Genomic DNA, 71,673 nt, shown 5'->3' on the forward strand with positions numbered 1-71,673 from the left:
AAGGGACTTGAAGCCTACTACTGAATAAGTCCAGTGTACAGTGAGTGATCAATAAATGAATAGGAAACTCAATCAAGGGGGTGAGCCAGCATGTGTCTTGAAAGAATGTATATAAAAGGTATATAAGCAATCCAGTAGTCAACCTCAAGGCCAAAATAAAAGTCCACAAGAAGTGGGTAAGGCTAACTTTTTATATGTAAAACCTTATAAATGTTATGTAAAACCTTATGTGTATAAAACCATATAAATATATGTAAAGCCTTATAGCTATTATAAGGCTTTCTTCAGCACTTTGGTTTCCTCTGTTAGCTCTATTGTCACAGTAATTCATGATAAGATTACCTATGGGTAGGTCCTACAACTGGAGCCTGGCTCCAGCATGGAAGTGATGCTTATCGCAGTATGACTTTTCTGAGCTGGATCTTGAGTCCAGTCAAGATAGCTGACAGTGTTCAGTCAGCTGCTACCTGGTGAGCTAAAGGATCCCCAGCTGCGGGCTTCCCTGGTTGCGCAGTGGTTAAGAATCTGCCTGCCAATGCAGGGGACACGGGTTCGATCCCTGATCCGGGCAGATCCCACATGCCGCGGAGCAACTAAGCCCGTGAGCCACAACTACTGAGCCCACGTGCCACAACTACTGAAGCCCGTGCACCTACAGCCCATGCTCCTCAACAAGAGAAGCCACCGCAATGAGAAGCCCGCACACCACAACGAAGAGTAGCCCCCACTCACCGCAACTAGACGAAGCCCGCGTGCAGCGACGAAGGCCCAACGCAGCCAAAAATTAAATAAATAAATTAAAAAAAAAAAAAGGATCCCCAGCTGCAATGTGTTTTGGTGTCACCTCAGATAGTACAGTTTTCCCTCAGTATCCGTGGGAGATTGGTTCCAGGACCCCTCTCGGATACCAAAATCCTGGATGCTCAAGTCTCTTATATAAAATGGTGTAGTAATTGCATATAACCTATGTACATCCTCCTGTATACTTTAAGTCATCGCTAGATGACTTATAATACCTAATACAATGGAAATGCTCTGTAAATAGTTGCCAGCGTGCAGCAAATTTAAGTTTTGCTTTTTGGAACTTGCCGATTTTTTTTTTTCCTGAATGTTTTCCATCTGACGTTGATTGAATGAGCAAATGTGGAACCCGTGGATACGGAGGGCCGACCATACTGCCAAGCTACAACAACAGGCCAACTAGCCTGCCGCCGGTGGGGGTAGGATGAGTACTAGGGCCTCTGGCAAATTGCGAGGCAGAGAAGCAAGCGGCCCGACACCAAGGTTCACTGCAGGGAGCAGTTGCAGCTTTGAAATCACGCTCTGTTTGCTCCCCAAGAAACGGACTTCAGCATTTGTCCATTTACTCAGGTAGCAGTCCCGATCAGTAGACCCTCTTCAAGCAGCAAAGCCCCAAAAGGTGTCCCCCTTGCTCTTTTGCCCTTTTGATTTTTAACTGTAAACTCTGCATCCTCAAGTCCTTTCCCCTGTGGTCCCTTTCTCAGAATTCACTTTCATATCTTTAAATAGAAATATACCACTTGGCAGAAAACAGGCTTCTCACTGATAGCTAATGATACTCAACTAACATTCTTGTGCAGTACGGACTGAGCAGCTTGTGCCTTCTAATTTTTCTTCTCCTCCCCTATTGTGATCTTCATTTCATAAGCCCTTAAAACCTTTTTGCATTTCAGAAACTCTGATTGATGGTTCTTTTCATTTGAGATTTTTGACATTTGGTTGCTTATGACGTTAGTAGCCTTCCTTTAAAACAGAATGTATTTTATTTTTCAGTTCCATTCTTACTGTGGACTCAAGCAGTGATGAAGAACTTGATTACTGTAAGTAGAGTCCCCTCAAAGCAGTAATTTACAATTTAAAGCATAATTTAGCCATGTCTCCGTAGAGATGACTAAAATGTGATTTGGGACATTTGGTGTAAGCTGTCCTAGGTTTGTCTCCTCTAGGTCTCGTTCTAGATTGGCAAAGCAAAGTTTATTTCCCTACTGTGAGGAGCAGAGGAAGTTCTTTGTGTTTCTTTTCCAATTTGCTTCCTTTACTTTTTTCATTCAAAGTCTCCTTACTTTTATTTCTTCTCTCTCATGGGAGATGTAAGAGTCCACCATAAATTTTGACCAGCTCTAATTTATGGACTTTGGTTTTAGGGAGTTAAAGACATGGGTAACCAGATTTGATCATGCTTCAGATGCTTTCTGATGCCCTCTTTCTTTCTCTGTTTCAGTTGTGTCTGGACTGAACGTGCAGAAAGGGAACATCAGGTGGGTAGGAGAATTAGTGAAATTTGACGTTTTTAAGGAATGATGTTCCTGGTAAGATGACTTAAGAATAAACATCACATTTTCTCTGTGAATCCTATGTTCAGGGTCATAATGGGTGTTTGGTCTCACAACTGGGTTCAAAATATTAGATTTCTTATCCTTGGCCCATTATTTAATTGGTCAGTTTCTTCTTCAAAATGTCTCTCTGAACCATCCCTTAACTTCCAGTCTCCACTACTAAGGCCTTTATCAGTTTTTACTCTTGTATCTGTGTGGAGCTTTTTTTTTTTTTAATAAATTTATTTATTTTATTTATTTATTTTTGGCTGCGTTGGGTCTTCGTTGCTGTGCACGGGCTTTCTCTAGTTGCAGCGAGCGCAGGCTACGCTTTGTTGCGGTGCGCAAGCTTCTCGTGGCGGTGGCTTCTCTTGTTGCAGAGCACGGGCTCTAGCTGCGCGGGCTTCAACAGTTGTGGCTCACAGGCTGTAGAGCGCAGGCTCGGTAGTTGTGGCGCACGGGCTTAGTTGCTCCGCAGCATGTGGGATCTTCCTGGACCAGGGCTCGAACCCATGTCCCTTGCATTGGCAGGTGGATTCTTAACCACTGCGCCACCAGGGAAGCCCCCGTACAAGAGTTTTTTAAGTGGGCTCCTAACCCTGATTTCTTCCTCCTCTGATCCAGTCTGTATCCCACTTCCAGATTAATCTCCTGAGACACTGCTTTGATCATATTAATTGTCTATTCAAGTTGCTTATCATAGGGAAATCAAACTGGTAAGCCCAGTAGTTAAAGTTCTCTGTGATCCGGCCCTAACCTAACTGTCAGCATTGTCTACTACTTTTCCTATTTAGGAGCCCTCTGCTAGATGAAGGGGTGTTGCCCAGGTGCCAAACTATAGGAAGTGTTAAGAAAAAAAAAAATTCCTGGAATAAAACTGAAATAACTGTGGTTTCCACATCAACTCCTTGAATTCCTGTAGAAATATGAATTGATCATTCCTGTCCCCCACCCACCCACCCAAGGCGAAATAGTGCTGTCAAGTGGGAAAATGTTTTTCTAGCTAGTTCTGATTTATCTCTGTTGATTATTTTTGCAGCATGCAAGCCACCGAGCTTGACACCAATGTGTGAAAGTGATTTAAAGTCTGCAGTTGCAGTTAGCTGAAATTCTAGAACTGAATAATGCATTGTATAAAGCTATCTATTAGAAACTATCAGTTTTATTATTTATACTCTTACAGTTAGGTTTATTGAGGAATGACTTAACATACAGGAAAATTAACCCTTTTTGGGTATACAGTTTGATGAGTTTTGACAAACGTATATGGTAGTGTAACCATCACCACAGTCAAAGATGCAGAATTTCCATCACTGCCCCTTACATTTTATTTTATTTTATTTTTTTTTTTTTTTTTTAATTTTTATTGGAGTATAGTTGATTTACAATGTTGTGTTAGTTTCAGGTATACAGCAAAGTGAATCAGTTATACATATACATATATCCACTCTTTTTTAGATTCTTTTCCCATAGAGGCCATTCCTCTGGCTCTTTTTTTTTTTTTTAAAGATTTATTGATTGATTGATTACTATGTTGGGTCTTCGTTTCTGTGCCAGGGCCCTCTCCAGTTGCGGCAAGCGGGGGCCACTCTTCATCGCGGTGCGCGGGCCTCTCACTATCGCGGCCTCTCTTGTAGCGGAGCACAGGCTCCAGACGCGCAGGCTCAGTAGTTGTGGCTCACGGGCCCAGTTGCTCCGCGGCATGTGGGATCCTCCCAGACCAGGGCTCGAACCCGTGTCCCCTGCACCGGCAGGCAGACTCCCAACCACTGCGCCACCAGGGAAGCCCTGCCCCTTACATTTTAAATGGTATGTCATGGATCCTTAGAAATATTCTGGTTTACAATATTATACATTATAGAGCCCTTGTTTGATAATAAATTTAAAAGTATCCAAATTTTAAGTAGAAAAATTGGTTTCTTCCTGCCTCCACTAGGTAGATGTTGAACAAATATGTAAAGAAAATCCATTTCAACGGGTCTCCCAGGAGTGCCCACAGATCTTGGTCCAGTCCCAGGAGGCTTCTATATATGGGATATTGTAGGAAGGGTGGATTTGGGGAGGAAGGTGATGAGTTCAGTTTTGGGTATGCTGAAATTGAGGGGCCTATTAGGCAGGGCTGATATTCAAAACATTTACAGCCAATAGGTACAGACAGGGATTAGTCAGGATGGCTGCCTGACTGGTTCGAATAGACACCATCAATAAAACAGTTGGTGAGGCTGTACCTGTGGAGACTGACTAAAAACCGGCCCTCCCCACAGGATATCCAGGTAGGAAGCTGGCACTGTGGAGCGAGAAGTCAGAAGCAATGTTGGGCTGGTGGATGGATAATGTTTACCCAATCCTTAGGAATTAATTGGATTGGCATGAAAGGGGTGTGGATAAAACCTGGGAATGAGTGAGGAAGAGAATTGAGTGAGAAGGAGTGGGCAAAAAAGGTGAGAAGAGAACCAAAACCAAACAGTATCCCAGAAATCAAGAAAAGAGAGAATTTTAAGGATGGAATGAATGGTTAACAGGAGAGCAAAGGCCCATCAACTTGGCAGCTTAAAAGTGGTGAATATGGTGGAAATGGATGAATGGATTTGTGCCTGTAACGGGTGCAGACAAGTCCTCTAGCAGTGTTTTAAGTAGTTTTCTGTCTCATCGTAAAGGTATATCACACTTATTGTACACTGTTTGGGAAATACAGAAAGGTGGAGAATTTCAGCCTTCTGGAACCTCTGACCCAAATACCTGGGCCAGCTGAGAACGATGGTCCCAGAAGCGTGCTCACCACCAGCATCCTGGGTGGCACAGGGCTACTGCTGAGTTGGACTCCTGCCAGAGCAGTCCGTCAATTAGAGAGGGCGGTGCTGGCTTCGGGCTGCAAAGAGTGACGCCCAGGAGAAATCTCCCTGCCGAGGCTGCCTCTCTGTATCTGTGGCAGGGGGATCTCAACGTGGATAAAGAGAAACGACAATTAACTAGACCTTTCCTTAATCAATTTCCCCCTGCGCCAAAACTATTTGAACACGTACCGTCTGACAGCCCACTTCACTCTCTCCGTACTTGACACATTCCTCCTTTTGAAAGGATTGAGACAGATGGAAAGGTTTGGTACGAAGATAGGAAAGATGGAAAATCAGGAATAACAATTGAGTAGTTCCAGAGAAGGGGAACAGAGTTACTGTGGGAAACCAACAAGTCATTTCAAAGTGATTATGCTCATTGGAGCAAAGGTAGAAAATGCCATGAAAAGAAGAATGTTGCATTCATGCTTCTCTTTTGTTTTTCCCTGTCTCATCACTCAGCTACATGGTGATCGACTCAGACTCTGATGATGGATGCCTCTGTAAGCAAAAGAGAGCTAAGACAGCTGAAATGCATATCAAAGGCAAGTATACTACTAACTTAGAGAAGGTGCAGCCTCACCATGCACAGTCATCTCAGGATGAAAGTCAGCAAATGTTCTATTCTGAATCATTTCGTAGTGAGTGCCACTGTTTTTTCGTCCTATGTGCTGGACGTGGATATGGCTGGGTTCCCCGCACCGCCTGGTCAATTTCCTAACATAGCAGCAACTGTTCTTGCTGCCTTAGACCCCAGGCATCGCCCTCAGTAGAGTTCTTAGCTACCCAGCATTACATCACGGGAGCAGAGGGAAGTCAGGAACTCAGCCTGATTAGCGTGAAGGTTGCCCTGCTCCTCCGCCTTCCGCTCTTTTCCTCTTTCTCTGTGTGTGGGGATGACAGAGAGGAGGAAGGAGGAGTAAGAGACAGGGGCTCATTCTTTCCAGCCTGATGGAGACTCGTGTGTGAGGCTTACGGGCCAGCTGACAGTGACTTCTCAGAGGAATGCTTGTTTTCTCTGTCTAGCTGTTTGTCTTTGTCTTTTGCTACCCCCTTTATATTTTCTAGAGAGTCCTGTTTTTCTTAGAGCCTGTTTCCCATAGCAGGTCCTTGCCTCTTTGGATTCAGAGGCCCTCATCACCTTTCGGGAGGCACAGAGTTTTACTCGTGGTTCAGAACCCGCTCAGTGGGTGTGAGACTTGGAAGACTAGGAGCTTCTTAAGCCTTTGGGATAGTATTCTATTGATCTCTGTTTGCTAAGTACCTGGTGTAGGGCATGAGACACAGGCACCTACTTAAAGTACTGTCACCCTTAAAAATACTGGATACTTCTTTGATAACTACCTCAGATATACCATTGATATCAGAGAAGGGAAAGGAGAGGTGGCTTGGAACCCGCATTTCCTACTGTTTCACCACCTGTCCCCTCTCATTTCCTTTTTCCCTCCTCTCTAGCTCTGAGTGGATTGCCTGAGCAGGACAGAGGTCCAGGTGCAGAGTAGGGGGTGTAACGTGACAAGCTACTGTAATGCAGAGGGAGCCCCGAGGGAGGTAGCTTTAGAGTAGGGGCCTGAGTGACAAAGCCAGAGGCCAATTTATCACCATAGGCCACCAGGTTGCTAACTCTTTGAATCAGAAGATCCATCGTCTTTTGAGGATGAACTTTCAACTAAGGCTGCTCTGACCGGTAGCATCCATCCCAGTAGTGGGATGAAGAATGCTTCAACAGGACTGTCTTTGTATGTTTCTTTACTCTTCTCCACATGCCATTTCTTTTGTTATGGTAATGAATTTAGGCAGTTTTACAGAAAAAAAAGGCCCAAGGAGCTTAAACACATACTTCCAACCTCACTTGTAACCTTTGTCAATGTACAGAGTCATTTTTTATAGATTGTAAGCAGTGTGTCCCTACTTTTTATTTATTTATATTTTATTGAAGTAGAGTTGATTTATAATATTGTGTTAGTTTCAGGTGTGTTAGTTTCACAGCAAAGCGATTCGGTTATACACACATGCACATATATATATATATATATATATTCCTTTTTTCTATTCTTTTCCATTAGAGTTTATTACAAGATATTGAATATAGTTCCCTGTGCTATACAGTAGGTTCTTGTTGTTTATCTATTTTATATATAGTAGTGTGTATATGTTAATCCCAAACTCCTAATTTATCCTTCCCCCCAACACCTTTCCCTTTTGGTAAACAGAAGTTTGTTTTCCAGGTCTGTGAGTCTGTTTCTGTTTGGTAAATGAGTTCATTTGTGTCCCTACTGCTTAGAATTTCAGCTGCAGGTGGGAAATCTTTAACTCTTCTAGGAAGGATGACTTTTTACCATAGGAACACCCACTGCTTTCTCTTTCCTTATTGCATATCTGAAATTTTTTGATAATTAATTTAAATCATAGATGAGACTCAAAATATATTATCCCAAATCTGCAATTTTAGGATACAGAGTTTTTGCACCATAAAGATATTTTCACAACTTGCTCATGCTGTGGTTTATATTTTTTACATCCAGAATCATAGATACCTAGAAGTTGAACTCTGAGCAGACTGCAGAGAGCTTGAGTCTTAGACACGTTGCCCCTTGTATCCAGATGAAGGGATGGATCCTCAGTGAGGGCAGGGACAGTCTCAGTGTTCCCAAGGCCTCTCAGTGCTGGCATCAGAACTTAACTCCTCACTCTCACATCAGTGGTTTTGAGAGCTTTGGACTTATGGACTAGTTTAAAAAAGAAATTTTGGTGACTAACATAGAGTTGGCAATTTTTAATTTGTCTAATGATGGAAATAAACTCCATCTACCATCTGTCACCATAATTTCATAAGGTAAAGAGCACCAAAAGTTTAGTCAGGACATAATCTCAAAATAAAGGACAGTCCTTTAAATTATAGAAAGCTAGCTTGATAGGGGAAAAAAAAAACAAACCCACTTTATTATTCTAATTTCTCTTATTTTGCTCTGGCCCAGTGAAAATATACAAGTTTCGGACCTGTGGGAACCCCTGAGCACCTCTGGGTTTGGATTGCTATTTTATCTGTCACTGTTCTCAGTAAAATAAAAAAGTAATAGAGGGAAAATCATCTAAATAACTGATTCTTACCTAGGATTCATTACATCACAGTTCCTGACTTGTTTAATTTGTGCTCAATAATCTGAACTTGAGTTGGGGGTGTGGGGTGTAGAGGGAGTATGTTTATACGTCATTGTGTCTCTTGGATTTCAGATGAGATTGTGGAAGTGTCTGATACCGAGGAGCAGCCGCCCCAGGACTCTCCAATACTTATCAGTGATGATGATGATGATGATGATCGTAATGACTTGGAGGGCCCTGTGCTGATAGAAGATGATTCGTGTGATGAGGACCAAACTCCCTCAAATGAGAAAAAGAGGGATGAGTTTGTTATCTCCCAAAACAAATCATCTCATGATGTTGGTAAGCAGGATCTTGGGGAAAATGCCTGCCAGCCACCAAATGGCAATCCTAAGGCTGAGCTAGAGATTTCAAAAGGAAAGTTGTCAAGTGATGAAGAGCCTGTACTTGTGGTGGCACAACCAAGGAAAAGGAAAAATAAAACCAAAAACATACCTGTGACACCTGGTAAGCCAATCAAACCAAGTATGCCTGTCCCACGAAGGCTAGCGCCACAAGTGGGTTCCCTTTTCCCCGGATACGTCTGTCTTGTCGAGTCTGCTTGTCCTGTCTACTAACCCTCCGCTATGTGTCAGCAGCTTCCTAGTGGCCGAGGGAGACAGCCATCCCAGTGAGAAGGCTCTTTCTGGGGAAGGGCGAGGAACACCTGTGTCGTCCTCATGCTCCAGTGTCTTAGTATCTGCCGTTCCATCCATTGGCAGTGCTTTTTCCCTGCAATTTTTTGTCCTGAGGATATCCCATTTTTCTTAGGATCCACCCCAATTGCCACTTGCTGTAGGAAGCCATAAGTCGGAGGTGCTCCTCCCTCCCAGGTTCCCAAAGTTCCTAGACCCTGTCACTAGTAAAGCACTTACACAACTGTGTTAAGTATGTTTCTGAATCTGTCCTCCCAGTAGATAGTGAGCCTTTTTTTTGTCTTGGCCACATCACATGGCATGCGGGATCTTAGTTCCCTAACCAGGAATTGAACCCGTGCCCCCTGCAGTGGAAGCACAGAGTCTTAACCACTGGACTGCCAGGGAAATCCTGATGGTGAGCCTCTTGATGGGAGGGCTCTCACTCATCCTTTACTCTCTCCCGGAGTCTAGCCTGGTACTTGGCACGTACTAGACGTTTAATAAGTTTTTTAGATAAATGAATGAAGGGCACTCACTCCTGATACGTGAATTTCTGGCTAGAGCAACCGGCAGTATGGGTGCTAGACAAAAGGGGAAAGATTTGGCTTGCACATTGGATGAAGGTGCCGCCTAGGATGGGGGCCATTTTCCTCAGAGTGAGTGTGTGAGCTATGCCACACCATTCCTGGTACTGCACGTGCCTCAGTCGCCCCCACAGTCTAACCTCCAAAGGCATATTCATGTAGCCTCATAATAGTCCTCAGCGCCTAGGACAGAATCCTATCCTGCTTACTCTGCTTACTCGCGTAGGTGAAATCTTGCATGCGGACTAACGGAGGAGGGTGCCCGCTTCCGAGAGAAGCGTTGAGTGTATATGTGCTGCTCTGGGCTTGGCTGTGAGGGCTCTTCCTGAGATTACCTTTCTGTGAGTTGCTGGTTGGTACCAGTTTTCAGGGTACAAACGAACTACTCCCTTTTCAGTTGTTAAAAGAGAAAAGGAGCATGTGCCTTCAAAGAAGAATCCCAGCGCAGCAAAATTTGAACAATGCGAGCCTGGGTATGTATGTACTGCTCACGGTCAATGGCACGGGAATTGACTGCACAGTTGTCACGTGCAAAGCTGTCCACTGGGCATGTGTGGGGGTTTTCAAGGGGATGAAGAAGTCTGCTGGGGTGGGGGGGCGGCACAAGTTTTACCTCCCTGAATGGGGAGGGCAGAAGCGGCAGGAGGAGGAAGGGGGTGGGGAGGAGCCTCGGTGCCCCCCCTCCCCCTCCCCCAACAGAGCCGGGCGTGGGCGCTCTGCACAGATCTCAGCAATTCCGGGCAGACTGGAGCCCTTTTGCCCTCCCCCGCGACAGGAGCTCTGGCCTCTGAGGTTTCCTTTGTCCTTCCACTCAGATTAAACAATGATGTGTAGCTAAAGATCCTTTTTTTCAGGCTAGATACAGCCTCATGGCCACCAGTTTGCACTGAACTAAAAGCAAAGGCAGTGGGAATGGTGAGAAGGCAGAACAGATGCGTTCCCATCCATTGGAATTGGGGGGAGGCAGTCAAGATTGTCTTCCAGGGTTTTCTAGTGTTCTGGATGAACCCTTATTTTTTTAACCCTTATTCTTTTAAAAAAATTTTTTTAAAATTGAAGTATAGTTGATTTACAATATCATGTAAGTTGCAGGACTACAGCACAGCGAGTCAGTATGTATATATATAGATAGAGATACTCTTTTTCAGAGTCTTTTCCATTATAGGTTATTACATAATATTGAGTATAGTTTCCTATGCTATACAGTAGGTCCTTGTTGGTTATCTATTTTATATGAACCCTTAGTCTTACTACCTGTATTTGCAAATGAAGCAACTGACAAAGGATTAATCTCCAAAACTTACAAGCAGCTCATGCAGCTCGATAACAAAAACACAACCCAATCCAGAAATGGGCAGAAGACCTAAATAGACATTTCTTCAAAGAACATATACAGATTGCCAACAAACACATGAAAGAATGCTCAACATCATTAATCATTAGAGAAATGCAAATCAAAACTACAATGAGATATCATCTCACACCGGTCAGAATGGCCATCATCACAAAATCTAGAAACAATAAATGCTGGAGAGGGTGTTGAGAAAAGGGAACACTCTTGCACTGTTGGTGGGAATGTAAACTGATACAGCCACTATGGAGAACAGTATGGAGGTTCCTTAAAAAACTAAAAATAGAACTACCATACGACCCAGCAATCCCACTACTGGGCATATGCCCAGAGAAAACTATAATTCAAAAAGAGTCATGTACCAAAATGTTCATTGCAGCTCTATTCTTGCAAATTTTTTTAAAATTAATTAATTTATTTATTTTTGGCTGTGTTGGGCCTTCGTTTCTGTGCGAGGGCTTTCTCCAGTTGCGGCAAGCGGGGGCCACTCTTCATCACGGTGCGCGGGCCTCTCACTATCGCGGCCTCTACTTCTTGCGGAGCACAGGCTCCAGACGCGCAGGCTCAGTAGCTGTGGCTCACGGGCCCAGTTGCTCCGCGGCATGTGGGATCTTCCCAGACCAGGGCTCGAACCCGTGTCCCCTGCATTAGCAGGCAGATTCTCAACCACTGCGCCACCAGGGAAGCCCCGATTCTTGCAAATTTTTAAAGCTTAAACGTTCAGGTGAAATAAATAGTCTCTTTATCTTTATTAAGCTATATGTTAGATATTATATTGATACTGAAAACAGCAGGTCATTTAGACCAAAGACATGTTAATGCTCAAAGGAAGCAAAAAAAAAAAAAAATTGCATTTTCTCACTTAGATTCCAGGAACTTCTCACTTTTTCTCTAAAAAATATGATATAGTGAGCATACTTTTCTTTGTTTTTCTTTACATTCAGGAGTAATTTATACTTACATCTGAATTATCTTACAAAAGAAGGGATGTATTTGAAGGACTACGTTTCTTTTTTTACCTGTATTTTGGGGCAATAAATGCATCCTTTTTTTAAACATATGGTGTTTTCCTTTTAAGAAATTTATTTATTTATTTATTTTTGGCCGTGTCGGGTCTTCGTTGCTGCGCACAGGCTTCCTCTAGTTGCGGCGGGCGGGGGCTACTCTTTGTTGCAGTGCGCGGGCTTCTCACTGCGGTGGCTTCTCTTTCTGTGAAGCACGGGCTCTAGGCGCACGGGCTTCAGTAGTTGTAGCTCGCGGGCTCTAGAGCGCAGGCTCAGTAGTTGTGGCGCACGGGCTTAGTTGTTCCGCGGCCTGTGGGATCTTCCCGGACCTGGGCTTGAACCAGTGTCCCCTGCATTGGCAGACGGATTCTTAACCACTGTGCCACCAGGGAACTCCAATAATTGCATCTTAAGGGGAGAAGAAGAATGATGTGTCAGGCGTAGGGGCAACAGAGAAACTTGGACTTGAGCAGAGAGGCTCTCTGTTTCTGCATTTCTCTTTGGTTTGGCGTGTCATGTCCTAGATGGGTCCCCTTGCAGCAAAGCTTGTTCTCTGGATTCCTAGATCCATATTTAAGCTGCTTTGCCTCTAAGGGACATGTGTCTTGGGTAGGTCCCAGGTTGCTTTGCTAAAGAGTGTGACAAATGAAGGAAGAAGCTGCTCCTTTGTGTCATTGTCCTCTGCCTCATATCAGGAGTCTGGCCTGTTTGGACTCTTCTCTTTTGCCTTGCTGCTTCCTGTTTCAGTCTGTAGGCTTCCTGTTGTGCTCAGCATTGTTCCTGTGCAGGCTGCTTGCTGGTCATGGTGTCTGATGCATGCGTCTGGGGTCTTGTTGGTTCCTCTGATGTGGAGATACTCAGTCTGCAGTAAAGCAGCATTGCCCCTGAACTGAAGGCTTGCTAAGCCACAAGCTGCTTGATGTGAGCACAGACACACTCAGAGATCACGCTCTCTGCTGAGGTCTGCAGATGGTTTAGGTTTTTATCTGCCACCTTTTCTGATGCAAATTTGCTTTCAGGACTAAATAATTGGAGGCAGAAATATTAGTCACCCATATCAGACTGTGGGGCAGAAGTCCCTTATTTTAGCTGCCTATATCTTCTCTGGTACTTTCCCTCTGTCTCCACCCTGGGCAACTCTTATAGGGTTTTATTTTGTGACTTAAGGGTTAATGAGTGTCTTGGCAAAATCTCGGTCTCAGGGGTTCTGTTAGGTCAGAAACACTTCCCTCTGTTTGCTACTGGTTTGTCATCTTTTCAGCTCTGTGGGCTCATCTCTTTGGACTCGTGGATTGTTCCAGCCAAGATAAAAATGTTTCAGTTCAAATAAATAGATATTACACGAGTGAGTTTTTTATGGGCTCAGCACTATTCTTTGTGCATTTGAATTAGGCCTTGAAAGATGGGGCAGCAATAGTGGTCTAATGGAAAGACCATGAGATTTGGGTCAAAAGATTCAGTGTCTGTGAAATTTGGGTAAGTCATTTAACCTCTGAACTTAAGTTTCGTCATGTGCAAAGTGGAGATGGTAAGAATAGTAGTAGCTTCTTTGGAGGGTGGTCGTGAGGATTAAATATGATGATGCAAAAGGAAGTTCTTAGCAAATGATGAAGTGCTCCACAGAGAGTGGGTCTCAGTAGAGGTGGAGGTGTGGCCATTCTAGGCCATGGACAAATCGGTTCATGTCCAGGGAACATTTAAGTTGCCCAGTTTGGCCAGAGTGGAAATGATAGCTGGAAACAGAGGTTGGAACCAGGTTGACCTGGGCCTTGAATGTTAGGCCAGACAGTCAGTGAAAAGCCAGGGAGGGACATCATTGGAACATGGCCTAGGAAAATTAATCTGGAGATGTGTGTGTGTGTGGTTGGATTAGAAGAAAAAGAGCCTGGAGGTGAGAAACACAGTGGGATGCTGTAGTAGCAAGGCACAGAGGGGAGGACAGGAACTTGACCTAGAGTGGTGACAGCAGGGTGGAAAGGAGGGGCTGGCTGGAAGAGATGATGCGAAGGAGACAGTGGTCTGTCTGTCTTTGTGCCTAGTTGAATATGGGGTGAGGGAGAAAAATGAATTTAAAAAGTCTCTGAGTTTTTCAGCCTGTTATAACAGAAGTTGAACAATTAAACACATTTAGCTGGAGACATACTCCGGTTAGTAAGTTGGAAATTTGCACTGGGCAGTTGTAAACGCAGATCTTAGGAGAGAGATGGAGACTGCAGATCCAGATGTGGGATCACCCCTGTTGAGGTTGGAACCATGGGCTTCACATCTCTGACAATGTGCGGGGAGTGACGAGAAAAAGGCTATGAATGGAACCTTATAAGAGACGCCCTTGTAGCAGGAGCTGGAAGGAAGAGGGACCAGCAGGTCTTCTCTAAGTCTCTCTTGACATGACCTGTATGTATGCATTTCTTCTACTGATTTCTTTCCCTCTACAAAACTCAGTTGAATTTACCTTTGCAGGAATTCTGAGTGCAAAATACCTGGATGTTTCTTGCGTGGCATTGAGAACTCAAAGCAGTATTCTGGAAAGAATTTCAAGCAAAATAAGGATGAACTGGTTCAGAAAATCTACGCTTTGTGTAACAGCTCTGTCTTTGATAAAAAGGTAGACTCGATGAAATAAGCACTTACTGAGCACCTGCTGTATGCCCAGCTCTCTTGGGAGCTGGGAGGTGTGCAGATGTACTAACTGTATATTTCCTGCCCTTGAGAAGTGTCAGTTTAGATGGGGAGGGGAGTTGAGACATACATACGTGAAAGACACGGAGAATGTTTTGTGGGTTATAGTATATGGTCCAGACTGTTACTACCACAGGTGATCAGCAGAGGGAGAAATCACTGAGAGCCTGAGCGGTCGGGAAATAGGATTGCCTGGAGGGAGTGAGACTTCTTCTGGGTCTTGAAGGATGGTAAGGGGAGAGAACAACAGTGGTGGGGAAGAGGGCAAGTGTTGAGGCTTGACTATCTGGAAGAGCGGGTTCGTGTTGAAGGATACTGGGAAAGAGCTATGGGACCTTGGGCAAGTTACTGAGCCCCTGTTTGCTCATCTGTAAAATGGGGGCAGTCCTAGTACCCTAGTCCCTACCACCTACTACTTCACAGAATTACCGTTAGGCCTGGGTAAGTGAATGCCCCTGAAGTGCCTAGAACAGGGCCTATGACATAGTGAGCAGTACATGTTAACTAGCGTAGGGCTGGTTAATGGAGGGCCTTGGGAGTCGGGTTGGAAGAACTTAAATTGAAATCAGTAGGCACCGCTGCCCATGGATGTGATGTAACGTGGAGTACCTGCTGAAAGAAATCGTTCTGTCAGTAGCCTGTGGTGTGGACTGGATCGGAGAGAATCTGGAGGCAGAGAGACCTGCAGTCATTAGGTTTTCCAGACTTTATTGTCTCTGGTGACAAAACTTCCTGCAGGGAAAGTTCTTAGATCTTTCTAAAGGTTCCCCAGCCTTTGGTGCCCTTCCTGATGACAGTGGTGTTACATCAGATAACTCTGATGAGTGGAACCTTAAGTGTTCTGAGTTGCAGTTTTAGTTTTGCCTCATGGCTCTCATGCACGGGCTCCATCTCCTAGCCCAGCAGAAGTGTCCTTCTCTCCTTGGCTGCCCCTGAGTTTTGTCTCCATACAGGGGAGCACAGGTCCTGCATTCACGTGCTTGCAACAGTCTCGTCTTTACGTGGGCTTGAGCTTAGGTTTTATTCTCCCCAGAATGTTAGATTTGCAAAACTCTTGAGTTGATATTTTCTGGTCTGCTTAGAACCGCTTTCTGATTCGCTCTTATTTGCTTTTTGTTGTCAGCTGCCGGAGAAAATTGACATTAGCTGGAATAAAAAGATGCTGAGAACTGCTGGTTTATGCACCACTGGCGAGACTCGACACCCTAAGAGGGAGCGTTATGCTAAGATTCAGATTTCTCAGAAAGTCTGTGATTCTGCAGGTGATGACAGGAGCTGGGCAGCTCCCCTGCCGCACTTACATCCGATACGGCACCTGGGAGGTCACTCTTGGGTGCTGGTGTTCTCTGGCCGCCTGTGTCACAGCTTTCCCTGTCACTCCTGGGTGGACAGGCCTACTGTGTGTTGCTTAGAGGACATTATCATTGGATGTCTCACCACCACCGAGAATCCAGTTCGTCCATATTTCTACCGGGCCTAACTTTCTCTCTGCAGCTCCCCACTGCCAGCAGCAGCATCTCCATCCTCCCAGTAACTGAGGTTCAAGGTCCCCTGTATCTAGCCAATCACAGGATGTTCATAATGACTCTCCTGTTATCATCATTCCTTCTCTGTCTTTGCCTCTGCCCAGCTATGGACCCTCATCACCTCACTTTTCTCCCTGCTCCATGCAGTTTCTTGCTAGGAAACCTTGGGCTTGCCAATGCCTCGAGTGTGGCTGTCGAGGCCATCGTACTTTGCTCCCCTCCATGTGGCCAGTCTTGTCTCTCACTACTCCACCTGTGCTCCAACCAAGCTTTCTTCACGCTGGCTTTCAAAATGGACCACACGCTTTCCTGACCCCAACCTTGGCTCACCTTCTCTACCACACCTAGAAAGACCTTGATAATTTTGCCAATCCAGTCAATTGTTAAGGGCCCAGCTCAGATCCCAGCTTCTCCACAGAGCTTCTCCTGACCAAACCCCACTTTATGCTCCTGGAGGGTGGCGACCGGGTCTCGGCTGGATGTATTTCTAGCAGTGTCTCACAAAAAGAGCACATTGGAGCTTTTCCAGAAACACTTGCTCTCTGCCATTAATAAAATCGGGTTGAATTCGGTAGAAATTTCACCTTCAGAATCCTGGGGCGATAACACTCCTGCCTGCCCACATATGCTTATGTGTCTGGTGGGGTGGAGAGTCTAGGGGTGGTTGGGTAACAGCCCGGAAGGTAATCGGTTTAAGCCTCATGATTTCTTTTCATTCCTCTTCGAAGACCGACTCCGGGATACTTTGATCCATGAGATATGCCACGCAGCCTCCTGGCTGCTCGATGGCATCCGTGATTCTCATGGTGTCGGATGGAAGTATTATGCCCAAAAATCGAATATGGTGCACCCAGAGCTGCCCAAGGTCACCCGTTGCCATAACTACAAGATTAACTACAGGATTCATTATGAGTGTACTAAGTGCAAATTCAGGTAAGACCTTCTCCTCAGACTTTTTCCAATTACGTTTTTACTATGGCCTCCACGTGGCTCTTCAGTGATTTTATCAGGAAGTACAGGGCTATCTGACTCGAGGAGTAAAACTTCTCTACTCCTTTCCATGTCTTCTTTCTCCATTCTCTTCTGCTTTGAGCCAACCTGACCACGGCCACTGCCTGGTGCCCCGCTTGCTGAGATCCCACAAAAGAAGTCTGGCTGTGGGCTCAGGGGCAGCAGCTCCAAGAAGGTGCGGAGGTACAGTGACTGATTCGTTTGCTGTGTGGTGTCTCTTTCCTCCTTAGGGTCGGCCGCTACACCAGATCATTGGACACCGAACGCTTCATCTGTGCCAAGTGCAAGGGCCCTCTGGTCATTCTGCCATTAACTCGGAAAGATGGAACCCCCATTGAGCCCCATGTGAGACCATTTGCCAAGTATGTGCAGGAGAATTACAGAATAGTCAGGAAGGGGATGGCAGGGATAGGTCATGGGGATGTGATGAGAAAGCTCAGCAAGGATTTTAATGCCAAAAAACAAAGCCAGGGTCATTGAGGTTATCTGAGAATGTATTTGTGTGAGGCGAGTCATCTATTGGTAAGGAGTTTTAGAAAGATATCTTTGATGCTGTGAAGTTATGAATATTAGAATTTAAGTCCTTCTTTAAAAGCTTCCTGCTGTTAATGATGTTTGTTCTTCACTAAGGGTTCTGTTGCTAACCATTTTGTGCTGATACCCAAAAGCACTTTGGATCTACCTTGGGTCTTACTTAGATGCTGTAGTTTTAACATGTAGAACAAAATGCGAAAGAGAAATGAGTTCTGGAGGGTGGCACGTTGAGAGAATGAGAGGCATGCTGACAAGAGAACAAGTTTTAAAGACAGTACTTCAAAACCAGGGCTGCTGTCAGATGTAACCTGTTACACCTATCTGGAAGTGAAATACAGACATGTTTCATGAACTTAGTTGCTCTTGACATTGTATGAAGCCACCTGAACAATGTAACTGTTCATAAAATAAAAATAAATAAATGTTTTCTGCAGTTCACTTGTTAGCAAAGTCTGTTCATTGACAACCCATGTCCAGAGCAGAACAAACCCTTGGGTCTTTGTCTAAGACCCCGGACCTCTCAAGCTCTCCAGGATGTGTCTGGAAGAACAGCCTCCGTTTAGGGTTTCTTTTGGATTTTTGTGACTGCCCATAAGCACTTCAACAACCTCCCACTTTTGGGAGCTGTCTGGGATGTAGACTGGAATCAACGTTGTATTTGTTTTCTATTTCTGCCAAAACAGTCTGCCAAAGCAGATTACCACGAGTTTAGTGACTTAAAACAACACAAATGTATTATCTTACAGCTCGGGAGGTCAGAAGTCTGGTGCAGACCTCATAAGTCTAAAATCAAGGAGTGGGCAGGGCCGCATTCCTCTCTGGAGGCCCTGGGCGGGGGAATCAATTTCCTTCTCTTTCCAGCTTCTAGGGGCTGCTTGCATTCCTTGGTTTGTGGCCCCCTTCCTCCATCTTCAAAGCCAGTGACATCTCTTTCTCTGACTCTCTCCCCTTCTGCCTCCCTCTTTCACTTTGAAGGACCCTTGTGATAACACTGGGCTCACCCAGATAATCCAGGAAAATCTTATTTTGAAGTCAGCTGATTAGCAACCTCAATTCCCTTTTGCCACGTGAGGTAACATATTAACATATTGACAAGTCCTAGGGATTAGAGTGTGGACATTTGGGGACTTGTTATTCAGCCTGCCACAAACATCTTTACTAGTCTAGCATCACTGATACTTTTTATTGGCAGGATGTGTTATTCTGTCATCTGCCTTCCATCCTTCCTGCATTTTGCAGATGCTGAGAGTGTTCTTTCAGTGGCCACAAACTGAAGCCTAAGCACAAGTCTACATGGGATCGGATATGTGCACAGGGTGGTACGCGCTCCCCCGGCTAAATCCTTGGGTCCCTCTTGTCCAGTCCCACCTCCGGCCACATCTGCAATCTTAGCGAAGCCCAGCTGGCCTGTGAAACTGGATCATGGCACATTGGTGACTTCCATTAGGGAGAACTGACAGTGCAGTGGTTCCACCCCTGCAAAGGGAGGGTCCAGCCCTCTGCCTTACCTCAGTGGCCCTGGTCACTTCCCCCACTCACTTCCACCCCAGCTATAGCCATGGGAAGATGCTCCCTGCAGCCCACACGTGCCTCCAGGTGGCCTATGTGCTAATGACTGCCAAGTCGTCCGATCTCCTTTTTTTCCAGTCCCACTTCTATCTCCTTAGTAAGAGCCTGCGTCACCTCTAACATGAATAACCACTACAGCCTTGTAACCTATAATACCCTCACCTGATCCCAAACTAACTTTCAGTCTTTTCCACCCTTTCTCTACCTGAACCCTTAATTCTAGCCAGTTGGGACCACTTATCATTCCTCCAATAAGCATTGCTGTTTCCAACCTTCCCACCTTTTCTGCTGCCCTCCCATCTGCCTGGAAATACCAACTTTCTTTCTCTTTGCCCTTGGAAATACTACTTGCCCCTTAAGTTCTTACACATTCCTCTGTCTTCAAGAAGGCTTCCCAAATGGCTCCAGCCGCAGTGCTCTGAACATGTGCTGCACATTTGCCTCGTGGCATAGACTGCTTGGTATTGTCACCTATACGTTTTCCTTGCTGGCCTAAGCTTCTGGAGTACAGGGACTATGTCTTATTTATGTCTGAAGGCCCCTTCCCCAAATTATGCCTAGACAGTGTCTAGCCAGCGGGTTGGCTAACTGCTTACCCTGCACCCACGTCCCTGGGTGCTTCCCTGTGAGTGACAGGTGCGCCCAGGAGGGCAGAGAGGAGGGGAGACAGAGACAGAGGCAGCATTGTTTGGCACAGACCCAGGGCCATACAAGGAGAAGCAGGAAGTGCATCCCCAGAGCCTGGGCAGGGCTGGCTGCAATGATGCACTAACACACCCTGGTCCTGATTAGCTTGTTTATTGAAAAGTTTGAAGCAGAGTTTTAGACATAAAAATCAAAGTGAGCAAACACAGAGGTCTCGGGAACCACAGCCATAGTGACTGCGGAACAGGAGGCCCGGCCAAGGCAGCTGCCATTATGCTGTTGGCCTCATGCTCCCTGCATACGGGGAAGGCTGAGGCCTGGTTACTGAATTAGGAGGGTGGTGGGGTTCCGAGCGGCCAAGGTAAGAAGGGCCTGAAGGCAGCCACCTCTGAAGCGGCGGGATGGGGGCTGCGCAGCTAAGGAGCAGTGATGGCGGGCGGCTCCCTGGGAGACCCAGCAGTACTGGGGCCATCGGGGACTCCAAGGAGTGTGTGTCTGGGGAGCGAGCGAGGGAGGAGCCTGGAGTGTGGGGGGAGTCGGGCTGCGTGGGAAAGGGGGATCCCCCATCCCAGCCTCACAAGCCTGAGTAGGAGGCCTCTGTGGTCTCAGACCAGGATGAATCCCGGCGGGAAGCCGGCGGCTGCCGCTGGTGGCCCCTCTGGTCAGGGCAGCCCAGGCGCATGAGTAGGATCCACATGCGCTCTCGGAACTTGACACCCACAAAGGCATAGAGCAGAGGGTTGAGGCAGCAGTGCATGTAGCCCATGCCCGACGTGACCGACTTGGCCACGTCCACACTGCTTTCTCGGCCACAGTTGCGGGCCACGGCCCCCAGGTCCATGAGGGTGTCCACCAGCACCACCAGGTGGTAGGGGGTCCAGCAGAGGGCAAAGGCCACCACCACCACCACCACCAGCCTCATGGCTCTGAGCCGCCGCTGGCCCCTGGAGACCAGCAGCACAGCCAGGATGCGGGCATAGCAATAGGCCATGACCAGCAGGGGCAGCAGGAACCCGGCGACCAGCTGCAGAACGCGCAGGGCCGTGCGGCCCACCTGCGGGAAGCTGTACTGGCAGTGGGTGGCGTTGAGGCGCTTGTCGTGGTGGGCGGACAGGAAGATGAAGTCCGGGAGCGCAAAGAGCAGACAGAGCCCCCAGACCGCCACGCAGGTGAGGGCCACGCGGGTCGGGGGCCCCCGGCGGTAGAGCTGGGTGGCGTGCACGATGCTCAGGTACCGATCGAAGCTGATGCAGGCCAGCAGGAGGGCCCCCGCGTAGAAGTTGATGTTGAAGAGGGCACCCGCCACTTTGCAGAGGCCGGAGCCGAAGACCCACTCGACGGCCGCGTCCACCGCCCAGAGCGGGAGCGTCAGCACCAGCAGCGCGTCAGCCACGGCCAAGTGCAGCAGGAAGGTGTCGGTGCTGCTCAGGGCCGCCCGCTGGCTCAGCAGCACGGCCGCCACGGCGCCGTTGCCCAGCAGCCCCAACATGAAGAGGAGGCTGTAGAGGACGGGCAGGAAGGCCCGGTCGAAGTTGAGGCTGAAGTCCTGCGGGCAGGGTGGGGAGGCGCAGCAGGAGTCACTCTCGTTTTCTCCGTAGTCGTAGGAAGAGTTTTCCAGGAGGAAGGCAAAATCCGAGGCTGGGAACTCCTGGCGTTCACTCATCTGTGGAGGGAGGGAGGGCACAGAGCCTGTGAAGGCCTTAAAAGTCACTCCTTCCATTAGGAATCTGAGATTAACAGATACACACCACGACATGTAAAACAGATAAACAGCAAGGGCCTACTGTATGGCACAGGGAACTATATTCAATATCTTGTAGGTTATCTATAATGGAAAAGAATCTGAAAAAGAATAGATATATATGTAAGCATAACTGAATCACTTTGCTGTACACCTGAAACATTCCTGTAAACCAACTGTACTTCAATTAAAAAACATCACTCCTTCAAGATTTAGTCTGAGGAGCCTTTCTCGAAGCAACTCCTCTGGAAGGCAGGCCCGGAGGCCTGGGCTGCACCCTGTAACTGTCCTGCCTTTCTTCCGAAACCACGCCCTCTGAGCTCCAGGTGCCCGGCCTGGGTGCTGGGCTGGTAACTTCCCTTCTCAAAGGCTGCTTCTCTCTCTCCCTTCTGGGTCATCCCATCGGCCCAGGGATTGTGGACTGGAGGGAGAGCTTCCATCTTGTGCCCGGAGCCCTCCCGGCCCCCTCTCCTCTCTCCTTGCCCTTCCTTCATGGCTTACGGTCCTCAGTGTCCTGGCCACGCCTAGTTCCACCACCTCCGTCCCCTGGCGCCTATGCGCAGTCCCCTCTCCCAGTCACTGGCCCTCCTCTTCCCTCCTCAGCCCTTGTCTGGGGACTCCTACTTCCTGCCCCCCCACCCCATGGGGCCCCTCTACAAATCACTGCAGCCCCCCAACACATGCTTTCTGCCCCTGTCCTTCCCCTCCCCTACACTGAGGCCTGCCACCTGCCGGGGACTTGCCCAGCAAGCTCTATTAGAAACATTCCTTACCCCCTGCCCCTGCAAACCACCCCACAGCTGAGGGCCTCCCAGGGGCCAATTCAGTCCGGCATGGAAGATCAAAGTTCCAAGTCAGAGCTGAAGGGAGCCTTGGGGACCGTGCGGGGTGAGCCTCAACCTCATGCGTTTCGCAGATGAGGCACCAAAGCCAGAAAGGGGAGGGGTCTCGCCTGTGGTCATTCACAAGTCAGTGGCCAAGGTGGTTTCCCAATTCCCGGTCCAGTGCTCCTTCTACACAACCCCTGCATTCCCTACCTATTCACCCAACCCTCTGGTGGCCCTGGCTTGTGGGCCAGCCCTCACCTTCCCCTAGTGTCCTAGGCTCTCCACTTGGAGCTGTGGTCTGGCCTGGCTGGACAGCGGCACTTACCTCGGGGACCATGGCTGGGCTGGTACTCTGGCTGCCTGGCCGTGTGCTGCCTGCCCCTCTGCTTTGGTGCTTGTGGTCGGGAACCTGCGCTACACAGAGGAAGTCAGGGTTTCACGCGGTTCTCGGCAGCAGCCTCTTCCAAGGTGTTATCTATACCAGAACTCCCTAGACCCAAGGACACGGGGCTCCTACCCCAACATCCCACTGGCCCTGGGAAGCTGCTCTGGGAGTTGAACACAAGCCTGGGACCAGAAAGCCTGGGGCCGAGGGAGGGGCAGGGGCAGGTGATTTGAGGGGAGAGGTCTGAAGGAGAAGCAGGGCAGCTGGCAAGGGCAGGGGTAAGAACTGCTGCTCATCCGTCCTGGGCTGGAGCTGCTCTCGCACGATTGTGGACTGGATAGCTAAACGTGTTAACTCTATAAAGGAGGTTAACCTTCTTAAAAAAATGAAAATATTTGAAAGCAATCCATCACACTAATTCTAGTCCTTTACCATTGCCCCTCCCTGCTAAGCAACAGGGGCAAGGAAAGGGAACTGCTAGTAATGAACTTGCTGTGTGCTGGGTGTTGCTTTAGGCGTTTTCTCTGACACTGCCTCATTCCAACCACACCACTCCCTTGTAGGGGCGGGGGTGGGGGGGTTGGGCGGCATCCCCATGGCTCATCCAGAAAGGGGAAAGGCCTTCGGCAGACATAACAAGCAAGGGTAGGTGCTAGGATTGAACCCACAGCTGTCTGACTCTCCTTTTACCACTCCTCACACTGCCTTCAGTTGCTTCCTAATGGATAAACAATGATATATTCACATAGTTAAAAACAAATGAACTTAAAGCTATATATTTTAACATGGACGCATCTAGAAAAGTCAATGACCAATGGTGGAAGAGGCAAGTTAGGGAATACTGTGTATAGTTTGACACCACTTAGGTAAATTCGAAAAACCACACACACAAAACAATACCGTGTTGTTTTGGATACAGCTATTTGTCCTAGAAGTTTAAAGTAGGGACTGGACACACCACACATCCATGAGAGCAGTTGCTTCTGGAGTGAGGAGAAGGGGAAAATAGGGTTGGGGAAGACTACATGGGGATCTCCCTATTGCCCTGCTCTCATTATCAGAGGGAAAAGGCAGCCCCTTGCCTCTCCCAAGCAGTTTCCCTCTCTCCTCATAGGTGAAAAGCAGAGAGACAGAGAGAGAGAGAGAGAGAGGGAGACTGAGACAGAGGCTATGGCATTGGGGTCCAGTTTTCATCCAGAATGCGTCACCTGAGCCTCCAGGCTTGGGTCTGGAATTCAGCTCAAACTTAATGGACAAAACACACACTTGTGAGGCAGAGAGGTCCTTCCCTGCCTCCTGTGGCCAGAAGATGTGACTATCCTTGCTCTAAGCAGTTTGTCACCTGCAGGATCCAGGCCAGAGGGAACTAAGGGCTTGGAGGAGGTCAGGAGCAGCACAAGTGGAGGGGCCTGGGAGGATTCCAGAAGCCACAGCAGTTAGGATAGGTAGGACTTGGCAGGTGACTTGCCTGCAGGTGGAGGAAGACGGGTGGGAGCCGGGAGCACAGCTTCCGATGCTGGTCCATGAAGAGTTTCCATTCACTGGGCTTCTACAGGTGAGAGAAAGGAGGAGAACAAACAGCTCTATTTGTTCAACTTAAAGGAGGTTCTTGTATTCTGCAGTTATGGCCTTCATCCCCTTTTTGGTATTAAAAGGATCTTCTCTTTATGAAATGTTGGTGACAATAGCATCCTGTGTTAGCAGGAGTTGACAGCCCAGTGTGGGTCTTCCAGATACATGTGAAATTTCTAAGTTTAGGGACCTCTGGTCTCCTTCCTGTGTCCCAGTCTCCTCATTTGCCACATGGGGACCAAGATCCCCACCTTCCTGGGTTGCTGGAAAGGAGAAACGAGATGAGGTCAGCTAAGAGTGTTGGAAAGGTGCAGAGAGCTTTCCTTTCTGCGTTGGGCCGTATCCTGAGAGGCCAGCCTGGGCTGTGGTGTGGACTGTTCCCGCTTCTCCCGGTGTGGCCGTGATGCAGTGGGAAGAATGGGAAAAATGCTGAATTTGTCTGGCTCCAGCCCTGACTCCACCCCGTTCGAGGTGTGTGACCTTGGACCTATGACATAACCGTTTTTGAGCTGGTCTCAGCAAGGGTGTTATAAGATGATCTGAGGGTTTCCCTGGTGGCGCAGTGGTTGAGAATCCCCTGCATCGGCAGGCGGATTCTCAACCACTGCGCCACCAGTGGTTCGAGCCCTGGTCCGGGAAGATCCCACATGCCGCGGAGCAACTAAGCCCGTGCGCCACAACTACTGAGCCCACACACCACAACTACTGAAGCCCGTGCGCCTAGAGCCCGTGCTCCGCAACAGGAGAAGCCTCCGCAATGAGAAGCCTGCGCACCACAACGAAGGGTAGCCCCCGCTCGCCGCAACTAGAGAAAGCCCGCGCACAGCAACGAAGACCCAACGCAGCCAAAAATAAATAAATAAATAAATTTGTTTAAAAAAAAAAAAAAAAAAGGATGATATGAGATGACCAAAGCTGTGAGGTCTCCACACAGGGCTCAGCCCTTAGTAGAAGCATATCTGAGAAGGCGGAGTGTGAGGGATACTGGCCACAAACCCAGAGTCCCTGGGAGCCCTTCCATGTCAGGGGAGCCCTGGGACGGAGTGTGCTGCCCTGTGGACGTGGCTGGAGGGCGGATCCTTCGGGAAGGCTGCCCCATGCCTTAGCTGGCAGGGTTTGGCCAGTCCTGGCCGAATCCTCTGGCTGCCCCACTGTGTCACCTTAGGCGAATCATTTTACCTCTCTGCCTTGGTTCCCTCATTTGAAAAGTAGGGATGAAGCTAGTCCACCTGTGTCAGGGCTGCTCTGTGAACTGTAAACGATACATATGGCACAGGGTAAAGAACACAGCGAGCAGCAGTTTCCTCCCCTTCTAGTAACTTTCCAGACCAGCCCCTCCCAAGGCCACAGAAGGTCAGGTCTGCAGTTGGCCACTGCTGTCTTTCACAGCTCACATGCCTCAGAAGGTGCCGAGCCAAGAACCTTGTCTGGCCCACTAACTTGGCCCTCTCCTATCCCAAGCAGCCCCCAGACCAGCTTCCAAGCAGGCCCAGCCCTGGGGAAGACCCACCTAGCCAGGAGCCTGCACCCTAAGCTCTGGTAGCTGCACCCTTCTGCTTCTGGCCTCCCGAGACACCAGTGGGGAAGCTTCAGAAGGAAGTTAGTCAGAGTGAAGCTGCTCCGAGCCCCACCTGTGGTCAAGGTGTGAAATGTGCACCTGTCTCTTCTCTGCCACCCCTCCCCCTGTTTTTTTTTTCTGTCTTTCACACCTCTGGGCTGTGGTTTGGGGAGATGGGAGGCTTGAAGGTCTGAGCCCTGGGCCCGGTCCCTCACAGGAAGGAGGGCCTCCACAGCTGTCTGTCAGGCCAGCCAGGGAAGGGGGCCACTTCCTCTTCCTCCACCCTCTCAGTGTCTGCTGTTTCACAGCCTCTCTCGCAGCTTCTCCGAATGCCCCTGGGAGCCCTGCTCCCAAAGCCCCTTGGACTAGGCTGCTAGCGCCCAGCTGTCAGGGGGGCAGGCTCAGCGAGGCCCAAGCTTTCCGTGGGTCTCAGGCGGTGGCCCAGACTGGGACAGAGCCTTTCTTACACAAAATGAAGAGTCCTAACCCCACGAAGGGGGTGTGCGTCTGCCCCAGACACTGCTGGGACCCTGCGCTTCCTTCTGCCAGCTGTGGATTTCACAAGAGAAGGAGAGCTTAAGTCACAGGGAGGCCCAGGGACTGGGAACTGCCCCCTCCTCTGTCCTTTTCCCTGCAGCTCTGAGCCCTACAGGGAGGCAAGTCCTTTCCAAGTGCTGGGGCCTCAGCAGTCCAGGCCCGTGGGACTGAGCCCCCAAGCTATGGGGGGTGCTCATTCTTTTGGGGACCAGGGAAGGAGGATGTTGCTGCCATCTGTCAGGTGGCAAGGGGAGACAAGGCAAGTCAGGCCATGGGACCAGCAGGTGCCAAGGCCAGGCAGCGAGGAAGAGCTTGTCAGCCCAGGAGCAGGCAGTCTGGTTGGAAAAGAGGGTATGTGTGAAAGCAGGGGGATGGAGTGGGCTGGAGAGTAGTTCAGGAGCCAAGCCCTGCCACCAAACACAATGACCTTCCTGTCATCCTGTCCGCAGCAGTGCCTGGGAACCAGTAAATAATAATAGCTTCCACTTGGCAAGCCCTTGCTTTTGTACACACGATCTTCTTTAAACCTTTCAGCCTCCCGGGGAGCCAGAGGTTGCTGTACTCATTTTGGAGAATGGAGCGGAGGTTCAGAGAGGTGAAGTGACCTGTCCTAGGCTAGTCAGCCAGCAGGGTTTGTGACAACATTCCTACCCGGGCTGCTTTCTAATGTGCTCTCCCAACCCCTGCAATCATGCTGCCGCCCGAGGACTGGATCTTTCAGGAGCCACACCTTACTCACCATGCCGCCCCAAGCAGGCATCCTGTGTGAGGGCAGGTGCTCACCTGGCGGGGACTGTGCCCTAGAGGGAGCTTTGGTAGACCTCACCACGTCCCCATTCTTCTGCCCTGCTCCTCCCCACTTACTAGGGAGAAGAAATGTCAGAATCTCCAGGACGAGGAGTCTGGAGGACAAAGCAAAAATCCGCCGAGTGCCAGACCCCTTTTGCGACGTCTCCAGGAGGATCTGTGGTGCTTCCAGAGGTCTCCCTCCCACCACAGGCTCCTGAAGACCTGGCTTGGAAAATTCCCCACCTCTGCGGTTGGTGTGCATCTGTTCCCATCCCCCGCCCCGGTCCCTGGGACGCCACCTCTGCTCTTGGGCCTGTCCGGACTCTCCAGAGGTGCAGGTGGTAACACTGGCAACGCACAAAAGTTCTATCATGGAAGCCTGACCTTGATGAATTCTTTTTTTTTTTAAATTGAAGTATAGTTGATTTATAATGTTGTGTTAGTTTCTGGTGCACAGCAAAGTGATTCAGTTATATATATATAATATATATATATATATATATATATATATATATATATATATATATATATTCTTTTTAAAATATTCTTTTCCATTATGGCTTATTACAAGATATTGAATATAGTTCCTTGTGCTATACCAGTAGGACCTTGTTATCTATTTTATATATAGCAGTGTGTATCTGCTAATCCCAAACTCCTAAATTTATCCCTCCCCCACCCCTTTCCCCTTTGACAACCTAAGTTTGTTCTCTATGTCTGTGAGTCTGTTTCTGTTTCGTAAATAAGTTCATTTGTATCATATTTTAGATTCCATATATAAGTGATATCATATGGTATTTGTCTTTCTCTGTCTGACTTACTTCACTTAGTATGATCATCTCTAGGTCCATCCATGTTGCTGCAAATGGCATTATTTCATTCCTTTTTATGGCTGAGTAATATTCCATTGTATACATGGACCACATCTTCTTTATCCATTCATCTGTTGATGGCTGCTTCTATGTCTTGGCTATTGGAAACAGTGCTGCTATGAACATTGGGGTGCATGTAACCTTGATGGATTCTTGAGTCCCCATCACTCCCTCAGTTAACAGGGGGAGGATGTCCCCCTGCACTGCTCAGCTGGGCTGCCCCGTGGAAGTCATTGGCAGGCCCAGCGTTTGCTTCTTGCACTTCCTTGGATCATCCCCACAGAGTGAGGTCAAATGGGACAATAAGAACAGCTGACATCTATTGATTACTTACCTATGCGCCAGGCACTATTCTAAGAGCTTTATTGGGATGAACTCATTTCATACTCAAACTATGTAGTAACTATGACATCGTTACTATTATCAGATGGCAGAAACACAAAGTTTAAGGAACTTGCTCAAAGCCACGCAGCCAGCAAGGGGCAGAGACCTCCTGCTCTCACCTACTATACTATCATGCCTTTTAAGGTGAGAGGGACTGGGGTGGAGGGCGGTGTTCAAGGAGGATGGCTTTGGCCTTCTTTGTAATGTTTTACAAGGAGATTGGATTCACGTATTAGCTATGTGATTAAAAAAAAAACTATCCAAAAGGAAAATAAAATTCAGCTAAAAACCTGGGACAATTGGTGAAATTTGAACATGGCCTGGAGATGAGATAAAAACCTTATATCCATGCTATTTTTCTAATGAATGTCTTTGTTTGTAGAAATTATGATTGAGGAATTTATGGGTAAAAGCCTATCACATCTGCGGCTTTCTTTCATATGACTTGGAAAAGAGATACGCAGAGTGAGAGAGGATGCACAAAGGATAAAGGCAATGGGGCAGCGTGCTACTAACTGGTGATACCGGGAAAAGGTATAAAGGAGGTCTTTGTACTATTCTTGCAACTTTTCTGTAAGTTTGAAACTATACCAAAATAAAAGTTACTGAAAGGATCTCTCTCATGCAGGATGGGTTTGGTGTCAGGCGCTATTCCCAGGACCAGCTTAGAGGTCTTGTGAGAAGAAGATGGGGCCGAGGTGGTCTGGAAACAAATGCTCACTGGCTGTGTCCTCTGGTGTCGTCCCCAGGAAGCTCCCTCCCATGACTCAGTCCCCTCCCCTTCTCCCCTCCAGCCTCACTTTACTTCTGGACTCCTGGCTTCTTCCCTTTTCCCACAGTCTGGCTACCTCCAGCCTCTTGGCCTGGAGTTCCTCCCACCTTTCCCCTCTGCCTTTTGAACCAGGAAGGGAAGCGCTGCCTGCTTTCCAGGTGGAAGGCACTGGCAGCCCAAGCACTCCTTCTCCAAGCCCCTCAGGGCCCCTCAAAGAATACAAGCCGTGCCTGAGGCTCTCAGGGTGACCCCATTCTTGCCTCAGACTGGCTGAAGAGAAGGGATTGGGGCTTGCGGCCTTCAGAGTGTCACCAGCTGAGGGCCTGGAGTTCTTGTTTCCAAATGGAAGTGGACCTGCCAAGTTGGGTGAGGTCCCTGTCCGGGAGGCCGCTCTCCCCGAACAGCCGGCAGTCTGGGCAGGGGTTCTTGGCTGCTGCTGGGCCCCCACGAAGAGGAAAAGGCACACGCTGGAAACTACGCTGCCTGCCGCTAAGGCGCTCCACTGAGCAGGAGCTGCTGGGTGATGGTGTCCCTCCCTGGGTGCTTACCTCGAAGGGAACCCCGTTGTGCGTTAAACTGGCCTCCCAGGACCCTGCACAAGGCCCCTTGCTGATGGGCCTGACTCTGGTCTGAACTCTTCCTGCCTGGACTCTCTGGCCTTCTGGAAAATTCCTCCGCCAGCTAAACGAATTTCCCAAAATCCCAGTGGGGTATGGTGGTGGCCTGGGGGGCTTTGTCCACATGTCCTGTGCTGCCATGGCCCTGGCCTTGCCTTCCATTATTGTTGGGCCCATATTTCTCCAACTAGGCACTAAGTCATCTGCATGGGCACAGGCATTGGGGCTCGTCTGGCCAGAGCTGAACTGGCCCCATGCCAGGCAGTCCAGCAGAGCAGGTCAGCACGCGGACTCTGGAGCAGCCTGCTATTCAGGCTGTCTGAACTGGATTCCTGGCTCTGCCATTTACTAGCTGTGTGACCTTGCACTGGTTACTTCACCTCTCTGTGCTTTGGTTTCCCTCTCCGGATGAACAGAGTCAGTATGCTGTATATGTCGAGTTGCTCCGGACAAGGCATGGCACGTGGTCAGTGCTATATCTGAATCGTGAGCTACCCTCCTCCCTGTGGCTGCCGAGATCCTCCCAGGACTGGACACACCCCCGGGGGTAGCTTCATTTTTAAAAGTTTTTATTTATTTTCTTTTTTATAAATAAATAAAAGTATAGTTGATTTACAATGTTGTTAGTTTCTAGCGTACAGCAATGTGATTCAGTTATACATATATATCTATCTATTCTTATTCTTTTCCATTATGGCTTATTACAAGATGTTGAATATATTTCCCTGTGCTATACAGTAGGACCTTGTTGTTTATTTTATATATAGTAATTTGTATCTGCTGATACCAAACTCCCTCCACCCCGCCCCACCCCATTTTCCCGTTTGGTAACCATAAGTTTGTTTTCTATGTCCAGGGGCAGCTTCATTTGCATTGAGGTACTGCACACCCCAAACTGGAAAGCCTAAGCCTTGGTCCTGAGTTGCCGAATTGGTCAAAGCGCTGATGCCTTTGGCTGTGGGACCTGAACGACAGTTTGATCCCTGTGTCCAGGTCTTCATGGGTGATGGGGTGAGAGGTCCCTTCCAGACGCAGAGCCCGGCTGGGTGGGCTGTCTGCTCTGTTCTGCGGCTACAGAGGGGACTGGGTCTAGAAGCTGAGCCTTGCTTCTGGGGCTCAGGACTTAAAAGGACCTTGAGGACACACCAAATTGGAGACATGCTTTCCCCTGTGATATCCACAAGTTCCTCACTCACAGAATACCACTTTAATTGCTGACTCAGCCAAAATGTCTGTCGATGATGGGACCGACAGAAAACAATAACAACAATAATACTAGTCAGTAATGCTTACGTAGCACTTACCAGGCCGTTTGAAGCACCTTTACACATACATATCCTCCTAACAAGTCTTTGAGAGGTTCCATTTTTATTCCTGTTTTAAAGATGAGGGAACAGACTCAGGTCAAGTAACTCGCCCAGTGAAACAGCTGATAAGTGATGGAGCCTGGCTTTCAAACCAAGCGGTCTGGCTTCGAAATCCACACTCTTAACCACCTTGCTCTACTGTCTTGAGCTTGAAAAGGCCATTATGTGATTTTAAGAGAAGCAGAGGCGCCTGAAGGTGAGCCGCCGCTGGGCCCAGGATGGGTGCGCTGTTCATTGTGCAAATCCCCAACCCCAACGGAGGTTCCAGAGCGTCTGGGCCAGTGCGGGGGCTGCGGTGGAAACCAAAACAAGGCCGCCCCTGTGACAACGGTGCTCCTCAGGCATATCTCACAGCCGGTGGTGCCAGGACGGAAGGGAAGGACGGGAGTCAGGAACGTGCGGTGGTTACCATGGGAACCAACAATGTGGTAAAGCTCCAAGCCGAGCCTGTCTGGGTCTTTAAAAAAAAAAAAAAGAAAAGCAAATGATATTTTTTTAAATTCTATATTTTTTGGAGAATGGCTTAGGACAAACCCTCTGTGGAACTCAGATGAATTTTTAGCCTGTTTGCTAGTGAGTGGCAGTCTTTCACATAACTACCCAGAGGATTTATAAATTACTGTAGTGTACAGTACAGCTAGAGAAGTGCTTGCGTGTGAAGAGGCATAGGATGGGATGGTTGAGGAAGAAGGGGGTGGTGCGGTGAGGGAAAGAGTTGGAAGAGGGGTGAGAGTTTGGGGCAGGTAGGCGTAAGGAGACAAGTTAAAGGGGCGGCAGGGAGGGGAGAGAGAAGGTGATTTAGAGCTGGAATCCACAGCACTGATTGGCCACCCCCAGCCCAGTCTGCCTCTCGTGGGTTTCCATCCATCTTTGCCATGAGGATGGCATCCACTGTGGCCCCTCGGTTTGTCCTCTGCCCTCATGTCAGGTCTGGGAAGTTTGGCATAAAAGGGGTCTGTTTAGCCTCTGATCTCCAAATTAGTGACAAGGAAACTTCGCATTCTCACATAACACCCCTTCTTGTGCCTGCTATTATTATCCCCAAACGTGAGCTGTCTGCAGGGCACACTTTGGCAAACACCAGCCCAGAGAATGGAGACTATTCTCCTGGCCTGGCCTTCAAGGCCTTCTGTGATCTGGCCCCAGCCTCCTGCCCAGCCTGATTCTCCTTTCTGCTTTGTGCATCCTGTATGGTAGCCAAACTGAGCCGCACGTTGTTGCAAGCATACCCCAAGTTTTCACTGCTTGGCTGGTCTCTACCTGAGTCCTGCCCACTGTCTAGGACTCAGAGGTACAGCTCAGAGCCATGAAGGCATTACAAAGTCCCTTTATCTGGACCCCATGGTTCTGCCCTGAGGGCTCTAGCCAATGAGGCAGACAGAAAGGAGAGGTGAGAAGACCCAGGGGAGGAAGCAGGAAGTTTCAGTACCCTCTGCCTACCTTCCAAAGATAGAAATGGGTTGAAGTTATTCTGCGGGGCAAGTCTCTGACTAGAAGTATCCTTTGCCATCTGATCTCTCGCCTCCAGCCTTCTTCCCCTTAGAACCACTCACTCCACTGGGGATCACTGATCAAGTCTAGACAGGCCAAGACAGGCTCTGGAGGATCTCAACGGGAGTCCTACTGAAGACAGGAACCATGCAGCATGGTGGTAGTAAATGGGCTTTGTTTGGTGTCCGACAGGCCTGGGTTTCGATCTCGTATTGGCCACTCAACAGCTGTATGATTTGGGCAAATCACTTCACTTCCCTGAGCCTTACTTTCCTCATCTGCAAAGTGGAGATAATACCTACCTCATATGACAAGGATGAAATGCTTGTTGAAAAGATTACATGAAACAAATTTAGGAAAAATCACCTGGTGAAATACCTGACCTTCTCTGACACCCACTCTAAAGTAGCCACCCCCCATCCCTCTCTATCCCTTTAGCTCATTTTATATTCATCACCACCTGCTATTTACTTGCTTATTTGTTTACTGACTGATCACTCCATTAGAATATACTTTTCACTAGAGATATAATTTTCTTTTCTTATTTACTATATCCTCAGTGCCTTGAATAGTTTCTGACTCATAGTAGGTGCTCATAAATATTTACTGAGTTATAAGTGAATGGCTAGTGGGTTCTGGAAGGGTAGATACACAACGGATACATACGTATGGCTGTAACTCTCTCTCATGCATACGACCTGTAACACTGTGAGTTTGGGGTATTGCTGCTGTCAAGCATGTGACCTAGCACAAGGTGTGTTCTGGGGAGTACTTTTCTAGGGCCTGTGTTTGGGAAACAATGCCTATTAGCATAAAGCTTTTGGGAAGTCCTGCTGTAAAGACAAGAGTAGCCAAACTCATTTGGTTACCATATTCGATTCGTAAGGCTGCCATAACAAATTACCACAAACTGGGTGGCTTAAAACACCAGAAATTTATTCTCTCATAGTTCTGAAGGCCAGCAGTCCAAAATCAAGCTGTTGGCAGGGCCACACTCCCTCCAGAGGCTCTAGGGGAGAATCTATTCTTTGCATCTTTTTGCTGCTGGCTCACATGCCTTGGCTTGTGACCATCACTCCAATCTCTGCCTCCATCTTTATATGGCCTCCCCCTCTTCTGTGTGTCTAATCTCCCTCTATCTGTCTCTTATAAGGGCAATTGCGATGGCATTTAGGGTCCACCCAGATAATCCAGGATTGTCTCCTCATCTCAAGATCTTTAACCTAATTATATATGTAAAGACCTTGTTTCCAAACAAGATAACGTTTACAGGTTCTGGGGTCTAGGACTGGACAGATCTTTGGGGGCCATTATCAGCCAACCACAGTCACTATCTCTCCTATTTCCCACAACTCCCCTACTATTTTGAGAAACGGTGACTTGAGAAAAATGGGTTTTTAGAAAGGATGGGGATGGAGATGGGAGTAGAGTACAGGAAGAAACAACTTCTTGAAAACGTGAAAGGATACTACAATTGTCAGGCCCTCCTCAGGGTGGGAGGAATGGGGCTGGATATTGGCCAAGCTCTCCTGCTGATTCTTTTTGTGTGTCAAGGACATGGACCCACTGCATGCAAAGACATGGAGAGGTAATTACGCCTGATGGCGAGTAATGAGCGCCGCTGTACTTCTCATTTAATTAGGCCGGGGAGGGTGTCTGGATATGGGCGGTTTTCAAGAGCTCTCCAGGTAACTGTAATGCATAGCAAGAGTGGAAAACCACTTGGACAATAGTGTCGAGGCGGTGAGAATGTCAAAATACAGCTGTTGGTGAACATTATCTTTAAGAGTAGTTACAAGGTTCATAATGTTTACATCCATAATTAATCCTCTTGACCTTTTCAGGGAGATAATAACGAATGTGAAAGTTCTGGGAACACTGGCTGCCTCTGTGCGGGGAGGGTGGGGAGATGCTCAGCAAGTGTGAGGTGCAGACAGAAAGCAGAAATCGTCGCTGGAGCCACCGATGCTGGAGAGCCTCAGGCCCTAGCCAGATTCTACAGTGCCGGGGCTGGCCGGACATAGGGACTCAGCAGAGAGCTGCCAAGAGTTGCCGGGAAGAAAGAGAAGGTGGTGTTTATTTAATAAAAAAAAAAGGGAAAGCCCTTGGTCTGGGCCCAGCCTCTACTCCCTTCTGGCCCAGCTGGAGGGGGCAATCTTGCCATGACTGCAGAAGCCAAGGTGGGCGGGGGGTGGGGAGGGGCGGTCTTTCAGCAGCCCTGCTGGCTCTTGAGGTTCAAGCTACCTGGTATGAGGCCTCACGATGATGGACTAAACCTTTCTGAGGTTGCGGCTTCCAAAAAGGAATACTTCCTTTCTCCATGGGGTCATTTTTAAAAAAAAAATTTTTTTTTAAAATTTATATTGGAGTATAGTTGATTAACACTCCGTGGGGTCTTATCCAGAGCTTTTCTGTCCACTATCTCCTTAACCCCCCTCTAGCTCTCTGGGGAGGCGAGCCAGGCAGGCATTACTGCTAATTTTTTCTCATTTTAAAAATTGTGCTAAAATATACATCACATAAAGCTTACCATTTTAACCATTGTTGGGGACAAGGAATCACAGATACATTTTTATGATAGGTGATAGATTCTTCACATATAGAATATCATATTTAGCCTCAAAATTCCAAATCGTTTCAGTCTACTGAAAGGCTAAAATGAGATGTTGGCTTTGAAGCTGCCTTTTGTAAACTTTAAAGTTCTAACTTATTTTGAGTAATTATAAATATCAGGAATATGCACTGTTTACTGCATTTTATGTCTGACTCTCAGCCTTCTCCCCCCACAGTAATGGAATGGAGTAAGAACGGTATGTCAATGTGGACTCAGACTCTTTGCTTTGACTCGTTTAATTTAGACACATTATTTTAACATGAGTGCTTTTAGTTTGGCAGCTGGCATGCAGTTTTTAAAAACTGTGGCAAAATACACATAACTTAAGGTTTACCCTCTTAATTATTTTTGTCTACAGTTCAGTGGCATTAAGTATATTCGAAGTTTTGTTCAACCATCACCACCATCCATCTCTACAACTCTTTTCACCTTTCTCAACTGAAACTGTACCCCTTAAACACTAACTCCCATTCCCTCTCCCCCTAGCTCCTGGCAACTACCACTCTACTTTCTGTTTCTATGCGTTTGACTACTGTAGGTACCTCATGTAAGTGGAGTTATACAGTACTGTCCTTTCTTGACTGGTTTATTTCACTTGGCGTAATGTCTTCAAGGTTCATTCATGTTATATTTATTTATTTATTTATTTATTTATTTATTTATTTATTTATGGCTGTGTTGGGTCTTCGTTTCTGTGCGAGGGCTTTCTCTAGTTGTGGCAAGCAGGGGCCACTCTTCATCGCGGTGCGCGGGCCTCTCACTATCGCGGCCTCTCTTGTTGCGGAGCACAGGCTCCAGATGCGCAGGCTCAGTAATTGTGGCTCACGGGCCCACCTGCTCTGTGGCATGTGGAATCTTCCCAGACCAGGGCTCGAACCCGTGTCCCCTGCATTGGCAGGCAGATTCTCAACCACTGCGCCACCAGGGAAGCCCCATTCATGTTATAAATGTGGTAGGACTTCCTTCCTTTCTAAGGCTGAATGCTATTCCGTTGCACGGGTATACCATGTTTTATTTATCCATTCATCCATCAGTGGATATTTGTGTGGTTGCCACCCTTTGGCTACTGTGAATAATGCCGCTATGAACAGGGATTATTATTTTGCAGGAGAGGAAAGTGAGGTTCAGAAAGGATCGTTCAGCAAATAAGTGGCAGGGCCAGAATTCAAATGTTGGCTTGGCCCAAATCCTACTCATCGGCTGGGCTAGGCAGGCTCCAAAGAGACTGTTGCCCCGCTCTCCACCCTTCCACCTCCAACAGCCCCTGCTACCCTGAGAGCTGGCCATTCACACTCCCTGGGAGCTTGGAATGGGCCCCCGTAGTAAAGATTCTCACGGAGAAGGCCCTTTCTTTACCTTGCACAAGCCCCAGGAGCCAGATGGCTAGATTCCCCTGTTTGGGTGACATTTGTGCCTGTTTCTTACCAAAAGGAAGATGTTGGGCTCTCTCCTCTCCTAGTCTGTGTCCTGCCTCCTAGGGCTTCCTGACACCCTGGCCTCCAACAGGGCACGTTTATTCTTGAATAAGCATCACCACTAAGCCCCCAGGAGGAGCTGGAGAGAGAAAGAGACAGGCAAGTTCCTGCCTGCAATTTTCTGTCCAGGCTAGGTCTGAGAAGCAAGTTTCTTACAAGCTGTATGGCCTTCACTTCTTTCATCCCCCCCAGCTGCTATCAGACATTTAGAAAGCAAATACCTCATCAAAGCTTTGCATGACACTTTTGAAAGCTCCTTTGCATCTAAGCATGTGGGAAAACCCCTGAAGGTAACCCTATCTTTCTTGCCTGCTTCTAAGGAAAGCCAACCCCTGCAATAAGCACGAAAGTTAGAGGAATCAAAATTCCCTAAGGACGGGTATTAGACCTTCAAGTGGTCTTTCAGCCACAAGTCACACTCCATTTTGTGTTTCAGCTATGCCATAACCCAGGCAGTCATCTCACCAGGAGTGTGGGAAGGAGCAAACCCACAACCCAGTGAATCCAAGTGTCACAGCTGGTGCGGGAGAGAAGCAGGCTGAAGCTTGGGCAGACAGGTGTTCTGGCAGACTCTGTTGGCTGTCTGCCTGACAGCCATGCCCCTCCCCTTCTTTCCCACGGGAAGAGCCTTTCTCCCACAAAAGAGGTTGGAAATGCCAGGGACTCAGTTTCTCAGCCTCCCTTACAGGTAGGAGTAGTCGTGTATGATGGCTGAGTTCTGAACCACGATACGTAAGGGGAAATCAGCTAGAAGGCTTCCCTGTCGTAAAAAGAGAAATCGGTGAGGAGTGTCCCTCCTGTAGCTTCTTGTCTTTGGACACGGCTGTGTGAAGCAGCCACCTTACAGTTATGATGTGACAAACCTGAGGACAAATGTCAACATGCTTAGCAAACCGGAAGGATAGAAAAAGTCTGGGGTCCTTGATGAAGTCTTTGTGCTCCTGAATAATCCCCGGGACCGCTCTGGATTTATGAAGTGAGATGAAAAAAATCCCTATCTTGTTTTACTTGCAATCAAAAGCTTCCTCACTGATGCGGTATCCCAGAGTAGACCATGGGAAAGCAGAGGTCAGTTAGTGTCAAGTGAGACAAAGGGCATGAGGCTGGGGCCAGAGTCCATGTTGCACAGGTTCATGCCTGAAGTGAAGAAGGCTAAGGCTCTACCTCTCTTGTGGCCACTTGAGTAAGAGATCGACTAGGAGAGAGAGCTACGGACAGGACCCAGGTTTGTCAGCACAGGCTAGACTAAGCTATGCGTTGGTAACAGCAAAAATGTCCAAACTTCAGAGGGTTAACCAAACAGAACTTTATTTCCCACTCACGTTAGACATGCAACATGGGTTGGCAAGGGCTTGGCTCACTGTAGTCACTCGAGGACCCAGGCTGATGGTGGCCCCATCTCAGCACACGCTCTCATGGTCACCACAGCCGTGGGATGAGAACAAGATGAATTGCACACTGTGTCCTAAAGCTTCACTGGCCAAGGCAAGCCACGTGGCCACGTATAACTTCAATGGGGATGAGAAGTGCAGTTTGGCCATGTGCCTGAAGGAGGACCCATTTGTAGACCCAGCAGCTTTCAGCACGCATCTCTAGTCAAGACTTGGCTTTTAGATGGGTTGGAGGGCAAGGGGAAGATATTGATTTCTCAGGGCCCACGTGGCCAGGGCCAGAGGTGGGTCATCTGTTCTACTCACCCTCTGCCATCCAAGTACAGGAGCAAACATGATTCCAGTCTTGCCCAGTGCTACCTTCGAGCCCTGGGATGGAAACAGTTACACTGGAAACAATGTCAGGACATTAAAAAGCATTGTTTTCCTCTGTCAGGCTGTATTCATTCCCTATTGCTGCTGTAACAAATCATTACAAACTTAGTGGCTTAACTTACATTTCTGGAGGTCAGAAGTCTGAAATGGGTCTCACTGGACTAAAATCAAGGTATTGGCAGGATTGCACTCCTGGAAGCTCTAGGGAAGAGTCAGTTTCCTTGACTTTTCCACCTTCTAGACACTGCCTGCGTTCCTTGGCTCATGATCCCTTCCTCCATCTTCAAAGCTGGCAATGTCAGGCTGAGTCCTTCTCAGGTTGCCATCTCTCTGGTTCTTTCACTCTGGCTCCCTCTTCCACTTACAAAGACCCTTGTGATTATACTGGCCCACCCAGGTAGTCCAAGAGAATCTCCCTATCTCAAAGCCAGCTGAATAGCAACTGTAATTCCATCTCCAAACCTTAATTACCCTTTGACATATAATATAACATATTCACAATTTCCGGGATTAGGATGTGGACATCTTTGGTGGTGGGGGAATCATTCTGCCCACCACACAGGCCTAGGAGGAAAAGAGTCTCCATCCTGGGAACAAAAGTGTCAATATCACCGGGGAGATGCCCCGTGAATACACGATGTGGGGCTGTGGCCCCATTTAAGTGTCTTAAAGTTAGATTGGATGTTGCCATTTCCAAATTATTTTTTAACCGTAAGCTCTAAGATTGCTTTACTCTGATATTATATCAGTTTTAATAAACCTACTCAGCAGCTCATTAGCCCATCCCTTTAGGTGCCATAGGCTGAAGGCTGTATTTTTCCTTCTTGTATTTTCCCCTTTCTCCCCACATCTGACCCAAACGAAGCCAGCTCTGCACTTTACTGCCTCGGGGGAGGTAATAGCCTGGTAGAGGGAGGAGAGAGACGACTGTGGGTCCCTAGACCCTGCTTCTTAGTAGTGCTCTGAGGAGCTGGTAATCCCCCAAAGTGGAGTGCCCCCACCAATCCTGGTTCACCCAGAAACACCAGGGCTCCCAGCCGTCTGGCAGATTTCCTCAGCTTCCTACAGAAGCAGCAATGGACAGGGGACAATGGGTGGCTTGTTGGCAGCTTACGTACTACAGCTAATCGATGACCAGATGGGGCTCTGTCAGATGTCTCACACTGTGGAAAGTTCCAAGATCTAGTTTTGATCTCAGGGAGGCAGGAACTGCAAGAATGACTCAGGTAGAATTTCCCATCCCTCTGCTGAGATGGGGTGAAGAATCGAAATTAAGTTGATTTAGAAAAATACTAAAGAGAGGCACTATTTCTTGCATACTTAGAATTATGGTTTGGGACTGATAACAAGAAAGAAACACAGCTTTCAATCTGCTGAGGAGCTTGGGCGTAGTGGAAGTGAAGGCAGAAGGGAGCCACGTGATTGCTTGGGAAATCACATGCTTAAAATGAAGGTTTTGGTTTTCTTTATCCACAATCAGAGAATACAATCTCCTCTATGGAGCATTTTATATGAAATAGCGTTATAGGAAGACTGAGAAAATGGAAAATGTTTGGGGTACTCTGACGAACATTGCCTACATAAAATTTTCTAGTCTTTTTGGAGAGCAATTGGGCAATATCCAGGAAACAGGTGCATCTTCTATGAATCAGCAACCCCAGCAGCACAAGTGCTCAAAAATCTATGTATGAAGATGTTCTCAAATAGGTTTCCTCTTCTCTAGCCTTCCTCCCAGGGCTCAAGCTGGCATCTCTCACCTGGTCCACTGTGACAGCCTCCTATCTGATTTTCCTGTGCCCAGTCCTGCCTCTCTATGGAAAGACTGCTCAGAAGTCAAACCTAATCATATTACTTCTCTGTTGAAAACTCCACGATGGTCTTCTCCACTGTCCTCTGTATACAGGCCGATGCTCCGAGCTTGCTTGCCACACAAGGCCCCATGACCTGGCTCCTTAACAGCGACCCCACTTTCCAAGCATGCTGCAAAGTTCATTCACCAAATGGGTCAACGGGCCCTTCTCTGTGTCTCTGTGCGTGCTGTTCCTATCTGCTCTGCCCTAACTCAATTGCCTCCTTACCCATCGGGAAGGTCTTCCTTTCAGAAGCTGGCCTTGAGTGCCCTACGCAATAGTAGTTGCTTCTCCCTTGGGCTCCCATGGTACAGTGCGCATCAGGATGGAACATAAATTAGTATATTGGATTGTTATTTTAGAAACAATTCTTTCCCCTCCACGGATGCCTGTTATCTCTATATTTCTGACATTTAGTAAGATTCTCGGTAGTTCTCTCCGAGGATATGGTTTCAGGCACGCAGGGTTCCTCATTCTCTAAGGCCACCTCCCTCTGGTCACAGTCACCTCAGGCTGGAGGTGCTGGAGCTAGAGATTTCCTCAATACCAGTGAGATGGTGGGGGGCAGTAAATCCTACTTTCACCTAGATGGCTCAACAAAAGACCCCAATATCTGGATGGCATGCCTGTATCTGTCACTTTCTATGTGATCGTGGGCAAATCGTAGTCTTCCAGCCTGTTTCTTCTCAGTAAAATGGACATAATAATAATAGCTACCCTCAGAGACTGTCATGAAGGTACTGAGGGATGAAGTCATGCGCTAATAACTTCCAAAGGGCCAGTTTAGTTCAAAGTGGCACAGAAAAAAAGAGATATAAAAAAACTAAGTCCCTAATTTAGGAACCTGGTTCATACATATGAAACCCTCCTTATTCCATTTCCACTGTTCAAACTAAGTACGTGCTTAATTCTGCCTTCACCCGTAGGGCATTGCTCTCCTCTCTCCATGCCATCTTCTTTATCCCCAGTGACAGAAAAGCATCATGTCTCTCCCATGACATGGTCAACTGGATATTAGAGTCACAGATCTGGATTCAAATCTCAACTCTGCCATTTCCTAGCTGCATGGCTTGGGGGCTGGCTACTTAACCTCTCAGTGCCTCAGTTTCTTCATCTTCTATTTGCTAAGTATGTGATGAGGAATAAATAAGACCATGTAACTGTTCCTTTCGTTTTCAGTAATCTCCATCTCTGCTCTTATTCAGCCTCCCACACATTTAATCACACCTAGGATGCCTTCTACCAGAGTTTCATTTTGAAGATTTTAAACTTGAAAATCCACTTTTCTGAGTATAACCTCTGTTTCTTTCAGTTCTCTTTCTTGTACCAGAGTCAGTCTGTCTTCATTTTGGCTTCTAGCCCCTCAAGCCAGCCTAATTCTCCCAGGCTACCTTGGTCCGGTCTCAGTCACCTCTCTGCCAAGCCAGAACCCCATGGCTAGCCATATCACCATGCTTTCACCTCCACCTTGTATTTCCACACTCCTTTCTCTGGTTGACCTCCGGGCCCTGGATAACTGTCTGCTTACTGTTGTAGCTTACAAATGTCCAAATTTGCAGGAGAAAGAGTCTTTTACTCCTATGCTATGGGAGTAGAAGACTCATCACTGGAAAGTCTGTCTGCTTCTCCCTGATCTCCTCTTGCCATGGCTGGGGAAGAATTGTCTCCTTCCTTGCCAACAGTCTCTCCTCTGACGGGTACCCTGACTCCTACCCCATATCGTCTCCTCCAGATCTTGCTCCAATAATGATCCCCTGTATCATTCATTTACCTCTGCATTTCTACATCTCCCCTTCAGCATATAATACACTTGGACCTCCTCCATTCTAAAACCATCTTCTCGCCTTCCATGCCAGATACCACCCTACGCCAGTCCCTCCCAACATTAAACGTCTTCAGAGAATAGTCTATGCGAGCTCCCTACCTGCTCATCACCTACTCACTTGTTAACCCCTTACAATCTGACTTCTGTTTCTGCCGCTCTATTTGGTTGCCAACCTAATGACCACTAATAGTCTCCTAGCTGCCAAACTCAGATGGCAGTTGTCACTCTCCGTACAGCACTTGATACTCTGGCCTAGCTGTCTTTTTCTGAAGCACTCTTCTTCATTGATCTTCATTGCTGCTTTATTATGGTTTTCCCTCTGTCTATTCTCTTCCTTACCCATGATGCTCTTCCCTTGACACCACTCGCTTGGTGAGCACCTGAACTCTTATGGTTTCAACCGGCCATTGGCAAACTTTTTCTTTTCTTTTTTTAAAATTTATTTATTTATTTTTGGCTGTGTTGGGTCTTTGTTGCTGCGCGCGGGCTTTCTCTAGTTGCGGCAAGCGGGGGCTACTCTTCGTTGTGGTGCATGGGCTTCTCATTGCGGTGGCTTCTCTTGTTGCAGAGCACGGGGTCTAGGCATGCGGGCTTCAGTAGTTGTGGCATGCGGGCTCAGTAGTTGTGGCGCACGGGCTTAGTTGCTCCGTGGCATGTAGGATCTTCCCGGACCAGGGCTCGAACCCATGTCCCCTGCATTGGCAGGCAGATTCTTAACCACTGCGCCACCAGGGAAGCCCTGGCAAACTTTTTCTTAAAGGTCAGAGAGTAAATATTTTCAGCTTAGTGGGCCAAAGGGCAAAATCAAAGCGATTATGTGGGTACTTACATAAACATTTAAAATGTAAAAGTTGTTTTTAGTTTACAAGCTGTACAAAAACAGGTTGTGGGTTTGATTTGGTCTGTGGGCTGTAGCTGACCCTTGGTTTCAATCACCATCTCTGAGCAGAAAACTCCCCAATCAATACCTCCAGCTCCCACCTCTCTGGAGGGAACTCTCCAGAGTTCCAGACTTGTGCTTCCAATTACCTACCGAACATCTATACTTTGCTATGCCACACACACCTCAAATTCAATGTGTTCGAAACAAAATTCATTTCTCTCAAATCACCTCCTTTTTCCTGAATCCCCTATTTTTGTTAATGGTGTCATGATTCTCTCAGTCACCCAGTTCAAAATCTCAGCCGCCTCTTACTTTTTCCTCCCTTGCTAAACTACTGGCAGCGTTACTTCCTAACCACCTCTTGAAAATCTCATCTCTTCTCCATTCCATTTAATTTGTCCTGGTCCAAACCCTTAACATCTTTTCTGTGGACAATTGTCACAGCCCCCTCACTGGAATCCCTGTCTCCAGTCTGTGTGTCTATCCAAGCCAGGCTCCATAATGCAGTCCGGGATTTTCTTTTTTAGGTCATTTTTGTATTACGGTAAAAAACACGTAACATAAAACGTAAGATTTACCATCGGTTCTTAAGTGTACAGTTCAGTGGTGTTAAATATATTCACAGTGTTGTGAAACATCTCCAGAAATTTTCACCTTGCAAATCTGAAACACTATACCCTTTAAAGAGCAGCCCCCCTCTTCCCCTTTTCCATAGCCTCTGGTAGCCACCATTCTACTTTCTGTTTCTATGAATTTGACTACTTTAGATACCTAATATAAGTGGAATCATGCAGTATTTGTCTTTTTGTTACTGGCTTATTTCACTGAGCACAATGTCCCCATAGTTCATCCATGTTGTAGCATATAACAAGATTTTCTTCTTTTTAAAAGCTGAATAATGTTCCACTGTATGTATTTATCACAGTTTTTTAATTCATTCATGCATCAATGGACACTTGGGTTGCTTCCAACTCATAGCTATTGTGAATAGTGCAACCATGAACATTGGTGTGCAAATATCTTTTTGAGACTCTGCTTTCAAATCTTTTAGACATATACCCAGAAGTGGGATTGCTGGATCATATGGTAGTTCTATTTTTAATTTTTTGAGGAAACACCATACTGCTTTCCATAGTGGTTGCACCATTTGGCATTCCTGACAACAGTGCACAAGGGTTCCAATCTCTTCACATCCTCCAACACTTGTTATATTCTTTTTTTTAATGGTAGCCATCCTAATGAGGGGATATCTCATTGTGGTTTTGATTTGCATTTCCCTAATGGTTAGTGACACTGAGCATCTTTTCATATGCTTGATGGTCATTTGTATATCATCTTAGGAGAAACATCGATTCAAATTCTTTGCCCATTTAAAAATTGGGTTATTTCATTTTTTTGTTGTTGAATTGTAGGAGTTTTTAATATATTCTGGATATTTATTACTTTTCAGATATATGATTTGTAAATATTTTCTCCCACTCAGTAGGTCGACTTTTCACTTTTTGTTTTGGCTGTGCCACACAGCTCGTGGGATCTTAGTTCTTCGACCAGGGATTGAACCCAGGGCCCTGGCAGTGAGAGCACTGAGTCCTAACCACTGGACTGCCAGGGAATTCCTGCCTTTTCACTTTTGATTTCGTCCTTTGATGCGCAAAGCTTTCTAACTTGGGTGTACTCCCATTTGTCTATGTTTAGTTTTGTTGCCTGTGCTTTTGGTGTCATAGCCAAGAAATTGTTGCCAAGTCCAATGTCATGAAGCTTTCCCCCTATGTTTTCTTCCAGGAGTTTTATATTTTTAGGTCTTACATTTAGGTCTTTGATTTATTTTTAGTTAATTTTTGTATATGGTATAAGGTAAGAGTCCAACTTCATTCTTTTGCATGTGGATATCCAATTTACCCTGCATTGTTTGCTGAAGATACTGTCCATTCCTCATTGAGTAATCTTCAAAGATTGTTTGATGATAAGTGAGGGTTTATTTCTGAGCTCTCTATTCTATTCCATTGGTCTATTTGTCAATATGGCAGTGCCACACAGTTTTGATTACTGCAGCTTTGTAATATGTTTTGAAATCAGGAAGTGTGAGTCCTCTAACTATGCTCTTTTTCCAAATTGTTTTGGCTATTCAGGGTCTTTTGAGATTCTATTTGAATTTTAGGATGAATTTTTCTATTTCTGCAAAAAATGCCATTGGGATTTTGACAGGGATTGCATTAAATCTGTAGATCACTTTGGGTAGTGTGTTAATCAGAGGAACAGAACCGATGGAATGCGTGTGTGTGTGTGTGTGTGTGTGTGTGTGTGTGTGTGTGTGTGTTAAGGAATTGACTCATGCAATCATGGAGGCTGGTAAGTCCCAAGATCTGGAGGGTGAGTTGGCAAGCTGGAGACCCAGGAGAGCCAGTGGTTTAGTTCTAGCCCAAGTGAGAAGGCCTAAGAACCAGACCAGAACCGATGTTTCAGTTTGAGTCCAAAGGCAGGAAAAGAAGCTGATATCCCAGTCCAAAGGCTTTCACACAGGAGGAACTCTCTCTTACACAAGGAAAGTTCAGCCTTTTTGTTTTATTCAGGCCTTCAACTGACTGGGTGAAGCCTACCTACGTTAGGGGGGGCAACATGCTTTACTCAGTTGACTGATTTAAATGTTAATCTCGGGCTTCCCTGGTGGTGCAGTGGTTAGGAATCTGCCTGCCAATGCAGGGGACACAGGTTCAAGCCCTGGTCCAGGAAGATCCCATATGCCATGGAGCAACTAAGCCCATGTGCCACAACTACTGAGCCTGTGCTCTAGAGCCTATGAGCCACAACTACTGAAGCCTGTGTGCCTAGACCCTGTGCTCCGCAACAAGAGAAGCCACCACCACGAGAAGCCCATGCACCTCAATGAAGAGTAGCCCCCACTCACCGCAACTAGAGAGAGCCTGCGCGCAGTAACGAAGACCCAACACAGCCAAAAATAAACAAATAAATAAATTTAAAAAAATAAATGTTAATCTCATCAAAAAGCACCCTACAGAAACACCCAGAATAATGTTTGACTAAATATTTCGGCACCCCGTGGACCAGTCAAGTTGACACATAAAATTAACCATTACAGGTAGTATGGACCTCTCAACAATATTAAGTCTTCCAATCTGTGTACACAGATGCCTTGCCATTTATTTGTGTCTTCTTTAGTTTCTTTTGGCAATGTTTTGTAGTTTTCAGTGTACGTCTTTATTCATTTATTTATTTATTTTTGGCTGCATTGGGTCTTTGTTGCTGTGCACAGGCTTTCTCTAGTTGCGGCAAGTGGGAGCTACTCTTTGTTGTGGTGCGCAGGCTTCTCATTTCAGTGGCTTCTCTTGTTGTGGAGCACGGGCTCTAGGGACATGGGCTTCAGTAGTCGTGGGCTCGCAGGCTCTAGAGCGCAGGCTCAGTAGTTGTGGTGCACGGGCTTAGTTGCTCTGCGGCATGCGGGATCTTCCCGGACCAGAGCTCGAACCCATGTCCCCTGCATTGGCAGGCGGATTCTTAACCACTGCACCACCAGGGAAGTCCCAGTGTACAAGTCTTTCAACTCCTTGCTTAAGTTTATTCCTCGGTATTTTATTCTTTTTGATGCTATTGTCAGTGGAATTGTTTTCTTAATTTCCTTTGCAGATTGTTCATTGTTAGTGTATAGAAATATAACTGATTTTTGTTGTTGATTTTGTGTCCTACAACTTTGTTGAATTTATTAGTTCTAACAGTTTTGTGTGTGTGTGTGTGTGTGTGTGTGTGTGTGTGTGTGTGTAATCTTTTGGGTTTTCCATGTACAAAATCATGCTATCTGCAAACAGAGATAATTTTACTTCTTTCTGATTTGGATGCCTTTTATTTCTTTTTCTTGCCTAACTGCTCTGGCTAAGACTTCCAGTATGTTGAATATAAGTGGCGAGAGTGGGCATCCTTGCCTTGTTCCTTATCTTAGAAGAAGAGCTTTCAGTTTTTCACCATTGAGTATGATGTTAGCTGTGGACTTTTCATATATGGCCTTTATTATGTTGAGGTAATTTCCTTCTACTCCTAGTTTGTTGAGTGTTTTTATCATGAAAGAGGGTTGAATTTTTCAAGTGCTTTCTACGCATCTATTGAGATGATCATGTGATTTTTATCCTTAATTCTGTTAATGTGTTTTATTACATTGATTGATTTTTGTATGTTAAACTATCCTTGCATCCAAGGGATAAATCCCATTTGGCCATGACACATAGTCCTTTTAATGTGCTGTTGAATTCATTTTGCTAGTATTTTGTTGAGGATTTTTGCATCTGTATTCATCTGGGAAACTGGTCTGTAGTTTTCTTTTCTTTTGGTGCCTTTGATATCAGGGTAATGCTGGCCTCATAAAATGAGTTTGGAAGTGTTCCCCCTCCTCTTCAGTTTTTTGGAAGCATTTGAGAAAGACTGGTATTAATTCTTTAAATGTTTGGTAGAATTCTCTAGTGAAGCTATCTGTTCCTGGTCTTTTTGTAGGGAGGTTTGTGATTACTGATTCAATCTCATTATTTTTTATTGGTCTGTCAGGCTTTCTATTTCTTCTTCTTCTTTTTTTTTTTTAAACAGTCATGAGCCTTTTCTTTTCTTTTCTTTTCTTTTAAAGAGCTCCTGACTTATTTATTTATTTATTTATTTATTTATATATTTTTTGCTGTGTTGGGTCTTCGTTTCTATGCAAGGGCTTTCTCTAGTTGCGGCGAGCGGGGGCCACTCTTCATCGCGGTGCGCAGGCCTCTCACTGTCACGGCCTCTCTTGTTGCGGAACACAGGCTCCAGATGCGCAGGTTCAGTAGTTGTGGCTCACGGGCCTAGTTGCTCCGCGGCATGTGGGATCTTCCCAGACCAGGGCTCGAACCCGTGTCCCCTGCATTGGCAGGCAGACTCTCAACCACTGCGCCACCAGGGAAGCCCTCTATTTCTTCTTGATTCAGTTTGATAGATTGTGTGTTTCTAGGAATTTATTCATTTCTCCTAGGTTGTCCAATTTCTTGCCACACAATTATTCATAATATTCTCTTATAAATTCTGTTTGTTTTCTGTGGCATTGGTTGTAATACCCCTCTTTTATTTCTGATTTTAGTTATTTTAGTCTTCTTCTCTTTTTTTCTTAGTTAATCTAGCTAAGTATTTGTCAGTTTTGTTGATCTTTTAAAAACCAAATCTTAGTTTTGTTGATTTTTTCTGTTGTCTTTTCTATTCTATATTTCTTTTATCTCTGCTTTAATCTTTATTATTTCCTTCCTCTGCTAGATTTGGGTTTAGTTTGTTCTTCTTTTTCTAGCTCCTTGAGGTGTAAAATTACGTAGTTGATTTAAGATCTTTCTTCCTTTTTAGTGTATGCATTTACAGTTATAAACTCCCAGCATTGCTTTCATTGTACCCCATAACTTTTGGTATGTTTTGTTTCCATTTTCTTCTGTCTCAAGGTATTTTCTAATTTCCCTTGTGACTTCTTTTTTGACCCATTGGTTGTTTAAGAGTGTGTTGTTAAATTTCCACATATTTGTGGATTTTCCAGTCTTCCTTGTGCTAGTGCTTTCTGGTTTCATTCCACTATGATCAGAAAAGATACTTTGCGTGATTTCACTTTTCTTGGATTTCTTAAGACTTGTTTTGTGGGTTAACATGTAGTCTATCCTGGAGAATGTTCCATTTACATATGGGAATATATTCCACTGTTGTTGGGTGGAGTGCTCTGCATATGTTGTTAAGTCCAACTGGTCTATAGCATTGTTGGGTCCTCTATTTCCTTGTTGATCTTCTGTCTGGTTGTTTTATCCATTACTGAAAGTGGGATATTGCAGTCTTTTACTAATATTGTGTTGCAATTTATTTCTCCCTTCAGTTATGTCAAAATTTCCTTCCTATATTTGGGAGTTCCAAGGTTTGGTGCATAAGTTTGTATAGTTGTTATATCTTGTTGTTGAATTTACCCTTTTAACATTATATAATGTCCTTGGTCTCTCGTTACTGTTTTTGATTTCAAGCCCATTTTATCTGATATTAGTATAGCCATTCCTGTTCTCTTTTTGCATGGAAAATCTGTTTCCATTCTTTCATTTTCAGCCTATGTGTGTTCTTAGATCTAACGTGAATTTCTTTCTTTTTTTTTTTTTTTTTTGGTTAGCTCTTCTCTAAATGTTTGATAGAATTCACCTGTGAAGCCATCTGGTCCTGGACTTTTGTTTGTTGGAAGATTTTTAATCACAGTTTTAATTTCATTACTTGTGATTGGTCTGTTCATAGTTCTGTTTCTTCCTGGTTCAGTCTTGGAAGGTTACACCTTTCTAAGAACTTGTCCATTTCTTCCAGGTTGTCCACTTTATAGGCATAGAGTTGCTGGTAGTAGTCTCTTAGGATGCTTTGTGTTTCTACGGTGTCCATTGTAACTTCTCCTTTTTCATTTCTAATTTTATTGATTTGAGTCCTCTCCCTCTTTTTCTTGATGAGTCTGGCTAAAGGTTTATCAATTTTGTTTATCTTCTCAAAGAACCAGGTTTTAGTTGTATTGATCTTTGCTATTGTTTTCTTTGTTTCTATTTCATTTATTTCTGCTCTGATCTTTATGATTTCTTTCCTTCTACTAACTTTGGGTGCTGTTTATTCTTTCTCTACTTCCCTTAGGTGTAAGGTTAGATTGTTTAGTTGAGATTTTTCTTGTTTCTTGAGGTAGGCTTGTATATCTATAAACTTCCCTCTTAGAACTGCTTTTGCTGCATCCCATAGGTTTTGGATTGTCATGTTTTCGTTGTCATTTGTCTCTAGGTATTTTTTGATTTCCTCTTTGATTTCTTCAGTGATCTCTTGGTTATTTAGTAGCGTATAGTTTAGCCTCCATGTGTTTGTGTTATGTTTTTTCCCCCTGTAGTTGATTTCTAATCTCATAGCATTGTGGTCAGAAAAGATGCTTGATATGATTTCAATTTTCTTAAATTTTCTGAGGCTTGATTTGTGACCCAAGATGTGATCTATCCTGGAGAATGTTCTGTTTGCACTTGAGAAGAACGTGTAATCTGCTATTTTTGGATGGAATGTCCTATAAATATCAATTAAATCTATCTGTTCTATTGTGTCATTTAAAGCTTGTGTTTCCTTATTAATTTTCTGTCTGGATGATCTGTCCATTGGTGTAGGTGAGGTGTTAAAGTCCCCCACTATTATTGTTATTGTCAATTTCCTCTTTTATAGCTGTTAGCAGTTGTGTTATGTATTGAGGTGCTCCTATGTTGGGTGCATATATATTTATAATTGCTATATCTTCTTCTTGGATTGATCCCTGGATCATTATGTAGTGTCCTTCCTTGTCTCTTGTAACATTCTTTATTTTAAAGTCTATTTTATCTGTTATGAGGATTGCTATTCCAGCTTTCTTTTGATTTCCATTTGCATGGAATATCTTTTTCCATCCCCTCGTTTTTAGTCTGTATGTGTCCCTAGGTCTGAAGTGGGTCTCTTGTAGACAGCATATATATGGGTGTTGGTTTTGTATCCATTCAGCCAGTCTGTGTCTTTTGGTTGCAGCATTTAATCCATTCATGTTTAAGGTAATTATCGATATGTATGTTCCTATCACCATTTACTTAACTGTTATGGGTTTGTTTTTGTAGGTACTTTTCTTCTCTTGTGTTTCCCACTTAGAGAAGTTCCTTTAGCATTTGTTGTAGAGCTGGTTTGGTGGTGCTGAATTCTCTTAACGTTTGCTTGTCTGTAAGCTTTTGATTTCTCCATCAAATCTGAATGAGATCCTTGCTGTGTGGAGTAATCTTGGTTGTTGGTTCTTCCCTTTCATCACTTTAAATATATCATGCCCCTCCCTTCTGGCTTGTAGAGTTTCTGCTGAGAAATCAGCTGTTAACCTTATGGGAGTTCCCTTGTATGTTATTTGTCCTTTTTCCCTTGCTGCTTTCAATAATTTTTCTTTGTCTTTAATTTTTGTTAATTTGATTACTATATGTCTTAGCGTGATTCTCCTTGGGTTTATCCTGCCTGGGACTCTCTGCACTTCCTGGACTTGGGTGGCTATTTCCTTTCCCATGTTAGGGATGTTTTCGTCTATAATCTCTTCAAATATTTTCTCGGGTGCTTTCTCTCTCTCTTCTCCTTCTGGGACCCCTATAATGTGAATGTTGTTGTGTTTAATGCAGTCCCAGAGGTCTCTTAGGCTGTCTTCATTTCTTTTCATTCTTTTTTCTTTATTCTGTTCTGTGGCAGTGAATACCACCATTCTGTCTTCCAGGTCACTTACCTGTTCTTCTGCCTCAGTTATTCTGCTATTGATTCCTTCTAGTGTATTTTTCATTTCAGTTATTGTATTGTTCATCCCTGTTTGATTGTTCTTTAATTCTTCTAGGTCTTTGTTAAGCATTTCTTGCATCTTCTCGATCTTTGCCTTCATTCTTTTTCCGAGGTCCTGGATCATCCTCACTATCATTATTCTGAATTCTTTTTCTGGAAGATTGCCTATCTCCACTTCATTTAGTTGTTTTTCTGGGGTTTTATCTTGTTCCTTCATCTGGTACATAGCCCTCTGCCTTTTCATCTTGTCCATCTTTCTGTGAATGTGGTTTTTGTTCCACAGGCTGCAGGATTGTAGTTCTTCTTTCTTCTGCTCTAACGTGAATTTCTTGTAGACAGTGTATATGGATCCTGTTTTTTTTCCTAATCCATTCAGCAAATATACATATCTTGGGAAGTTTAATCCATTTACATTTAAAGTAATTATTTATAGGAAGGACTTACTATTCCCATTTTGTCAATTGTTTTCCATATGTCTTGTAGCTTTTTTTGTCTCTCCTTTCCTCTCTTATTGCTTTCCCTCCTGTTTTGTTGATTTTATTTTTTGTAGTGATATGTTTTAATCCCTTTCTCATTTCCTCGTGTGTATATTCTATAGATATTTTCCTTGTGGTTACCACTGCAATTACATAAAACATCTTAAAGTTATAACATTCTATTTTAAATGGATAAAAACAACTTCAATTATATACAAAAACTGTACTCCTTCACAGCTCCACCCCCTATTTATGGTATTAATAACATACATCTTTATATATTGTATACCCATTAACATAGGTTTATAATTATTTTTATGTTTTTGTCATTTAATTCTGTGCACCCAAATTACCATAGTGTTTGGTGCATGTATTTGCCTTTACCAGAGAATCATATTTTGACATGGCTTCATATTGCTGTTTACCATCCCTTTGTTTCAGTTTGAAGGACCTCCTTTAGCCCATCTCATGGAGCAGGTCTAGCAGTAAAGAACTCCCTCAGCTTTTGCTTATCTGGGAAAGTCTTCCAGTCTTGTTGAAGTGGGGCCCAGTACCTGAGATGGCTGTGCAAGGGCAATAGTGGGCAGCTGTGTGGGTGAGGGTATCTTCCCTTCATCTCTGTCTCTGCCTCTCTTCCTTGTATCCTCTTGGATGATAAACCTTTCTATGAAGAAAGATTAAAAAGCACATACAAGTTTAAAAATAACCTAACTGCCCTACCTACAGTTTTGGTTGGCACAGAACCCACTTTCTAAAGTACCACAGACAATAATTTGACCAAATGTTTCACCACCACATACCTAAGAGTGACAACTTTTCAGCCTGCCATAGCTTTACCATTATGGCTCCAAGCCCAACCCTTTCTAGTCAGCCAATTCTAAAACTTTAGATTCTGTAACTTGCAGCTTGCACTTTTTTTTTTTTTTTAGAAAGCTATTCTTTTTTTTTTTTTAATTTACTTATTTATTTATTTATTTTTGGCTGTGTTGGGTCTTCGTTTCTGTGCGAGGGCTTTCTCTAGTTGTGGCAAGCGGGGGCCACTCTTCATCGTGGTGTGTGGGCCTCTCACTATCGTGGCCTCTCTTGTTGCGGAGCACAGGCTCCAGACGCGCAGGCTCAGTACTTGTGGCTCACGGGCCTAGTTGCTCTGCAGCATGTGGGATCTTCCCAGACCAGGGCTCGAACCCGTGTCCCCTGCATTAGCAGGCAGATTCTCAACCACTGCGCCACCAGGGAAGCCCGCAGCTTGCACTTTGAGGTACCAAATTCTAAATCAATTAGAATCTGAATTTAGCTCCAGTAACTGGGACTCCAAAAACAGTGGCTTAAGCAAATTAAGTTAAAAAAATTTTTTTTCCGTTTAAGCTAAAGTCTGAAGATGGGCAATCAAGTGCTGAAATGGTACTTCATGATGTTTTCAGAAATTCAGACTCCTTTTGTATTTCTGCTCAAAGTTAGAATGGTCATTTAGCCTTCACGAGATGGTTGCCTGAGCTTCAGCTTTCACATCTGCCTTCAAGGCAGCAGAGAGGAAGAGAAGGTAAGGGCAAAAGGTGATTGGTCAATTGATTTAACTCCCCCACCCATGTTTCTTTGCCATAAAATATATTTGTATAATCTTTTAGGTACTTTTAGGTAGGAAAGATGATACTCAGATTTCACTGCTAGGTTCAGCAGAGTATAATGTCAAAGAATGATATATCCAGTGTGGAATAGGCAGTGGTACATCGAAACAAAAGTTAAACAAAGAGCACTCAATCTGCAAAGGAATTTATAATAATAATTTAAAGCTTCATGAACTAAGATCATTCCAATTTAAAACACTAAGAAATAAGACCATCATGAAAAACAAAATCAACTTCTGAGGGTAAGAAAAGGAATGTAGGGCAAACAAGAAGAAAATTAACATCTGCTGAGTTATAAGTATGAGCTTATCATAAGATGGACATTAATTATTATTCAGTGGCAAACCTTGCAAATACAAAATAAAATCCAAATCTTTGGTCATGTAGTAAAAATTTTACCTGAAATGAAGGCAAAGTGATAGATTCTGGCTCTGGCTTGTCAAATATTTCCTGCACTAACATTATCTACAGAAGCATCTGGCCAACTTGTACCTAGTGACTCCTTATGCATGTTGAATGGGGTTCAGGTAAAATGATGCTATGTACATGCTGTGTACAAAGCTGAAAGAGCATTCGCCATCCTGTGGGAGTTAACAGTATACAATGGAGGTCTAGGTTTCATATCTTTGTTTCTTTATCATAATTCAAATGCATTTCTGGGCATGATTTTTATTTTGCAAAATGAATATGTGCCCCAGGCTTACACTTAACAACAATGATAAAATAAAACTCTAGCTTTGGGGACTTTCCTGGTGGCACAGTGGTTGGGAATCCGTCTGACAATGCAGGGGACACGGGTTCGAGCCCTGGTCCGGGGAGATCCCACATGCTGCAGAGCAGCTAGGCCCGTGCGCCACAACTACTGAGCCTGCACTCTGGAGCCTGCGAACCGCAACTACTGAGCCCGCGCGCCACAACTACTGAAGCCTGCAAACCTAGAGCCTGTGCTCCACAACAGGAGAAGCCACGGCAATGAGAAGCACACGCACTGCAATGAGGAGTAGCCTCCGCTTGCTGCAACTAGGGAAAGCCCGCACGCAGCAACGAAGACCCAACGCAGCCAAAAAAAAAAAAAAAACAAACCCCTCTAGCTTTGAGGAGCTGACACACACCACCCCAGCTGCGGGACATTACCTTGTGGGACATACTGAGATCACCTTGCTTCCTGAGGAATTTTCCCAAAACCTCTATGTACCAACTTCCACTTATGTCTCATTGGCCAGAATTTAGTCATGTGCTTATCCCTCTTTGAGGAAGCCTGGGAAATGTAGCTTTTTAGCTGGAACATATTGCTGCCCCCAACAAAATCAGGGTTTGTTAACAAGGAAGAAGGAAAGAAAAGATCTCGTGGGCAACTCTAACTAGTTGGGGCAGAAAGGAATTTATCCCCTGCAGAATTGTTAGAAGGGCTATAGAAGAAGCTCTAGGCAAAGCTCCCAGAAACATTGCTGCTTAATTGGTCTGATTAACCTCAGAAACACTGCCTCTGTTGCCATCCATGCCAGGGAAACCGATGACCTCTGCCCAGCTGTTTTCTCATGTCACTTCCAAATCAAAGCCTTCCATGGATGTACCTTATTGGTGACAACCAGATCACAGGCTTGCAAGGGATGCTGGGAACTGTAGTTTAAGAAAATTACCTGAAGAAGATGGGATTCACAGTAGTGGTGAGTAAGCATATTTCATTGATTCTAACACAGGCATTTTTTTTTTTTTTTTACATTTTCATGTCTTTGAAATCAGCATACTTTTGATAGTCAGTGATGTCTTTTGGCCATCTGGCAGTTTTATGATGTAGTTGTCATTGCTTGTACATACATGAAACCCCCTTAGAAAGCATCTCCATTGAAAGGGTGCAGATGGGATCTCAGTAGCTCTTTATAAATGCTGTCCCACCAAAGAATTGCATAGGCGTGCAAAACCAGCAACACAGAGTACTCTGAGTTGAAAAAGGACTCATAAAAGTTCTATACTAAATATAAAGGACTTCTAGAAATGTTGCAAATAAATAACTGATTTATTTTGCTTTTCTGTGTATTTCCAAGAGATTTACACCTAAATAAATGTAAATGAGATCTTTCAATAAGAACAAGATAAAAAAAAATCTAAATGATAAGGAAAAAAAAAACCTAACTATTGACCCTATTACAACACTCTCAGGAATTTAGCCTGAGGAAATCATTTAAAGAAAAAAAATCTCTATGTATGAGGAAGCAGTGTTATTTATAAGGGCAAAAAACCCCGATAGCAACTTAAATGTTCAACAATGACAACCACAAGAGCTACTAATATCTGTTGAAACTTTACTATGTGCCAGGCCCTCTATATACATTATCTCATTTGATTCTCACAACAGCCATGTGAGGTAGATACTAACCTTATCCCTATTTTATATATGAGGCACAAACATGTGATAACTTGTCCGAGGTCAGACAGCTAGTAGGTGGTGGAATCAGGATTTAAACTCTGGTCTCTGGGTTTATACAGATCTAAACCTGTGTCATGCAACTATTAGAAAATGAAGTATGTTGCAATAAAAAAGATGCACAGTTCTGAGCAGAAACTCAAGAAGTCTGCAAAATATCTAAAAAAGTGTTGTATTAAAACATGAATGTCCAGGATGGGTTTCTGGGGACCAGTGGGTGCAGTGGCTCTGAATCTTTTTTGGGTTATGAGACCTGTGTTAGTTTGTTCGAGTTGCCAAAACAAAACACCACAAGCTGGGTGGCCTAAACAACAGACATTTAGTTTCTCATGGTTCTGGATACTAGAAGTCCAAGATCAAGGTGCCAGCAAATTCAATTCCTGGTGAGAGCTCTCTTCTTATATTGCAGATGGCCACCTTCTCACTGTTTGCTCACATGACATTTCCTTTGTGTGTGTAGGGAGAAAGAGAGAGAGAGAGATTTCTGGTATCTCTTCCTCTTATAAGGATATCAGTCCTGTGGGATTAGGGCCCCAATCTTATAACATCATTTAACCTTAATTACCCTCCTCAAGGCTCCATCTCCAAATTCAGTCACATTGAGGGTTAGGGCTTCAAGATAGGAATTTTGGGGCAACACAATTCAGTCCATAGCAGGACTTGTTTGAGAATCTGATGAAAGCTCTGTACACCCTCCCAAGAAGACTGTATACATTGTCTCGCATAATTTTGCACACAAGTTCAGGAAGTTCTTGGACCCCAGGTTGAGAGCCACTGTTCTAGGCCACCTTCCTCTTTTCACAGATGGAGAAACAGGGTTCAGAAAGGGGAAGTGCTTTTCAGCAGGTTAGGAGGGAGCCAGGTCTCCTGATTCCTCATCTAGTGCTTGCCCTACCTTACTCTGACTTCTGTTAGGCCTGTTAGGTCAACAATCCGTGGTGACCCCAGCACACCACAGATCCTGTGGACACAGTGAAGGGGATAGTCACTTCTTCACCTGGAATGCTCACGTGAGTTAACAAGCTTCTAGCTGTAACTGACAGCAAATGGGACAGATTTCAGTGCTTTGAACTAGTTGGGAGGTTGGGAAGAAACTGCACCAACTTCGACATACGTCCACAAGAGGTCTGAGTGTGAGGAGATGGAGGCGCTTCTGTTCTGATAAAGGAAAAAGCGGGGACTGAAGAAGTACAGTTGAACTGTCTGGTGGCTTTCACATGGCACTGTCCCTCTACTCTCAGATTCATTTGTACACTGCTCAGGGGTAGACCTATTAGATTTCTCCATGAGATCGTCTAACTCTACCATTCTGTACTTCTATGATTCTGGGGCAGGAACCATGGGGGGAATGATCAGTTGAGGCATTTGGGTTCTAGAATTATGGTCAAAATAATTTTTTTTTTCAAAATGTCTTCTAATGGTATAATAGAATTAGCAATAAAGCAAATGTAGCTTAAAGAGATGAAAAATCCCCAACAAGAATCTGAGAAGGGGACTTCTCTGGTGGTCTAGCGATTAAGACTCTGCACTTCCACTGCAGGTGGTGCAGGTTCAATCCCTGGTCGGGGAACTAAGATCCTGCATGCTGCGCGGCCTGGCCAAAAAAAAAAAAAAAAAAAAAAAGAATCTGAGAAGATCCTTTAAATATTTAGTCATTTAAAGTTTCAGCATAAATGCTTCCTTAATTTCTGCTGCAGGCCCATCTTTAAGTAAGGGAGGTGAATTATGATAGCTGGAATTCTAAACAATGAGGTTAGAGGATGGGGCAGTATTTGTAAAGGAAGTGCTATTTATCTTTAGGCAGAGGGCTGGTCCCAGAGAATCATTTTTGTTTCATTTCATCAATCAGTGAGATTTAAAAAAAGAAGACATTCCTCCTATTGACCCTGTCAATGCCACAAACCAGTGTGGAGCCTTCCCTTGGGGGAACACAAGACTAGAAACAAAAGCAGGGGCACTCACTGTGGGGTGGAAGCTAACATTTCAGGAAAATTCTAGCTTTGCTCCCCACAAAGAACAGGGGAAGGGCTTGAAGGGCTGCGCACAACCGCCTGCTGCTTCTCTGCCTGGGTGTGTGTGTGTGTGTGTGTGTGTGTGTGGGGGGGGGGTGTAGCACGCCTTGTCTAGCTCATCAATGGTCTCAGTTTCTGTCTGAGGAGAAAGAGGAAGAAAAGAGTTGCTGCTGGGGGAGCAGGGGTGAAGGTTGGTGTTAAGATAGAAGCGTCAGGCAAAGGAGATGCAGCTCATCAAAACCACCACCATCACCACCACCTTTATGGGTACAAATAACTCCCTCAGTCCCAGGGGTTAATTGGCTAATCATGAAGAACAGGAGAACTCCAAAGGCATGGCATCTGGCCCTTCCCTACAAACAGTCTTAAACACTACTGCCCTCTGCTGGTCAAATAGGTGTATTACAATGCAGGCACATTGCCCTGGTTTTTTTGCTTTCGTTTCTTTTCCTCAGGCTCTTGGTGCTCCACCTCTGAGAGGAAGTGGATGGGGAGGGGAGAAATCTCTGAGAAATTGTAACCAAAGTGCAACTTCTGTGGGTTTCAGCACAAGTTCACAATAATTCTGAATGAAAATGTACTGCCCAAATATGGAATATTTATTAAAAATTAAGATTGATATTATAAGTATGTAAGCATCATTCTTATTATTTTTAGTAAAATCTGTGAGTTCTTGAAAATAAGACTATTAATATAAATGAAATAAGATTACTAATCTCAATGAGATATGTTATAAATAAAGGAAATAATTTTGGTTCTACTTCTGGTTAGAACATAGTTACATTATGCTTATACTGGGATGTTATTTCCCTTAGCATTATTTTTTCTCCATTTGTAGTGAAAGGTAACATAGATAGAGAAAAGGTCATAATATATATGCGTAGTTTAATAAATGGTTATTGAGTGTACACCCCCAAGTCACAGAAGAGGATACTGTCAGCTTCCCCCAAGGCTCCTGAAGTTTCCCTGTCTTATCTTAGTCCCATTCCTTCTCCGAAGAAAATATCCACACTCCTACTTTTGTGACCACCCTTTCTTCCCTTTTCCTCAAGGTTTTATATCCTATATATGTGTCTTTAAATGGTATGAGTAAGTGTTGCCAGTTATTTACAGTTATATGAATGGAAGTATTAAATATATCTGTGTTGTTTCTTGCTTCTTTCACTCAGTGTTAAATTTGTAAGATTCATTCCTATTCTGTGTAGTGGAAATTTGTACATTTTTGCTGATGAAATAATAGTTCTTCATTTGAATATGACACAATTTATTGATCCAGTGCATGAAAGTGGAAATTTGTGTTGTTTCCATATTTGGTAAAATGGTAGATCTTAAGTTAAGAGTTCTTATCACCAAAAAATGCAGTAATAAATAACATGGAAGGAGGAAAATTTTGGAGGTGATGTATAGGTTAATGGCATAGACTGTGGTGATGGTTTCACAGATGTATACTTAAGACTCAACAACTTGCATATATAATATACACTTTTTTGTACATCCAAAAAATGCATTGAAGTAAATTTAAAAGATAGTAAGATGATATTATGAGGCAACTGAATATTCATAGTATCAAAGTAATGACACAGAAATAAATTGTTTACTACAAAAAAGGGACATGTTAATATAACAATGGAGTCATTTGGAGCAGAGCCCTGAACAAACAGTCAAAGTGAACATCACCAGTTGTGGGACAAACTGACATCAAGAATATCCTGATGGGGACTTCCCTGGTGGTGCAGTGGTTAAGAATCTGCCTGCCAATGCAGGGGACATGGGTTCAAGCCCTGGTCTGGGAAGATCCCACATGCCGCGGAGCAACTAAGCCCGTGCGCCACAACTACTGAGCCTGTGCTCTAGAGCCTGCGAGCCACAACTACTGAGCCCACGTGCCACAACTACTGAAGCCCGCGCCCCTAGAGCCCATGCTCCACAAGAGAAGCCATCGCAATGAGAAGCCCGCGCACTGCAACAAAGAGTAGCCCCTGCTTGCTGCAACTAGAGAAAGCCCACATGCAGCAACAAAGACCAGTGCAGCCAAAAATAAATAAAAAATAAATAAATTTTAAAAATTATATATATATATATAAAAGAATATCCTGATGTCAGGGAGGAGTGGCCAAGATGGCAGAGTAGGAAGGCCCTGAGCTCACCTCTTCCCATGGGCACACGAAAATTACGCTATTTACAGAGCAACTATTGATGAGAAAGACTGGAAGACTAGGAGAAAATATCTTACACAATCAAAATATGAAGAAGGAACCACAACGAGATGGGTAGGAGGAGAAGAGATGTAGTATAGTCAAGACTCATACCCCCCAGGTAGGCAACACACAAATGGGAGGATAATTACACTTGCAGAGGTTCTTCCCAAGGAGTGAGGGGTCTGAGCCCCACATCAGGCTCCCTAGCCCAGGGGTCCTGCACAGGGAAGATGATCCCCCAGAATATTTGGCTTTGAAGGCCAGCGTGGATTACTTTTGGGAGAGCCAGAGGGCTGTGGGAAATAGAGATTCCACTCTTAAAGGATGCACACAAAATCTCACACACTCCAGGAGCCAGGGCTGAAGCAGTAATTTGAAAGGAGCCTGGGTCAGACCCACCTGATGATCTTGGAGAGACTCCCAGAGAGGCAGAGAACAACTGTAGCTCACCCTGGGACATAGACACTGGAGGCAGCCATTTTGGGGAGCTAATTCTGCCATGTGGACACTGGGTGCTGGCAAGCACCACTTTGGAATCCTCCCTCTAGCTTATTAGCACCAGTGCCCAGACCTGCCCATCAGCCTTTAGGCACAACTACTGGGATGCCTCAGGCCACGCAGCTAGCTGGGCGGGAACATAGCCCCATCCACCAGCAAGCCAGGTGACTACAGACTTCCTGAGCCCATAGGTCCCCAGGACTCAGCCCTGTTCAGTAGAGGGCCCAGGATCTGGCCCCCAATTACAGTGTGCCAACCCTAGCCCTGATGCTGAAAACTTGGCTTCTGTGCACCAGTGCTGAATCGAATCTCAGAGACAGAGTTTTGGGTGAAGTAGAAAAGGATAGCTTTACTGCTTTTCCAGGCAAAGGGTTACACAGTGGGCTCGTGCCTCTCAAAATTGTGTGTCCCAACCCAGGAGGATTTGGTGAGGAGTTTTATAGTACTAGTGCAAGGGTGGGGTTGCTGACAAGATTAGGGTGTGTGCCTGGCCTGCACTCCTTTAATCTGGTCTCGGGTAATATCTTGATGGGCTTCTCTGGTTCCTTTAGTCTGGCCTCAGGTGGTCTTCTCTGGTATGAAGAATGCTGACATCTTCCATTTGTTGGGGGTTTTAGTTCTATAAAGAGCTCAAAAGATATTATGTGTATCCCTGAGGCAGAACCAGGACCCTGCCCCAAGGCTGCACTATTGTCTCTTGGCTGCTCCTCCCTTGTCGCTGTATCCCCTCCCTTCCCTGATTAGCAACTGTTTGAATCTGTCCTTTGGGACTCAGGGAAGGTCATGGAGGCTGGAGTCTGTTCCCTACAAACAGGAGTGGCAGACATGGAAAAGTTTCCATGCCCAGGAGCCCCAAAGGGTCCTGCTTGGTTTCAGCCCTGGGACGACCAGGGCGCTGCAGTCAGAGACCCTGTGACCAGGGTTTGTGCACCAGCAGGCCCAGACCAGCTCCAAGAAACTTGGATGCCTCAGCCAGCTGCCCCAAGATCCAGCCCCACTCACCAGCAGGAAAACACCAGCTTTGAGACACCCTGGACCTGGCACTCACCCACTCCAGAACATGGCTCCACACACCAGTGGGCCAGCAATAGCCACAGGGCCCCATGTGACCCAACCTTGCCCACCAGTGGATGGCAGCCTCTGCACAAGGCAGGGCTTGGCAACCAGTGAGACTGGGGGTCAGCCACCACTACCAGACCACTTATACCAGTTAGCCTGTCACAACAGAAGCACCCATGTGGCCCACATAGGGGGCACCCCTAAAGCACACAGCTCTGGTGTCCAGAGGGTAGTGTGCTGCTGAGACACATAGGATGTCTCCTACAAAAAAAGGCACTTCTCCAAGGTTGGGAAACATAATCAACCTACCAAATGCATAGGAATAAAAAAGCAAATTAGGCAGAATGAGGTGACAGAGGGACATGTTCCAAATGAAGGAACAAGATAAAACCCCAGAAGAACTAAGTGAAGAGGAGATAGGCAATCTACCCAATAGAGAACTCAAGGTAATGATCATAAAGATGAACAAAGAACTCAGGAGAAGATTGGATGAACAAATTGAGAAGTTAGGAGTTTTTAAGAGAAACGTAGAACATATAAAGAACAACCAAACAGAGGTGAAGAGTACAATAAGTGAAATGAAAAATACACTTCAAGGGTAGGTTGGATGATACAGAGGAGTGGATCAACAAGCTGGAAGACAGTAGCGGAAATCACTGAAGCTGAACAGAAAAAAGAAAAAAGAATAAAAAGAAATGAGGACAGTTTAAGAGACCTCTGGGACAACATCAAGCATAGAAACATTGGGGTTCTAGGGGTCCCAGCAGGAGAAGAAAGAGAGAAAGGGGCAGACATATTTGAAGACATAATAGCTGAACACTCCCCTAACCTGGGAAAGGAAATGGACATCCAGGTACAGGAACACAGAGAGTCCCAAACAGAAAGAGGACCACACCAAGACACATAGTAAATAAAATGGCAAAAATTAAAGAAAAGAGAGAGTATTAAAAGCAGCAAGGGAAAAGCAACAAGTTACAAACAAGGGACTTCTCAGCAGAAACTCTGCAGGCCAGAAGGGAGTGGCACAATACATTTAAAGTGATGAAAGGACGGACTTCCCTGGTGGTGCAGTGGTTAAGAATCCGCCTGCCAATGCAGGGGACATGGGTTCGAGCCCTGGTCTGGGAAGGTCCCACATGCCATGGAGCAACTAAGCCCATGTGTCACAACTACTGAACCTGTGTGCCACAACTACTGAAGCCCGTGCCCCTAGAGCCCGTGCTTTACAACAAGAGAAGCCGCCACAATGAAGAGTAGCCCTGCTTGCCACAACTAGAGAAAGCCCACGCGCAGCAACGAGACCCAACGTGGCCAAAAATTAAAAAAATTAAATCTTTAAAAAAAAAAAGTGGTGAAAGGGGAAAACCTGCATCCAAGAATACTCTACCAGCAAGGCTTTCCCTCAGATTTGAAGGAGAGATCAAAAGCTTTACAGACAAGCAAAAGCTAAAAGAGTTCATTACCACCAAATCTGACTTCTCTAAGCAAAACAGAAAAGACACAACTAGAAACATGAAAATGATGAAAGGAAAAATCTCACTGATAAAGGCAAATATACAGTAAAGGTAGTACATCAATCACTTACAAAGCAGAAGGTTAAAAGACAAAAGTAGTAAAATCATCTATATCTGCAATAAGTAGTTAAGGGATACACCAAACAAAAAGATGGAAAATATGATGTCAAAAACAGTAAACATGAGGAGGGGAGTGAAAATGCGGGGTCGTTAAAATGCGTTTGAACTTAAGAGGTCAGCAACTTAAAATAATCAGATAGATACAAAGAGATACGCACAGCGTAGGGAATGTAGTCAATAGCTATGTACTATCTTTGTATGGTGCAATATTGTAACTACAATTATCGTGCTGACCATTTTGAAATGTATAGAAATAGTAAATCACTATGTTGTGTAACAGGAACTAACATAGTGTTGTAGGTCAACTATACTTCAAAAACAAACAAACAAACAAACTTGGAGAAAAAGAGATCAGATTTGCGCTTCCCAAAGGCTAGGGGTGGCGGAGGGGAATTGGATGAAGGTGGGCAAAAGGGACAAACTTCCAGTTATAAGGTAAGTAAGTACTACGGATGTAATGTACAACATGATAAATATAATTAACACTGCCATATGTTACATATGAAACTGGTTAAGAGAGTAAATCCTAAGAGTTCTCATCATAAGAAAAAATTTTTTTCTTTAATTTTGTACCTGTATAAGACAATGGGTGTTCACTAAACTTACTGTGATAATACTTTCATATTGTATGTAAGTCAGATCATTATGCTGTACACCTTAAACTTATACAGTGCTGTATGTCAAATATATCTGAATAAAACTGGAAAAAAAGAGAATATCCTGATGCCACACACTGAGAAGACATCACCTATGTAATATTCCTGCCAAAATGTTTAACCTGATGGAATCAGGAAGCAGAAATCAGACAAACCCAATTCGAGAAGCTTTCTGAAAAACACCTGGATTGGATCTTTAAAAATGTCAATATGTCATGCAAGACCAAAAAAAGTCTAGGAAATTGTTATACTCTAAAGGACACTAAAGACACTTGACAACCAAATGCACTGCATGAACTTTATTTGGAAACAAGATTTATTTAAGAAATCAGGTACAAAAACAATATTGGGACAATTGGACATTTTGAGTGAGGATCATATAGTAGGTAATTGTATTGTCTCAAAGTTAAATTTTCTGAGTATGATAATTGCATTAAGATTTTGTAGCAGACAAATCTTTTTCTTAAGAGATACATGCTGAAATATTTGGAGAAGATATACTGCAATGTCTTAAAGTAACTCCAATGATTCAACAAAACAGAGAGAGAGAGACAGACAGAGAGACAGAGAGAGAAACAGAGAATATGACAAATGTGACAAAATATTAATAATGGGTGAGTCCAGGTGAAGGATGTTTCGGTGTTCTGTGCAATTTTCTTGCAACTACTATCTGTAGGAGAGATATTTTCAAAAATAAAATTTGGGGGAAAAAGAGGATATTATGGGCCATTTTATTCCAAACAATTTGAAAACTTAGGAAAAGGTGACCACTTTTTAGAAAAAAATAACTTGCTAAAACTGACTCAAGAAAGAATAGCCAACCTGAATTGTTCCAGGTAACCATAAAGAAATTATACCAGTAGTCAAAACACCTTTCACAAAAAAACCTCCAGGCTTCCCCACTGAATTCTGATAAACATCCTAGGCATAAATATTTTCAACTTGACACAAAATATTAGAAAAAATAGAAAAGGTGGGATACTTCCCAACTCATTTCCTGAGGATGGAATAACCTTGATATTAAATCCTGTCAAGGGCAGTTTGAGAAAGGAAAATCATGGGTCAATCACACACTCATGGCATAGAAGCAAGAATCAGAAACAGAATATTAGCAAACTGAATCCTACAGGATATAAAAAAGGAAAATACATAATATGCTGTGACTGGATTCATCCCAGGAATACAAACTTGATTTAATTTCAGAAAATAAGGTAATATAACAATCCACGTTATCAGATTATGGGAGAAAACCATGTTTAGAAAAAATAAATATTAAATGTCAATATCTGTTCATAATGTACTTCTAAAAAATTTATTGGGGCGGAGCTTCAAGATGGCAGAAGAGTAAGACATGGAGATCACTTTCCTCCCCACAAATACATCAGAAATACATCTACATGTGGAACAGCTCCTACAGAACACCTACTGAACGCTGGCAGAAGACCTCAGACCTCCCAAAAGGCAAGAAACTCCCCACGTACCTGGGTAGGGCAAAAGAAAAAAGAAAAAACAGAGACAAAAGAATAGGGATGGGACCTGCACCAGTGGGAGGGAGCTGTGAAGGAGGAAAGGTTTCCACACACTCAGAAGGCCCTTCGCGGGCGGAGACTGCGGGTGGCGGAGGGGGGAAGCTTCGGAGCCACAGAGGAGAGCGCAGCCACAGGGGTGCGGAGGGCAAAGCGGAGAGATTCCCGCACAGAAGATCGGTGCCGACCAGCACTCACCAGCCCAAGAGGCTTGTCTGCTCACCCGCCGGGGCGGGTGGGAGCTGGGAGCTGAGGCTCGGGCTTCGGTCGGATCCCAGGGAGAGGACTGGGGTTGGCTGCGTGAACACAGCCTGAAGGGGGCTAGTGTGTCACAGCTAGCTGGGAGGGAGTCCGGGAAAAGGTCTGGAGCTGCCGAAGAGCCGCTTAAAGGAGCTCCAGAGACAGGCACGAGCTGCGGCTATGAGTGCGGAGAGATGGGCATGAGACGATAAGGCTGCTGCTGCAGCTACCAAGAAGCCTGTGTGCAAGCACAGGTCACTATCCACACCACCCCTCCTGGGAGACTGTGCAGCCCACCACTGCCAGGGTCCCATGATCCTGGGACAATTTCCCCGGGAGAACACACGGCGTGCCTCAGGCTGCTGCAACGTCATGCTGGCCTCTGCCAGCCGCAGGCTCGCCTCGCATTCCGCACCCCTCCCTCCCCGTGGCCTGAGTGAGCCAGAGCACCCGAATCAGCCGCTCCTTTAACCCCGTCCTGTCTGAGTGAAGAACAGACGTCCTCAGGTGACCTACATGCAGAGGCGGGGCCAAATCCAAAGCTGAACCCCAGGAGCTGTGCGAACAAAGAAGAAAAAGGAAAATCTCTCCCAGCAGCCTCAGGAGGAGCAGATTAAATCTCCACAATCAACTTGATGTACCTGCATCTGTGGAATACCTGAATAGACAACGAATCATCCCAAATTGAGGGGGTGGATTGTGGGAGCAACGATATATATATATTTTGCCCTTTTTCTCTTTTTGTGAGTGTGTATGTGTATGCTTCTGTGTATGATTTTGTATGTATAGCTTTGCTTTTACCATTTGTCCTAGGGTTCTGTCTGTCTGGTTTTTTTTTTTTAAGTATAGTTTTTAGCACTTGTTATCATTAGTGGATTTGTTTTTTGGATTGGTTGCTCTCTTCTTTCTTTCTTTTTTTTCTTTTTTTATTGCTTAAAAATTTTAAATAATTATTTATTATTTTTTATTTTAATAACTATTTTATTTTACTTTATTATATTATATTATATTTTATCTTCTTTCTTTCTTTCTTTCTTTCTTTCTTTCTTTCTTTCTTTTTCTTTTTCTCCCTTTTATTCTGAGCTGTGTGGATGACAGGCTCTTGGTGCTCCAGCCAGGCATCAGGGCTGTGCCCCTGAGGTGGGAGAGTCAAGTTCAGGACACTGGTCCACAAGAGACCTCCCAGCTCCACGTAATATCAATATTAAATGCACCAACATTCGAATTATAGGGGTCCCAGAAGAAGAAGAGAAAAAGAAAGGGACTGAGAAAATATTTGAAGAGATTATAGTTGAAAACTTCCCTATTATGGGAAAGGAAATAGTTAATCAAGTCCAGGAAGCACAGAGAGTCCCATACAGGATAAATCCAAGGAGAAACACGCAAAGACACATATTAATCAAACTATGACAAATTAAACACAAAAAAAATATTAAAAGCAGCAAGGGAAAAACAACAAATAACACACAAGGGAATCCCCATAAGGTTAAGAGCTGATCTTTCAGCAGAAACTCTGCAAGCCAGAAGGGAGTAGCAGGACATATTTAAAGGGATGAAGGAGAAAAACCTACAACCAAGATTGCTCCACACAGCAAGGATCTCATTCAGATTTGATGGAGAAATTAAAACCTTTACAGACAAGCAAAAGCTAAGAGAATTCAGCACCACCAAAGCAGCTCTACAACAAATGCTAAAGGAACTTCTCTAGGCAGGAAACACAAGAGAAGTAAAAGACCTACAACGAAAAACCCAAACAATTAAGAAAATGGTAATAGGAACATACATATCGATAATTACCTTAAATGTAAATGGATTAAATGCTCCAAACAAAAGACATAGACTGGCTGAATGGATACAAAAACAAGACCCCTATATATGCTGTCTACAAGAGACCCATCTCAGACCTAGGGACACATACAGACTGAAAGTGAGGGGATGGAGAAAGATATTCCATACAAAAGGAAATCAAAAGAAAGCTGGAGTAGCAATTCTCATATCAGACAAAATAGACTTTAAAACAAAGACTATTACAAGGGACAAAGAAGGACACTACATAATGATCAAGGGATCAATCCAAGAAGAAGATAAAACAATTGTAAATATTTATGCACCCAACATAGGAGCACCTCAATACATAAGGCAAATACTAACAGCCATAAAAGGGGAAATCGACAGTAACAGAATTAGAGTAGGGGACTTTAACACCTCACTTTCACCAATGGACAGATCATCGAAATGAAAATAAATAAGGAAACACAAGCTTTAAATGATATATTAAACGAGATGGACTTAATTGCTATTTATAGGACGTTCCATCCAAGAACAACAGAATACACATTCTTCTCAAGTGCTCATGGAACATTCTCCAGGATAGATCATATCTTGGGTCACAAATCAAGCCTTGGTAAATTTAAGAAAATTGAAATTGTATCAAGTATCTTTTCTGACCACAACGCTATGAGACTAGATATCAATTACAGGAAAAAACCTGGAAAAAATACAAACACATGAAGGCTAAACAATACACTACTTAATAACCAAGAGATTACTGAAGAAGTCAAAGAGGAAATCAAAAAATACTTAGAAACAAATGATAATGAAAACACGATGAACCAAAACCTATGGGATGCAGCAAAAGCACTTCTAAGAAGGAAGTTTATAGCAATAAAATCCTACCTTAAGAAACAAGAAACATCTCAAGTAAACAACCTAAGCTTACACCTAAAGCAGTTAGAGCAAGAAGAACAAAAAACCCCCAAAGTTAGCAGAAGGAAAGAAATCATAAAGATCAGATCAGAAATAAATGAAAAAGAAATGAAGGAAACGATAGCAAATATCAATAAAACTAAAAGCTGGTTCTTTGAGAAGATAAACAAAATTGATAAACCATTAGCCAGACTCATGAAGAAAAAAAAGGAGAAGACTCAAATCAATAGAATTAGAAATGAAACAGGAGAAGTAACAACTGACACTGCAGAAATACAAACGATCATGAGCAATTACTACAAGCAACATTATGCCAATAAAATGGACAACCTGGAAGAAATGGACAAATTCTTAGGAATGCACAACCTGCCGAGACTGAACCAGGAAGAAATAGAAAATATGAACAGACCAATCACAAGCACTGAAATTGAAACTGTGATTAAAAATCTCCCAGAAAACAAAACCCCAGACCAGATGGCATCACAGGCGAATCCTATCAAACATTAAGAGAAGAGCTAACACCTATCCTTCTCAAACTCTCCCAAAATATAGCAGAGGGAGGAACACTCCCAAACTCATTCTACGAGGCCACTATCACCGTGATACCGAAGCCGGGCAAAGATGTCACAAAGAAAGAAAACTGCAGGCCAATTTCACTGATGAACATAGATGCAAAAATCCTCAACAAAATACTAGCAAACAGAATCCAACAGCACATTAAAAGGATTATACACCATGATCAAGTGGGGTTTATCCCAGGAATGCAAGGATTCTTCAATATACGCAAATCAATCAATGTGATACACCATATTAACAAATTGAAGGAGAAAAAGCATATGATCATCTCAATAGATGCAGAGAAAGCTTTCGACAAAATTCAACACCCATTTATGATAAACACCCTCCAGAAAGTAAGCATAGAGGAAACTTTCCTCAACATAATAAAGGCCATATATGACAAACCCACAGCCAACATCATCCTCAATGGTGAAAAACTGAAAACGTTTCCACTAAGATCAAGAACAAGACAAGGTTGTCCACTCTCACCACTATTATTCAACATAGTTTTGGAAGAATTAGCCACAGCAATCAGAGAAGAAAAAGAAATAAAATGAATCCAAATTGGAAAAGAAGAATTAAAGCTGTCACTGTTTGCAGATGACATGATACTATACATAGAGAATCCTAAAGATGCTACCAGAAAACTTCTAGAGCTAATCAATGAATTTGGTAAAGTAGCAGGATACAAAATTAATGCACAGAAATCTCTTGCATTCCTATACACTAACAATGAAAAATCTGAAAGTGAAATTAAGAAAACACTCCCATTTACCCTTGCAACAAAAAGAATAAAATATCTAGGAATAAACCTACCTAAGGAGACAAAAGACCTGTATGCAGAAAACTATAAGACACTGATGAAAGAAATTAAAGATGATACAAATAGATGGAGAGATATACCATGTTCTTGGATTGGAAGAATCAACATTGTGAAAATGACTCTACTACCCAAAGCAATCTACAGATTCAATGCAATCCCTATCAAACTACCAAAGGCATTTTTCACAGAACTAGAGCAAAAAATTTCACAATTTGTATGGAAACACAAAGGACCCCGAATAGCCAAAGGTATCTTGAGAAAGAAAAACGGAGCTGGAGCAATCAGGCTCCCTGACTTCAGACTATACTACAAAGCTACAGTAATCAAGACAGTATGGTACTGGCACAGAAACAGAAATATAGATCAATGGATCAGGATAGAAAGCCCAGAGAGGAATCCATGCACATATGGTCACCTTATCTTTGATAAAGGAGGCAAGAATATATGGTGGAGAAAAGACAGCCTCTTCAATAAGTGGTGCTAGGAAAACTGGACATCTACATGTAAAAGAATGAAATTAGAACACTCCGCAGCACCGTACACAAAAATAAACTCAAAATGGATTAAAGACCTAAATGTAAGGCCAGACACTATCAAACTCTTAGAGGAAAACATAGGCAGATCACCCTATGACATAAATCACAGCAAGATCCTTTTTTATTTTTATTTTTTTATTTTTTATTTATTTATTTTTTCACACACACACACTGTATTTTATTTTTACAAGAGATAAATAGACTGACACCAAGCATTGTACATGGATGACCACAACAAAAGCAACAATGATTGCAATTACCAAACATGAAACACACTCATACTATGTCATAATATTGACATTCAGTCCAGTAATCCTCCAATGTAACAGCTCCTTTACTTTGCAGTGAAAATTGATTTGTATATTCTTTGCCTCTGAGTCCTTGTGGGATTTTTTTTGGTAATTCAGACAGAAAGTCACAAAAATTATACTCATCTTCATCAGTTCACTCAGTCCCATGTAATTAATTTTTTTTTTCATCTTGATCTTTTGTTAGCACTTTTATGAGTTCATCAGTTTTTCATTAGAGTTCTGAAAATGCTTATTCATTCAGTTCAGCAGTACAGTGAGTTACCAGAAACCTGTACTTGTCAGAGTCTTTTCCATGAATTTCTTGAAGATGAAACCCTTTTATAGGAACATATTTGCAAAATCATCAGAGTACACCCAGAACTGTCTGTAAATGACAAAAGACCACAGTTAAAGATTTGATGGGGGCTTCCCTGGTGGCGCAGTGGTTGAGAATCTGCCTGCTAATGCAGGGGACACGGGTTCGAGCCCTGATCTGGGAGGATCCCACATGCCGCGGAGCAACTGGGCCCGTGAGCCACAGCTACTGAGCCTGCGCGTCTGGGGCCTGTGCTCTGCAACAAGAGAGGCGGCGATAGTGAGAGGCCCGTGCACTGCGATGAGGAGTGGCCCCTGCTCACCGTAACTAGAGAAAGCCCTCACACAGAAACGAAGACCCAACACAGCCAAAAATAAATAAATAAATTAATTAATTAAAAAAAAAAGATTTGATGAAAGTTCATAATAATGCAGTGGACAAGAAAATTAGTTATTTCTGAGATATACATTTTAAAGTAATAACTAGGATTATTACTTATAACATTATACCAGAACATATAAGATTTTTAGAAATTTCATGTAATGTCTGAAACATTTATATTAACATATTTCCATACAGATAACCCAATGAAAGTTTAGTAT

The 71,673-nt window shown here is 44.7% G+C and overlaps 2 protein-coding genes across 2 annotated transcripts; one reads left to right on the forward strand and one right to left on the reverse strand.

Annotated features, from left to right (window-relative positions):
- Positions 1–2,248: 2,248 nt before the first annotated feature.
- On the forward strand, positions 2,249–18,049 carry GCNA (germ cell nuclear acidic peptidase). The gene is made up of 8 exons (XM_059910734.1): positions 2,249–2,279; positions 5,633–5,715; positions 8,405–8,779; positions 9,931–10,006; positions 14,349–14,493; positions 15,691–15,829; positions 16,822–17,026; positions 17,335–18,049. Exons 2-8 carry the CDS (start codon positions 5,637–5,639, stop codon positions 17,582–17,584), a joined length of 1,269 nt encoding a protein of 422 aa, XP_059766717.1. The 5' UTR covers positions 2,249–2,279; positions 5,633–5,636; the 3' UTR covers positions 17,585–18,049.
- A 2,205-nt stretch (positions 18,050–20,254) lies between these two features.
- On the reverse strand, positions 20,255–21,572 carry CXCR3 (C-X-C motif chemokine receptor 3). The gene has a single exon (XM_059910392.1). The coding sequence runs from the start codon at positions 21,570–21,572 to the stop codon at positions 20,427–20,429; it is 1,146 nt and encodes a 381-aa protein (XP_059766375.1). The 3' UTR covers positions 20,255–20,426.
- Positions 21,573–71,673: the final 50,101 nt, after the last annotated feature.

The sequence above is a fragment of the Balaenoptera ricei genome, chromosome X (genome assembly GCF_028023285.1).
Source record: "Balaenoptera ricei isolate mBalRic1 chromosome X, mBalRic1.hap2, whole genome shotgun sequence".
NCBI lineage: Eukaryota > Metazoa > Chordata > Mammalia > Artiodactyla > Balaenopteridae > Balaenoptera > Balaenoptera ricei.

Coding starts and splice junctions, on each gene's coding strand:
- GCNA (XM_059910734.1), top strand. CDS start 5,637: ATGGTGATCGACTCAGACTCTGATGATGGATGCCTCTGTAAGCAAAAG. Junction 5,716..8,404: donor AGCTGAAATGCATATCAAAG/GCAAGTATACTA, acceptor CTTGGATTTCAG/ATGAGATTGTGGAAGTGTCT. Junction 8,780..9,930: donor AAACATACCTGTGACACCTG/GTAAGCCAATCA, acceptor CTCCCTTTTCAG/TTGTTAAAAGAGAAAAGGAG.
- CXCR3 (XM_059910392.1), bottom strand. CDS start 21,572: ATGGAAGGAGTGACTTTTAAGGCCTTCACAGGCTCTGTGCCCTCCCTC.